The sequence below is a fragment of the Pongo pygmaeus genome, chromosome 6 (genome assembly GCF_028885625.2).
Source record: "Pongo pygmaeus isolate AG05252 chromosome 6, NHGRI_mPonPyg2-v2.0_pri, whole genome shotgun sequence".
In the NCBI taxonomy this organism is placed as follows: domain Eukaryota; kingdom Metazoa; phylum Chordata; class Mammalia; order Primates; family Hominidae; genus Pongo; species Pongo pygmaeus.
Genome location: NC_072379.2, coordinates 83920522 through 83992610, shown reverse-complemented (window position 1 = coordinate 83992610; position 72089 = coordinate 83920522). Strand labels below are relative to the sequence as shown.

The 72089-nt window shown below is 34.8% G+C and overlaps 1 protein-coding gene, 1 long non-coding RNA gene and 1 pseudogene across 2 annotated transcripts; 2 read left to right on the top strand and 1 right to left on the bottom strand.

Annotated features, from left to right (window-relative positions):
• The first annotated feature begins 24459 nt into the window (after positions 1-24459).
• LOC134739936 (uncharacterized) lies at positions 24460-57711 on the top strand. The gene is made up of 3 exons (XR_010127108.1): positions 24460-25747; positions 51531-51662; positions 56611-57711. It is a non-coding gene; the product is annotated as an uncharacterized LOC134739936 (long non-coding RNA).
• Positions 39140-39216, top strand: LOC129041891 (U2 spliceosomal RNA; annotated as a pseudogene).
• Positions 57712-57814: 103 nt separating the features above from the next.
• On the bottom strand, positions 57815-69264 carry BET1 (Bet1 golgi vesicular membrane trafficking protein). Its single transcript, XM_054496760.2, has 4 exons — positions 68776-69264; positions 63742-63866; positions 60834-60890; positions 57815-58963 (listed from the first exon to the last, which is right to left on the bottom strand). Exons 1-4 carry the CDS (start codon positions 68792-68794, stop codon positions 58808-58810), a joined length of 357 nt encoding a protein of 118 aa, XP_054352735.1. The 5' UTR covers positions 68795-69264; the 3' UTR covers positions 57815-58807.
• Positions 69265-72089: the final 2825 nt, after the last annotated feature.

The window sequence follows — 72089 nt, the reverse complement described above, 5'->3', positions numbered from 1 at the left end:
AAATGGTAGTTCTGTTTAAGTTCTTTGACCAATCTCCAAGCTATTTTCCACAGTGGCTGAACTAATTTACATTCCCTCCAACAGTGTATAAGCTTTCCTTTTTCTCCACAGCCTGCTCAGCATCTGTTTTTTTTTTTTTTTTTTTTGACTTTTTAGCAACGCCATTATGACTGATGTGAGATGGTGTTAATATCTCATTGTGGTTTTGACTTGCATTTCTCTGGTAATTAGTAATGTTAAACATATTTTTGTATGTTTTTTGACCACTAGTATGTCTTCTTTTGAGAAGTGACTGTTTATGTCTTTTGCTCACATTTTAATGGTCACCCCAAATATTTACAAGCTGAAAATTGGACCAGCTGAGCTATCAAATACCAGGAGGGTAGAGAAATAGAACACCTGATCAGTTTACATTTTCTGTTGCTTCTGAACAGTCCAAAGTTTCTTCATTTTTCAGTAATGTGCTTGTTGAACTGAATCCCATTTATTTCAAGCTTAGGCCCAAATTTGATGGCTCCCTTGTTTGAGTCACACATATGTTCACTAAATATTTACCAAAGCACAAGCCTGAGATAACTGCTGTGCCAGCCACCCAGCAATGGAGCACAAGTTGCCAGCACATAATGGGTTCTCCAGCACATAATGGATTCTGCCCTATGAGTGCATTTCTCTTTGAGACCTTTGGCATCTTTTCTTGCCTGCCAACTTTGTGTTACATTGGTCCAGTCCAACAGATATTTTAGCATCAAATCTTGGGGAGCAGGAGTTCATTCCCTCCCATAAGGCTCTGAACCTCTTATGCAAATTGGTTTACTTCCTCCTCTATGATCAGCTTTGGGCGGCAATATGTGATGTGAGCAGACTCCCTTAGGTCACATCAGTGGATCCTATTGGCACTCTAAAAGAGAGTGCAGGAGTGAGTCTTTCCGGACTAAAGTAGGCCTATAGGTAATTTACTTTTGTTTACTCAGGAAGAAAAGAGGTGGCCACTTCAAGTACAAGTCACTCAGTTACATATAAGATAGTGTGGTAAGAAAGTTATAACGATTGACATAAAATTCCATAGCCTCTTGCCAAGAAGGTGACCATCCTTGTCTTATCATGGCGTTGAATTTCATCCGCACTTGAGGTGTTGGTTTGATGTGAAGAAAACCTGACTAAACTTTGCTGCACACTGGGGTTCTTTTATTTCTCACTTGAATTCTTTACTGTATCATTTACAAACCTTCTCTCTTTTCTTCAAGAGTCCAGCATTATTTCAGCCTGCCATCTTGCTGGCAAATGTCCTACACTTCTACTCAGTGGAAAAGTTTGAAAACATCAGAGGTACATTCCCCTAATTTTTCTCCTGCCTACATGAGAATGTGTTAATTGTTCATCTTTCTTTCCTGGTCCCTCTCTTTTTCGATGGAGAAACAAGTGTCTTTTTTTTTTTTTTTTTTCTTTTACTAAGCCTGTGGTTTTGAACTCTGGTGTCTGTGGATCTCCTGGGACCTAAGTTATACCTTCTTGTCTTAGATTTTCTATGTCTTGCCCTCAGTTGGTTATATTTCTTTTTTTCTGCCTAAAAACATGATTTGTACAATCTACCTAAATCAATAATAACACCAATTGTAATAACAAAGCAAAAGAAGAAATTTTTCTTTGTTCCTGCTTCCTGTGAGAGCAATACTCTCTATGGTTTTATTCAATTTCAGATTTTTTTTATCATCAGGTATTTCATTGATTATATAATTTGCCTGCCTCCATTCCTTACTAATTAATCATATTTAACAATAATATTATTCTTAAATACATGCATTTTTCTTTCTCATCTTTTAAACGAGTCTCCATTTTTTCAGAAGAGAAAAATTAAATTCTATTTCTTTTGAAATATTACAATCTTATTCTCACTAGCAACTTTCTCTCTATGACTTTCCAACTGCCAAGTCCAATGTGTTGATAGTCTCATTCATTTGTGGCCTTCTGTATAACTGGAATCTGGTTTCTACTCAAAGCTTTTTCCTCCTTTGACATCAAAACCTCGCCTACCATGCTCCTCTGCTTGCCTCTGCCATTTGGAGCTTTTCCAACTTATTTGACAGCAACACTTTTCAGGCTCTTATACACAGGCACACCATGATCCCTGTCTTATACACTTCTTTCTTTATCCTTCTGCATGCAGAAACTCACCACCAATCCAAAATACATTTCCCCTTACAGAAACCCTCAATTGCCTTATTTTGCCTTCTAATTTAAGTACAAACTATTTGGCTTCATGGTTCCACAACACACATTTTAAATCTCCTATGCCAGTATTTTCTCCTTTTGTTCATCTGTATATACCTATCCAGAAACAGATGGTTGATAGCTAGGTTCCACAACACACATTTTGAATCTCCTATGCCAGTATTTTCTCCTTTTGTTCATCTGTATATACCTATCCAGAAACAGATGGTTGATAGCTAAGTAAATCTTAAGCTTCTCTGTCTCGTAGTCATTGTGATACTATTTATTCTGTCTGAAAGTCTACTTGTCTCTCCCCTTCTCACCACCTGTCAAGGTGACCCTGAGGCTAGAACGCAGACTATTCAAGGGCATGACAATGACTTGTGGGTTATTTAAATAGAAACTTGCTTAGCGACTAGCCTTTCTTGATATAGTATTCTTAAACAAGTTTGTTTTGTTTTTTTTTCTCATCTTTCAAACAAGTCTCCATTTTTAAGGGAAAAACTGTAAGTTCTATTCCATTTAAGGAAATGTCCCATGATATTAGAAAGCAAGTTTATTCCTTTGTTGATTAAGAAATTTAAAATGGTTAATGTATATTTTATTTTTCAGTGAGAAAGTTAAAACTGCACTAGAATGATGTTCCTCACTTATTTCTTTTGTTTTCTATTTAAATTGTACATTTTGCTGTGTGCTAAAGCACTGGACTCTGTATTATAGAGAGGCTGTGGGTGGTATGCATTTTATGACCGTGTTAGTTAAAGCATGATCATACTGTTGACTGGTTTGGCTTAGACAGTAGGAAACATCTGGCAGTTTCCTGATATTTATCAAGACAGAACTGTGCTTCCTTTAAAAACAGTTTCACATGAACAATGCACTACATAATAGCAGAGGAATTTTTTAACAACAAGTATAAAAACAAGAATGTGACTATTAAATATAGACATTAATTTTGATAATGTTAATCAAAAAGTTAATTATACTCTAGAAATATATCAATGTTTATATTATAAATCCAGAACAGTGTTTGTTCTTGCTGAAAAGAATATCAGAAAATTGATCTGGGATAGTAGAGCAAACTTTGATTTATAATTCTTTGACTATAATGTTCAAATATATTTACCTAGCCTGGCATGGTGGCATGTGTGCTTGCAGTCCCAGCTACTTGGGAGGCTGAAGGAGGTGGATCACTTTGAGCCCAGGAGTTTGAAGCTGCAGTGAGCTATGATCACACACTGCACTCCAGCCTGGGCAACAGAGCAATACCTTGACTCTAAAGCCAGTCCCAAATGAACTTGGAAGGAAAAGAATAGATCAGATAAGTGAGTGGGGTCTGATTTTTTTCTTTTTGAACCCTGTAGCTTTCAAATCCCAAGTTCCAAGGTCCATATCTTTCAGCTAAGGAACCTTAAAGTAGGGTGGCTTTTTATGACTTTTCCACTTTCATATAAATCTGTGATGGATACCTAAATGTGGCCTTGCTTCTGATTGTATGTCAGAAAATTGGGCTAAATAACTTACAGTTATGGTTCCAGAGTTAGCAAATATATCAACCATTTATGCTTGGCTCAAAGTAATATTGCTAATCAGTCACTGAGTGCTCTCTTACTGAGCTAGAACAGCCCTCATAATCCTTTCCAATAGCACTGCAGGTTTACTAATCAATGAAGTTGACAGGACATATTAAACCTGTTTGCTTTCCCAGGTTTAGACTTTCCAAAATATAACAAATACAATCATTTCGGCAAAACTTATCATTAATCGCTTTCCAAAAGAAATGCTGAAGAACTATTTTGGCAGCCCCTCCTCTCTGTCTAATACATGGCTATTTTAGGAGACAAATAACTGCATGTGATCTGATTCCTCCCTTATCTTTCTTTTCCAATAGTGTCTGCAAAGTTTATCTCATCCAGTTTGAATAGACTTCTGAGCACATCACTCTCAGGTCTTCACAACTAATCTATTTTCAACCATTATATAATTTCCTATTTCCAAGACAAGGTGTCCTTCCTTTTTTAAGTAACTTATCTTTCTCAGTTCCTTTAATTCCTTTAGTTTCTTCCGTTTTCCTAAATGTTCATCACTTAGTCACTTCTTTACCATATTATGTCTCTTCTCTCCAATAATTGCCCCTCCTCACTAAAAATATGCTGTCAGTTTTTCCTTGGCTTTAACCAAGCATGCAAAGCCACAGACTTTTCAACAATTCTACTCCCTACTTAAACTAGCACATTATAACATTTTTCCCCCTTTAACCACAATGTCTGTTAAAACACCAAGCTGTTTCATCAATCTCTTCTTAATTCCTCGCAAGGATTTTTAAACTCTTGGAATTTGCCAAATGCTTTGTTTTCCTTTTAGCCTCTCAGTAGCATTCTTGACCTGCTCCGTTTCTCTGGCTTATCTAGCTCTGCACAAAATGAATTTCTTCTTTGCTTGTTCTTTTTGTGTTTGCTTTGTTAACATTTTATATAATTCCTAAGGCCTTATTCTTGACTTTCTTCTTTTCCTCTTCTCTACGTCCTTCTCTTTGGAAAACTCAACTTTGAAATTTTCAGCTATCATCTCTTTACAGCTTTCAAATTAATGTGAGTACTCTAGGCTTCACTCTTAGAGGTGAGTTTCACATTTTCTACTCCCCTTCTGAACGTAAATAGTGACTTTCTTTTTCCAATTACTTTTAAACTTAAAGAGAATTTTTAACCTGTGTTTTCATCTGTTGCATATCAGACATGCCAAATTTAGTTGCTGTCCTTCAGTATGTTTTCTGGGGCCCATTCTTCCTCCCAGTTCTCATTGTCTTCTCGATTACAGCTTTTATCACCTCAAAACAGAAAGCTTAAAATAGTTATATTGCAGCTTCATATTCCTGTCTCTATAGTCTTTTTTCTGAAAGCCACCTTGCAAAAGATCTTTAGGTTTGCCATCTTAAACCACTGTTTTAAAACCATATGTCTCTTGTTGAAAACCATCATGGGATTGCTATTATCTACTGAATGAGAACTGGGCTCCTTATTCTGACAGCCAAATTCTCCATAAGCCAGGCTTAACCTACCTTTAAAGCTTGTGCTCATGTCAAGCACACTGCTTGCTGATTCCAAAATTTGCCTTGATCTTTTTTTTTTTTTTTATGAGTTTGCACCTTTGTTTTGCCACTTTCAATTTCTGGAATTAATTCTTCTACTTCTATATTCCATCTTTTAAAATTCTACTCAATCTTTAACAGCCAACTCAAACAACTTCAGCATTAGCCTTGAGGTAGAGGTGTGACTAGGTCCATCCAGGTGGGGCACAGACCAAGAAAGAAAAAGAAGGAGGCAGTCGAGGGACATCTCTGAAGGGGCATAAGATTTATGTCCAACAAAGACATGGATGCTAGCTAATACCATGGGATTGCTTAAGGAGAGTTGTAAAAATGAGCAGAAGAGAGCCTTGACATGGCCTGAAGGCAGGCTAATAGTTATCTTGGGAGTAGGAAGAAGAAACATGCAAAAGACACCAGCAAGTTGTGGTCAAATATAGGAGAAAAGCCAGGAGAATGTGATATGATACAAGACAAAAGAAGAAAGTTTTTCAAGAGGAATGTAGTATTTGATATTTTCCAATGTTCCTAAGAAATCAAATGAGATGAAAATCAAAAACAAAAACAAGTGGGTGGGGGGGAATAGAATTTAGTGACATGGGCCACTGGGGACATTGGTGAGAGCTCTTTTGGTGGAGTGGTAAAGGGTCAAGCCAGATTAGTGTTGGCAGTGATCAAGAGACGAAGAAGGGGAGACAGCAAAAATGTATAATATTTCTGGAGAGCTTGTTGTGGCTGAAAGAGAATGAGGAATGAATCCTCTTTCTTGGGAGTGGCTGGAGGTAGCTTAAAAGCCATTAAAAATATTCAGGTTTAATGGGAAAGTTAGAAAATAATGCAAAGAGAAAAAACATTTGAGTAAAGTTACTAAGAAAGGGGGAGAGGATAAGCTCAGAAGTCAGGAGATTTAGTGTGAGCAAGGAGCAGGCCACCTCCTGTCTTGGAAAAGACAAAGAGTAGACATGGTTGAGGAGAAAAGACATGTGTTTGGTGGCTTAGAGCACGTGATTTAGAGATTGAAGAAATGTCCAATTGATGGCATCTATTTTCTCTTTGAGATAGTAAGTGACATCAACCTCTGACACCAAGGAAGAAGTGGGAAGTAGCAGGGATGGGAGTTTCAGGCGAATGTAAACGGTTTGAAACAGTCATTGCAGAGTAATGTCATTGCAAAGTAATTTGAAAAAAAAATTATTGGAATGCCAGAAAAGAATGTAAATGAAGAAAGACTCAATATGTGGGTTTATTCAGGACTGGTTTGTTAAGACCAGTGTGATCAAAATATGGGACATAAATACATTTAGAATGTGGCCAAGAATGTTTTTGGGGGATTTTTTGTTTTTGTTTTTGTTTCTGTTTGGGGATAGAGTCTTACTCTGTTGCTCAGGTTGGAGTACAGTGACAAGATCATGGCACACTGCAGCACTGACCTACCAAACTCAAGCAATCCTTCTGCCTCAGCTTCTCAAACATCTGGGACTACAGGTGTCCACCACCATGCCCAGCTAATTTTTTTTATTTTTTGTAAAGATAGGGGTCTCACTGTGTTGCCTAGGCTGATCTTGAATTCCTGGGCTCAAGCAGTCCTCTTGCCTCCAGAAGTTCCGGGATTACAAGCATGAGCCACAACGCCTGTCCTCAAGATTGTTATTGGAATAGTGGAATATATATTATGAAGAAGAAAATGAAGGAAAAAAAGGCTAGTAGGTTTAACAAAAGAAGAAGGAAGAAAGAGAAAAAAAAAAAGAAGGAAGGAAGGAAGGGAGGGAGGGAGGGAAAAAGGGAGAGAGGGAGAAAGGGAGGGGTGTAATTGGATTGGCAGTCCTGATGAGATTCAAGAAGGGTCTCAGATGCTTTACCTGATTACTCCCATCTGGAAGCTGTTTTTTATCTAGCTTCCCCAATCACGGTTGTTTGAACTGCTTATTATTGAGATGTTATCCACCATATACTGCCCTATTTCAATATGGTATGCTAGCTCACTTATGTGGGCTGGCTGTGCAGTACAAGTATCTAAACACTTAGCCTTGCTCATGATAGGTAATCAATAAATATTTGTTGAATGAATGAATAAGAGAAGGGAAGAAGAGCAGAAGGGATGAAAGTAAGAACAATATACTTTAGTTTGGTCTTTTGTTTACAGATTGTTGTCAACACATATCTTACTGATTCTATTTCCTTTTCTTGCAACTTTTAAGAATGAGTATATGGTATTTGAGTCATTTAGTGATCAAAAGATTGATCAAAAGATTAGATCAGGTTACTCAAACCAACAAAACAAATGTTTTATTTGACCATTAAACATAAATTTGTGCTCTCTTTTTATTCACAACATGAGGCAGAAAATTGTGAAAGTTTCTAGTAATTACAATTCAATCCAGAGAGCCAGTCTGGGAGTGAGTCACCCCCTTGTCTGGACAGTAAGTGTCCATTATTTACGTCAATATGCTCTGTGGCTGTGCCTGCAGCTAACCCTGAGTGATAGCAAATGTCTGCTTTTCCAATTCTTTTTCGATTTCCTTCTTTAAGAAGAAAACAATTGAATGTAACAGGATAGAACTACACTGAACATTACTATTAAGATAATGGCTTACTGAGTTTGTTGTTCATGACATGAATGCTGTCCCTGTTACACTAATAATTAGCCATCTGCTAAAATGTGAATTTTTCCATTTTGAGCTATGAATCTGTAAAGAATATGAGCACATTGATTTACTTCCTTTGAATTTTTTTATTACAATTGTATTGATATCTTTCAGTCCAGTTTTCCTTCCTTAACTTAAATGTATCCCTTTCCTCTTTAAGGATATTTCATGCAGCATCAAGATACATACAAAGAAAAAGCTTAAAATTTTTTTAAAAAACTGTCCATTAGATTGTGAAGTGTTATTTTACTGACAATACTAAATCAATATTTGTTGTGTTATGGCTGAATTGAGTGAATTTTTCACTTGCCCAGTTAATTTTCTGTACATGAAAAGAGTAGATCTCTTTTACTGAATACATCAAAGTTTACGTGCATGATGCCTAATGGCCTAATTGAGGTAAGCAACATTACGTTCCATGAGTAGAACTTCAGTCTCTTTTGTTTCTGGTACTAAGACTAATTCTTTATTTTAGGAATTATTATTATTATTATTTCCATCATTATCATCATCATCATCATCATCATCATACAATAGTCATTATCATATCAGGGACCTCAAGGCCCTTGCCATCACCAGGAGGTGACGCTGAGTATCTCTTTTTATAAAGTAATCTTAAAGGCCTCATGATAGATGTGATTTAATATACATCCTTCAAGGGGACAAATCCTGCCCTACTGCATTCCTCTTGTTTATCCATTTTTTGAAGATTTTCAGATTTCTAGAGTATAGTTATTGTGGTGTAGTATGAAAGAGAATGAGGAAAAGATTTGAATTCAGAGTGGTCCAGGTTCAAATTTTGTGTATACTAGTTGTTTGATTCCGACTAGATTATTTTGGCTTTGTAAATATCAGTTTCCTCATCTGTAGATTAGGGATAATGGCTACCTGATATGATTCATTTATTCAACATCTGTTTCTTGGAAATCTATGTACTAAGTAGGTCCTGTGAACAAGGTAAATGGTTGATGACTTTGTGAAACCTACAACTTATGGAAGATATCAAGCAAATGATTTTAATTTGAGTGGCAATATATCCAATGTTTAAGAACTGAAAGTCTGGGCCCAGTCTACCTGGGTTCAAATCTCAGCTCTGGCACTTACTGGCTGCAGCAGTTTAAATTGCCTAATCTTATTTTGACTCAGTCTCCTCCTCCTTTTATGGAAAAAAGTGGGTTTTCCTTTTTCTTCTGATGAAAGGACTCAAGTTCAGAAAGCTTGAAATAAAGTTAGGGGCAGCTCATAACTCAAGATGGCATTTTAAGGAAAAAATACCTTCATCCCTCAGAAACCTGAACAGAAGTGGAAAAATAACTGCGGTTCTTTAAATAAGCTTTTGAATTTGAAGGTCTGTATTGGAAACATGACTGTGACACTAAGGTCCAGTTGGAACCATTGTATCACCACCTAAATGTATGTGTTTTACTGACCTCTGATGCTGCATGGAAAGAGTAGGCTTCATTTAGACATACACATGAAGTAGGACAAGATAAAAAGGAATCCTGATGTGAATAACAGATCAGATACATGCAAACACATGATCACACAGTTGGGAACGTGTATTGCTGCTGCAAACATTTTCAGTCTATGAAAATAGAAAAACATTATCCATTCTTTAGAGAGAAGGAAAATAATGAAAATGTTTAAGACTTTTTATGATTCAAAATCTCTCTTTTCCTGTCAAAGTATTCAGAATGCCATTAAATTAAGAAAAATATTTATTGAATATTTAATTTTGCCAGGATAAAATTTAATTACTTTATATCATGTCATAAAGTTTTACAGCATGTAGTTACTTGTAGCATTTATGACAAGATGAATGAAAAATTTGAGTAATTACTTTTTTTGCAATCTTTTTCATAGTACTTGTTTTGTGCCAGGAACTGTTCTAAGAGTTCTAAGTATAACATTCCACAATTACGTAGGAAGTTAATTGTTGTGTTTTTTATAGATTTCTTTGATCAGATTTAGAATTTTCTCTTCCACTCCTACTTTGATGGGAGATTTTCAACATTAACAGGTATTGAATTTTGGCAAATGCCTTGTCTGCACCTATTAAACGGATCATATAATGTTTCCATTTATTTCATTAACACTACGAATTGCAGGGTTGATTGATTTTGTGTTGTCAATCTAACTTGGCATTTCTGGAATAAACTTCACTTGGTCATGATGTATTATCTTTTTCTCTGTTGTTAGATTAAATTATCTAGTATTTTGTTTAAAATTTTCATATATAATTTTATGCAGAATATTGGTCTATGGCTTCCTTTCCTTACAATATTTTTATCAGGTTAGTAGTAGGGTTATGCAGGCCTCCTGAAATTAGTTCAAAACCATTTCCCTTTCCTTAATTTTTGCAAAATGTTTTTGTATCATTTCTATTATTTCATTCTGCAAAGTTAATAATATTCATGAGGGGAGGTGTTTGGGCCTAGTGTTATCTTTGTTTATGATGATGAATTCAGTTTATTTAATATAGTGCTTTTAGTGGTTAAGTTTTAGTATGCATCACCACCATTGGGAGGGTTGTCAAAACACAAATTGTTGAGCCTTCCTCAAAGCTTCTGTAGGTCTAGAGCGGGGCCAAAAAATTTGCATTTCAAATAAGTTCCCAAAAGATGCTGTTGCTGTTGGTCTTCCAACCATGCTTTGAGAACCACTGCTTGCATAGACAGAGGACCATTGAGGTGATGATGCTCTTGGTAAATAATAACAATAAATAATTATTATTTTTAATTTTAATATGTGTTCCATGCTGATATGATTTCTGTCTCCATCCAAATCTCATCTTGTAGCTCCCATAATTGCCATGTGTTGTGGGAGGGACCCAGTGGGAGATAATTGAATCATGGGGCCAGGTCTTTCCCATGCTGTTCTCTTGATAGCGAATGAGCCTTGTGAGATCTGATAGTTTTAAAAAGATGAGTTTCCTTGCACAAACTCTCTCCTCTCTTGCCACCACCAAGTAAGAAGTGTTTTTCACCTTTCGCCATGATTGTGAGGCCTACCCAGCCACGTCGAACCATGAGTCCAATAACCTATTTCTTCTGTAAATTGCCCAGTCTCTGTTGAGTATGTCTTTATCAGCAGTGTGAAAATGGACTAATACACATACCTAATTTTCTTTTCATTGTTTTTTCTTAATGGTATATTTTCTTACTTTTTCATGTGTTTTGTATTTTTTTATTGACAGCTTGTCATTGTGTAAGAAAGATACACTTAGTGTAAGGTCTGGAGTGCTACAGAAATTTTGTCAGTCCTCTCCCTCTACCGTCAGACTTCAACAGGCCTTATTTTCCTGACCCTTACATTGAGTCCTTTTAACAATTACATCTTTCCCTCTAGGGTAGAGAGATCATCACTGCCTTGTACTTGGTGCAAGGTCCATATTTCAAGAAGTTCTTCTCAATTCTGCTTTTTCCTCAGTCTTAGGCAAACCTTCCTGCATCCCAGTAAAATTCATCTCAATATGACTGACTGCTTGACACCTTATAATTTCCTCGAGACTTATATTTTTGGTTCTTAATTCAAATGAGTTTCGCCACTGCTCTCTGCTTATTGATAAGATAATTATGTATTCTGCATCTTTGTGTGCTCTCTGGTGATAGATTATAATATAATTGTCCCTGCCAGAGCTGCTTTAGTTAAGTGCCTGGTAGCACAAGTCATTTTCCTCCCCAAGGGTTTGTAAATTTACTCTTCTAAAATCTCTTTTTGTTATCCAGTTACTAATAGAATATGCATTTTGGAGAAGGGCAAAAACAGATATACCTAATATTTAGACCTAGTCTCAATGGAGTTCGTCTTTTATGAGAACTTTATAAAGAAATGGAAGAAATCACCCTCCCCTTGTTAAATTTAAAACAATGAAGGTTTAGTGGGCCATACCTGCTGTTAGTTTGAAAAACACGGTAAAGAGCAGAATTGACTCTATGCCTGAAAGTTCTCTCCCTTTTACACACATACAAATGTACACACACATTTTACATACGTACAAATGTATAACCAGGAACCTGTTATTGGTTATTTTCACACTAATTCAACAGAGTTACATCAAAGATTAAGAGAACTGGAAAGATGTCAAAGGATGGGCTATGCAATGTCTAGTGTCCAGTCTAGCTTTTTATTTTAAGTAAAAGAGTTGAGAGACTTGAAAAGCAATTGTGCCAAATGAATTTTTAGAAATGTTATTGATGTTTTGCCCACATGTAATTCAATAGCAGTGTATAAACAATTCATCATTACAAAGTTATTTATAAATTTATTCAACATTGTTTTTATGAAACAACAATACCCTTTCTTTAACCCTCATCAAAATAAATGATGTTAGGGACTGTCAGCTTTGCACAGTGAGTGCATGACACAACTTCTTCTGAAAACGAAACTGAGTGCACTCAATGGAACACAGAGGAGTAGATGAGGTTCCTGGCATGATGTAAGATAACAATGAAAAATGACATATGTATTTTTAAGAGTTTCTACTTATTTTATGTAACACATTGTAGCAAGAAGTGTTACAGGTGTTTACAGAAACGCATGCTCTTTTCTGAAAGTTTCCCTATAACAGTTGATATTGTTGTTGTTGTTACCTTGCAAGAATTCTCCAGCAAACATGCAATATTTTCAATAGGTGCTTCATGCTCCTAGTACTTGCTATCCTTGAGCTTAATGGCCTAAGAGACAGAACCAAATATTTAAAAATTCTAGCTTCCATTGGATGAAATAGAAAACTTCAAATTTCACAGGCAGAGCCACAAGGTGAAGATTCTTGGGGATGGGGTGGTGGTAGGGACACTAGAGTGAATCCCTGAGGAATGCAGCTCCTGCTAGATTGATTTAATTTCATGATGCAGTGCCCTGCTTTGTATATAAGATACATATAATGAATGTTGTAATCTATCAACATGGTATCAAATATTTCAAAGCATTTGATTTTATCCATTATATGAGTTTTATCTAAATAGGAAGTTGGAATCTCTTCTTTTGTCTGTTTCTCAAATACTGGTTTGCAGACTTTTATCCTTGACCTTTTCTTACTTTGAATGCTTTAAATAGAGAAATTGACTTGCATGGCCCCAACTACAACAAAAACTTATGTCTTCGTCACTCTTACGAGTGCATGCCTATGGTACACAGCTATATCTCATACAGCATGCCATAAAATGTAATTATTTTTATTGCTTGCTCCCCTAACATGCTTCTTGTCAAAGGTCATCTGTTCAAGCTGGACACCTAGGAACCACCATTGACCCCTACTCCTTCCTTACTCTTCACATCCAAATGCTTCTCCCAGACCTCTTGACTTTATGGCATTTTTTTCCCCAAAGTTTTGTTACCAAACGAGATGTAAGTGTTTCTAAGGCAATATTTAGAATACCTAAAATGATTAATTATAAAGGGAGGGATTACTGTTAATATGAGTATAGGTTAATTCTAAAATACAAGAGTTTCATGCATAAGAAGTCTGAAATGAGATTTGAAATATGAGTGAACTTTGGGAGACTGGTACAGAGAGGCAGAGGGAACATTTTCACCCAAGATGAGAGAGCTAGGACACAGTATCAGGAGGACGAGAAGGGCGGCACTGTCAAATAGTGCAGAAAGAATGGTGTGAACCAGGACTGGAATGAGTCACAGCATCTGAACCCTGGGGAGTCACCAGTGGTCTTGAGTGAACAGTGTCACTGCAGTTGGACATGAAGTCTCAAATGAAACATGAATTATGAAAACAATATTTGAGAATATAGGAAGAAGAAATTTAGTGGTCAAGATAAAGAAGAAACAGAACTGATACCTACAGAGGAAGTAAAGAGAAGTTTTCCTTAATGAAAAGCAGTTTTTCAGCCAAGGATGGGAGAAGATAAAATGAGAAAGAATAGTAATAATATAGCAAGTTTGCAGATGGAGGCATGGGTCGTGGAATCAGGAGTAGACGTAGAGGTACCGTCTTCCAAAGAAGATGGGACAGTTTTCCTCCAAGATCACAGAGAAAAAAAGGTGACAACACCTAAAGAAATTTGAGGCAAAATAAATGTAATATTAAGAGAACTTTTACTATATGGTTCTGATCACTGAAAGCAGGAAGTGTGTTGAAACTTAGCTGGGTAGCTTTTAAAAATATTAATGCTGGGTCATACTCCTAAAGATTTTGATATAAGTGGTCTTATGGGGAGCCCAGATGTCATATTTTTCAGTATTTCTCAGGAGACTCTAATATTCAGTCAGGGTTGAGGACCATGGGCTAGAGAGAGGGGCTGGGGTGACCATATTTAGGAAAGGTAAAGAAGGTGTAAACACCTACAGAGATAAAAGGGTGAGTAAGGAACAACATCTTTTCACCGAAATATTGGAGAAAAAGGGAAGCTGGAAGAGGAAGGTGTAATGAAAATTCAGTTTAATATCTTTCAAGTACATAGGGTTTTTTGCATATTCTTTCATCTTATTTACTTTATTCACTTTTCTTATCAACTTCCTCCTATTTTCCTTCTTTATTTCTAACCCCACCCTTTCTGGTTGCTTTGGCATTCCTTCCCTTTTTATCATTTACTTTTCTTACATCTTCCATTCTCCACACTTTCTAACTTTTCCTAATTTTTCTGCCCATCGGTTTCTTTCTCCCTTCCTCTAGGCAAAGTAGCAAAAATAACTTCAGCTAGGCAAGGACAGAAAGCAAGACAGTTTTAATAAATGAACCAAGCCTGAGCCAACTGCAGAATATGGTAGGCCTAGGGGATCCTGGACTGGCACAGCAACTACTAAGAAAGTTAAATCAGAAGAAGGCAAAAGGCAGAGTCCCGCGTTATGTCCATTTCCCCCCAGAGGTATGATCTCAGGCACTCTGGGGAAACTACAGTTATACCAGTGTTAGGGTATGAAAAAAATACTGGCAATCGGTCCACGCTTTCTTGTGCCAGTGGGTATGACTTGGAGATTATGCTAGTTAGGACTGTTTCAGTAACAACTGAGAGAAAGCAACTTGAAATAGCTTAAGCTAAGCAGAAAATTACTAAAACAGATATGCCATAGGATACCAAAGGCAGGTAAAGATGAAAACCAGGAACTAAAATGCTCTCCAGGCTGTCTCTTTCACATTTTAGTCCTATCTTCTGCTGATTTTCTCCTCTCCACTTGCATGCTAGTGTCCTTTACTGCTGTGGTGGAAATTGTTGCAGGGATAACAGTTTTAGACAAACAAAATGTGAAAGAGAGAGAGGAAGAGAAAGCTAGGCTGTCCTAATTTTAGCACATAGAAGAAATCATCCACTGGGTTGAATTGGAATCACCTGTTGACTTTAGCCCTGGACAGTCAGTTTTCAGCTCTTCAATAGCAACATGGCTGCCACATTTGCACCCCTCTTTTGCCACCAAAAGATCATTGCTTCAGAGACTGTTTCTGAATCTTGTTTGGTAACTTGTGTTAATTCTCCCAACGTTTTTCAAAGATAAATAATTAAGAATAAATGATATGGTTTGGCTATATCTCCACCCAAATCTCATATTAAATTTTACCCCCCCATAATTCCCACATGTCGTGGAAGGGACCCAGTGGGAAGTAATTGAATCATGGGGGCAGTTTCCCCCATACTGTTCTCGTGGTAGTTAATTAGTCTCAGGATATCTGATGGTTTTATAAGTGGCAGTTCCCCTGTACAAGCTCTCTCTTGCCTGCTGCCATGTAAGCCATGCCTTTGTTTCTCCTTTGCCTTCTGCCATGATTTTGAGGCCTCCCCAGCTATGTGGAACTGTGATTCAATTAAACCTCTTTCCTTTGTAAATTAACTAGTCTTTGGTATGTCTTTATTAGCAGCGTGAGAACAGACTAATACAATAAATATATCTTAACATCCCTTTGGTAGTTCAATACGTAAAATTTCTCTGTTTTGAAACAAAAGGAATAATGTATTTCATAAATCAAGTCAAGATTCACCCTAGAAGAATGCAGTAAGTGTACTTAAATGTAAACGAAACTCTGAAGAATTACAAATGTGATAAATTTAGACAGATGCCTAATTTCATTTATGTTCTGAATGTGAAACAGAAGATGGGGCAGGGCCTCCATAAGTGTGCTGCACCCTTCGCCTCACACAAAAGTGAAAGGGAGATCTATTGAGCAGACAATCCTGTGCTTGAAGACAGGAGTGAGCATTAGGAAAGGGAGATCTATTGAGCAGACAATCATGTGCTTGAAGACAGGAGTGAGCATTTACTCTCAACCCTATTTCTTTCCATTGCATCTACTGTTAACTATAAACCATGTGGCTTCACTGGCATTTGAAACATATGTGCATAAGTATTAGTAATGGTAATAATAGCAGTAGTGACAGCAAGAGCAGATTTTCCTGTTGGCGTGTTTCAAAATTTGTTTTTTGTGTCACTGGTTGAAAAGTCTGAGAATCATAGCTTGCAAGCATTTCATTTACTATTTCATTTATATTTTAGCCTAGTACTAATATAACTGATGGTAAGTACTTATTGGCAATGAGAAAACAATTTGCATACAATAACAGCTGGAGTTGATGGAAAATTCCAGGAATCATTGTTTTAAGTATATGACAGTGGTAATATGAGATGCCGATTGGAGTGTGATGCAGATCAGACACCTAAGCCAAATTATCTTACTCATTTCCCCTTTGACTACAATTCTGATTTTACAGATTCTATGCTGGTCTAGACGACTGTTGTCTACCACCTGTACCACTGCAGCATCTTCCTAATTGGTTTAGCCAGGGTTACTGGGCTCCCTTTCATTTACTCTCCACAGGGTTGCCAGAGCAGTCATCTCATAATGCAGGTCTGAACCTCCAGGATGAATATGACTATTTACGTCAGTATTTTTCGCTCTCTTCCTGGAATCATCCAAAAGCAACAAGGAGAGATTAAAAACTGAACAAAAAAATAATTAAACTTCATTTTCAGTGAATCTAAAAAACAGGTATGATCCCTCAATGCCAAAATATGCGTAAAGGAAAATATGCATAAGCTATAGCCCTGTTTGCAGCAGAGAGTATAGGAATGGAGTTATAGCTGGAGGGACTGGTTTGACTCAGAGAAATGAAGGAAGGGAAGCTGCACAAAGATTGACATGTGCAAGCAGCAATTTCCTTCTGGTAGCAGCAACTGGAGGGGCCATTATATTTATAAAGTAAATAGTATATTTTCTATAGTAAAGTAATTTTTATATTATATATTATATATAAAGTATATTTATATATTATAAATATTATATTCTTATATTTATATATTATAAATATTATATTCTTATATTTATATATTATAAATATTATATTCTTATATTTATATATTATAAATATTATATTCTTATATTTATATATTATAAATATTATATTCTTATATTTATATATTATAAATATTATATTCTTATATTTATATATTATAAATGTTATATTCTTATATTTATATATTATAAATGTTATATTATTATCATTATATATTATAAATATTATATTATTATCATTATATATTATAAATATTATATTATTATCATTATATATTATAAATATTATATTATTATATTTATATATTATAAATATTATATTATTATATTTATATTATATATTTATATATTATATTAATATATTATAGAAATATATTAATAGAATATATATTATAGAAATATATTTCTATAAAATATATTCTATTAATATATTAACGTAATATATATTATAGAAATATATTTATACATTATTTTATATGTATTATATTATATATTATTATATATTATATATTATATATTTATTTATATGTTAAAGTATATTATATATACTTTATATATTATACATATTTTGTATGTAATATATAATATATAATATATTTTATATATTATATAATATATTTTATATTATATAATATATAATATATTATATTATATAATATTATATAATATATTTTATATATAATATATATTATATATAATGTAATATATTTTATATATTATATAACATATTTTATATATAATATATATTATATATAATGTAATATATTTTATATATAATATATATTATATATAATGTAATATATTTTATACATTATATAATATATTTTATATATAATATAATATTTTTTATATATAATATATAATATATTTTATATATATTATATAATATATTTTATATATTATATAATATATTTTATATATTATATATTTTATACATTATATAATATATTTTATATATTATATATTTTATACATTATATAATATATTTTATATATTATATATTTTATACATTATATAATATATTTTATATATTATATATTTTATATATTTTATACAATATATAATATATTTTATATATTATATATTTAATATTTTATATTTTTATATATTATATAATATATTTTATATATTATATTATATATTTTATATATTATATAACATTTTATATACATTATATATTTTGTATATTATATATTTTATATATTATATAATATATTATATATTATATATTATATATTTTATATATTATATAATATATTTTATATATGATATAATATATTTTATATGTAACATAGATTATATGTTATATATTATATATTTTTTATATAATATATAATATATAATATATAATAATATATATTATATGTTATTTATATGTTTACATACATATTTATTTATATTTATTTTTATATTATATATTTATATATTTATATATTTTATATATTATATGTATTATATATATTATATCTATTATATATGATATATTTTATCTATTATATATGATATATTATATCTATTATATATGATATATTATATCTATTATATATGATATATTTTATCTATAATATATCATATATTTATCTATAATATATCATATATCTATATTAGATGTAATATATCATATATTATAGATATAATATATAATATATCATATAATATTTTATATATAATATATGATATATTATTAATTATATATGATATAATATATAATATATTATGATATAATATATTCTATTTTATAGATGATATAATATATTCTATATTATAGATGATATAATATATTATATATTATAGATGATATAATATATTATATATTATATTTTATATATAATACATTATATATTTTACATATATTTCATATATAATGTATAATATATTATATTTATGCATTATATATTATATACAATAATTATATATCATATATATCTATTCTATAGAATAATATATAATATAATATATATTATAATACATATATAATTATATAATATATAATATATAGTATGTTATATAATATACTTTAACATATAAATAACATATATAATAATCTAATATATATAAATTTATAATTTTATATAAAATTTATATAATAATTTATATAAATTTATAAATTTATTATTAAGATAAAATATATATTATATGTATATATTATATATTTATATATGTTATTTATATGTTAACGTATATTATATATATATTTCATATTATATATTATATAAAGTATATATATAGTCAAGTATATTTTATAAAGTAAGACTGTAATATTATTATATAATAATATTACTATATACAATATATAAATATACTTTATATATAATATATAATATATAAATGTACTTTATATATAGTCAAGTATATTTTATGAAGTAAGACTGTAATATTTTTCAGCAAACTGCAATAATGAGTGATTGCATTTGTTTCCTATTGATGTGTAACAATCTTACGACAAACTTAGTGACTAAAAACAACACATGTTTACTATCTCACAGTTTCTATGGATGAGGAGTCCAGGCACAGCTTATCTGGGTCTTTTGCCACTGGGTCTCACAAAAACTCAATCAAGATGTTTCTGGGGTTGCAGGCTTGACTGGCAAACGATCTACTTCTAACCTCATGTGGTTGTTAGTAGAATTTACTTCCTTGTGCCAGTGAGATCGAGGGCCTGTTTCCAGCTGGCTGTCAATAGGAGGCTGCCCTCCGCTTAAGGCTACATGGCCCTCCCCATATGATGCCTCACATCATGTTTCTTCCAAGCCAGCAAAGGAGATGGGTTACAATCTTAAGAAAGGTTACAGTCTTATGAAACATAATCATGTAATCACATATACCCCAATATTTTTGCCAGAGTCTCTTGGTTAGAAACAAGTCAAGTTCCCACCTACACCCAAGGGAAGAAATCACATAAGAGCATGAATACCAGGAGGTCACACCACTGCACTCTAGCCTGGGTGGAAGAGCGAGACTCTATGTCAAAAAATAAGTAAATAAAAATAAAAATGAAAATAAATAATACAAAAATAAAAACAATTTCAACTTTTATTTTAGATTCAGGGGTTACATGTGTGGATTTGTTACATGGTTATATTGCATGATGCTGAGGTTTGGGATATGAATTTCTCACCCAAGTAGTGAGCATAGTACCCAATAGCTGGTTTTTCAACCCATACCTTCCTTCCTCCCTTCCCTCTTCTACAGTGCCTGTTGTTCTGATTTTTATGTCTATGTGCACTCAGTGTTTAGCTCCCACTTATAAGTAAGAACATGCAGTATTTGGTTTTCTGTTCCTGCATTAATTCGATTAGAAGTATGACCTCCAGCTGCATGCATGTTGCTGCAAAGGATATGATTTCATTCTTTTTTATGGCTATGTAATATTCCATGGCATATATGTACCACATTTTCTTTATCCAGTCCACTGTTGAAGGGCACCTCAGTTGATTCCATGTCCTTGTTATTGTGAATAGCACTGCGATGAACATATGAGTGCAGGTAACTTCCAGGATCTTTAAGGAACTTAAATCGATATGCAAAAAAACAAATAACCCAATTAAAAGGTGGGTAAAAGATGTGAACAGACACTTCTCCAAAGAAGCCATTCAAGCGGCCAAGAAACATATAAAAAAAATGCTCATAATCAGTAATTACTGGACAAATGCAAAGCAAAACCACAATGAGATACCATGAGATTGCACATCAGTCAAAATGGCTATTACTAAAAAGTCAAAAAATAACATATGCTGGCGAGGCTGCAGAGAAAAGAGAACACTTATACATAGTTGGTAGGAATGTAAATTAGTTCTGCCACTATGGAAGTCAGTTTGGAGATCTCTCAACTAATTTAAAACAGAACTACCACTCAGCCCAGCAATCCCATTACTGAGTATCTATCCAAAGGAAAACAAATCATTCTACCAAAGAGAATGAGGTTTTTAAAGAGTTTCTCATCTCTCAATCTAACTAGAAATCCTGTTAACATCCAGTGAATATAATAACACGTGCCCGGAGCTACACATGTTGGCTGGTTGACTGTGAATTATGGTCATTTTTGCACTGCCTCGTTCATTTCTGGCCTCCAGAAGCCTAAATGTTGATCCATGTACTTTGAGGAATTACAGACTTGAAGATGAAGATTCTGGAAACTTCTGTAGTGTGTGAAGCATAGAAAGAGTGTAATGCTAATAATTATACTGCTCATTCTAGACTAGTTTCTTGTAGCAAATCAGGATAAGAGTTAGTATTCACCATTTTGTGAATGCTAGTTCCCAAAAACAAAGATTCAAGTGACTTTAATTTAACAGTGGCAAAATTGGAAAAAAGCTCAAGTCCTATTTCTTCATTTTTATGATGATGTATAATATCATAGCTAATATATAATCTATACAATGTTAATTAATCTATTTCTTCATCCATAATAAGGACATGTTTGTATTTATAAGTATAATATCATTGACAGGAATATATAGGGCTAGAAGTGTTGGAAATACAATTTGTACCCAAAGCAAGCTTGAAAACTTCTGAACCATCGCAAACAGATACTTGAATAGAGTGTGTGTCCTGGTGTCTGTGGAGTCTGGAACTGGTTGTCCAACTGGGAGTTCTCTGCATTAATTTTTGTGTAAAATACAATATTTATAAAAGTATAAGTAATAAAAATATGCTAATTTGAAGCTTAAAATATATTATTGAAACTCAGCAGTAACCAAAGCAATTTAGAAATGAAATCAATAAAGAATTACTTCTAAGAGAAGTACTTTATTATCAACATTTAAAATATTTCTGGTGGATAGTGATAGGAAAACAAGATAGACCTTTACTTAGTTTTCTTATTGCTTTTAAATTTTTTACAAACCATGTGTTCTCTTAAGTCTGTACCTGGAGTAGACTGCTCCCACCACTCTGACTTCCTCAGCCATCACTGACTAAGTACTCATCTTATGATTAGCAAAAAGGAAACCATTTTTTAAAAGTGAACAGGGTCAAAATAGCCAACAGGGGAATATTAATGGTGGTCACTGAGCTTAAGAAGTCACTTAAGCTACCTGGAATCACTAAAATTACTGATATGATTCTGATATTTACAAAGAATCCACATCTCTCCTATGGAGAACTGATTGATTGGTCCCAAGTAAAAAAAGAAGACAGAATGGGATGCTTCTCAACTCTTCATATCATCCCTCTTCTCTTCCAAGTAGTGATTGCTTTGAGTTTTTATTTATATTTAACATTTAAAACAATGAAAGAATATAAACTGATAGATGCATGTTTTTGTTCTGAAAATGCAAATTTTAGTTCATGCATGAAATACTTTTAATGAATTTGAACAATATTTAAATGGAATTAAAACCTGGTATGTATATATTGCTTCTATCATAGAGCTCTCTTTACTTGCAGGGGGCAAATCTTGATTCTTTTAAGCAAATGAAGGTCATGCCATTTCCTTTTCTAGGGCTTGTTTTAGAAATAAGCACATAATGCAATTCTAGCCAATGTCACTTAAAAGTCTGACGGAGGTACCAGGAAAAATTCCTCTTTTTTTTTGGTGGGAGATAGGGGAATATATTATCTTCTAGTCCTTTAGTTCCTTTTAGGAATGTCACAATTAGTTTGTTCAGACTTCTTGAGGGTATATTTGTATGATAGAGTTATCTGGATATCAACCCAAAGGATTGGCAGTTTAGCAATATGGGGGAAAAAAAAAGAATTTTTGGTAGCATCCTTGGACCACTGAATCAACCTTCCCCGGGACTTTTCTACCTCTGGGCTTTGGGTTATATTTGGACCATCTGGAGTTGGTTCTTCTGTTTTAGTCTAAAGCATCCTAAATGAGATGTTTCTTATGCTTCTAAATATGCTCTTTTTAACCATGTTCCATTTTGTATGGACATTGTAAGGGTAATATATACAGACTTACAAAGAATATGCCTATGAATTAGGAAGCTTTAAGCAATGGAAACTATTTTTCATTCACTGCCATTCCACTATGGTAGCAATTCCTCCTATGGTAATTCTGTTTGTTACTTCTTAGTAATAGGAAGAATGGTTCATACAATTGTGTAAGATACTTTTAATGAATACATATCTATATTCTCAAACAATATGCCAACTTCTGGAATGCTTTAGATTTCCATCCCGTCTTCATAATCTCTTAAAGAGTCTCCTGCTCCTTACTCACTCAACATTACATTAGGTATTCACAGTCTGGTAACACTTTTCTTCTAATTGATCCGATGTGGTTTGGTGGTCACAGTTATTTATAATAGTGGTAATCCTCATACTACAAGAATATACCATATTGTATTTAACTACCTCACTATTGAGAAACCCTTAATATAGAGCCATCACTTTAGTTGTGAAATTCCTGCATCATGTGATATTACTGGGATCAATTCTCATAGGAAGAGATCTAAGAATTAATAAGACTCAAAGGAAACATTTAGAATATGTAAATGACAGGTTTTTTGTCTTTATAATTGTTAACAAACTAAAACTAGATTTTATATCTATTTTGAAAGGCTGAAATGAGTTTTATATTATGAAGTCTATTAAGAATTCAAAGTGTCTATTTTGAAATCTTTAACAATTTCTTAAAATTTTGTACTAGAGGATAAAAATGGCTCCGTTATTCATATATGATTAAGTACTGCATTTCTCACTTCAGTAAATGTAATTCCATATAATTTATTATATAAACCATCAGAATAATAGAATCCAGTTCTATTTGTGACATCTCTGCAGTTATCACATGTATTTTGAAAACCCAAAGTAACAATGGGCATTTCCACTGAGTGTGTTTCTTTGCCCATAAAGGAAACAACCAAATTTACTTCTGGCAGAAACTCATTTGACACATTCTAACCATAATATATTAAATCAATTGTTTGTTTCATGTGGGATGTTAAAATGACATCCCATTTTATCCTTCCACTTTCTTAACATAATAATGAGCACATTCATTTCATAAACATTTCAACTTGGTCATGAGCTCACTTCCTCCATGCTACTCCTACCACCTCCACTTCAAATTTAGCGTAATCACTCTCTTGATGATTTATGCAATTTCTAAACATTAGCAAACATAACTAACCAAATATAATTTATTAATAAGTCTTCAATTATTTTTAGAAAGAATTGCAAAAGCGTTGGCATTGTCTTAGAGAAATACACCTGATTTTAAAAGTAGATTTTTTCTAATTTACCAGACAAGAATATCCAAACACCAAACTGTATAAATATTTCAAAACCATACATACAAAAGTATTGTCTAATTTGTAGTGACTTATCAAGGCAGGGAAGTAGGAACTTAATATTCATTAAGTCATTTGACATTCTTAACAATGTGCAGAAGATCATGATTTGTGCAGAGTTCAAAATAGATAACAAATGCCTTCTTCTGTGGGAAAAACATGAACATCAATGTGTCTAAAGGGCTATTCAATACATGTTTTGTGTGCATCATTATTTGTATGCTTTATAATAATCCTCAGAGTTAGGCCCATTTTATAGATGAAAAGACAGAGCCTCAAATGTAACTTAGCCGAGGACTTACATACCTGGTAAGTTGCAGAACTGGTATGTGCACCCAATTATCTCAGGATCTAAAGCCCACATGCTTTTGTCACACTACACTGTCTTTCTTTTGAGATTTATAATCTATTATCAAGGAGGGAGAACTTATATAAAGTTCAGAGAAGGTATATACACTTATACACACACACACATATATATAAATTTCAAAGAAGGTGGAGATGAGTACAACATAGACAAATGCAATTGAAGAAGTTTTTGATTCTTATGAGTATTATACATATTTTAGGGGATCTGTGTTCTTTTCAATGTCTATGAATTTGACCATCTTTTCTTCTCACATTCTTCCCCATCCATTCACCAGTGACTTCGCTCTTCTGTGAAGGGTGAGATAGAAACAGCTACTTTTCTCTAACAGCATGATTTACCTAATTGGTTATCTAATTTATCTAATTGGTGTGATAGCAAAAGAACGAAAACTATTGGCTTGCAATAGGCAGATTAAGATGTGAAATGCTTGTGTCACTGGTTGCCCAATGACTTTGCCCTTCAGTGGGTGAAAAGTGAGGAGTGAGAGGAGGAAGAATGAGAGGCACATTTTTATTCTTGGGTCAAAGGAAATGCTCTAATCCAGTTTTAATGAAATTTCTGTTTTATCACTCTCTGACTTTTGAGTTCATTTATCAATTTGTTAATAACACAGACAGAAGAAATATGTGATTCTTTTGTAACAGGGTAGTCCAACAATGAACAGCTTTGGGAAGGATCTGGCTTCCCTGGGGAAAGTGTTGCTTCCTTAAAGAATGCTCCCTGTCTAGTAAACAATTGTAACTTGGTAGTCACTCTCAAACTATCAATCTAACAAGTAAACTCATATTTTTCTACTGTATGCTGGTGGATATGAATAATCAAGAAGGAGACATAGATGCTGGACTTTGCCCCTAGGAGAGAAAGATTCATTTATGACCTGCTTTTTTTTTTTTTTGGAAAAGCAGAAGAAACCCAAATTATAATCCATAAGGTATTCACCTGAGCACATGCTGGCTTCATGTAAGTATTTTTGTACTTATTTCAGTTTACAACAGTCAATGCAATCTCACACAGCATATATTTCTATATTCTTTATTTGTGGCTATTTGAATTATTCATATGTTTAATTTTTAGTCTCTTTATACTTGATTCTTCAAGATTCTGGAAATGACAATTTGTTCTTTTCTCACCTGGTTTATGATGATTTCAAATGCCCTACTTGGTCTCATTGAATTTAGCTATAAATTTCAAAATTGAATTGCAGAAAACAATGTATACTATTTGAAATCAATCTTGGATAAGTCATAATTACCCAAATATTTGTTAATTTGATGAATTTCTATATGCCTTTTTTGGTCTTCACAGAGAGAGTATCAATTGCTAAGTGTTTTTTGTCAGTGGCTCTTTGTAAATGAAATACCTAAATTCACAATACTTCATACAAAATGTGTTACATTAGAGTATTTGCATTAAAGATATTTTACTCTGCAGTAAAATTTTGTACAATCTAACATTCATGAAAGAGAGAAATAAGTGGATTTTGCAAAGAATATTCACCAAGACCTTTGTTTAATAGAGGGGAGAAAAAGAAATAATTAAATACTAGCAGAAAACAGGGTTGCCTCTTTGGGAAATGTACTCATTCAGGTAGCCCCTGGAACATTGGGTAAGTATCTCCTCTTGTCTGGGTAGGTGACAGTGTGTGGAGAAGCTAATGAATGCAGGGCCAAATTGCACCTCTTTGTTTGGTGGATTTTTCTCCATCTCCGTTAGCTCTCGAGAAGAAAACACTTATTTGACCTTTTAAGTAGCTAGACTTCAAAATAATTTTAGAATTTGCATATTTTACACATTTTTTTCTGAACCCTGAGCACATATAATGCAAATATATAGTGATAATTCTTACTCTGTTGCCTTGTTCTAAATAATGAAAGTATTAGAGTCAACTCTTTGAGACGAGGCACATCTTACATTGACATCCCAAAAATGGGAATAGTGCTCCATAGTAAATAGTTTAAAAATATTATTTGGATTATAAAATGAATTAATTATATAAAGAGAAAATGTGTTTACAAATGTAATTGGGAATAAATGTGTTAAATATTACATAGAATCTGGTTTTAATCCAAAAACAACTCAAACTTACTAATTAGATTTGTATTTTAATTCAACCATTTAGTTTTTTCTTTAAATATTTCAGAGTGTTAGTAATGTACTAGCTGGAAGAAGCTAGATGGTGAATTGTCAGAATGAACATAGAAATCTTGGAAAAGACAGACACAGATGAAATAAATATATCTTGCCTGGTCCCTGAATAGGGGGACATGCTATTATCAAAAGTTTTAAGTAGCTGTGAATTACTTATAATAGCAAGTACTGAAGATTGTAATTTATGTTATTATGTTATTAAGCAAATTGCCTGACAGAAAATATTGCAGTGTATTAAAACAACTTCTACTGCACCTAACATAAATTCAATAGATTAAAATATATACTGTATATACCATAAATAATACTTAAGCAGAAATACCTACAGAATATAATATATAAATAGGCACCTTTGTTTCCCTTCACACTTCATTTAAAAGCCCAGACATCCCTTTTAGCTACATATCTTGCTAAAAGCAATGTGCCCTTTTTGGTGAAACAGGTACCATACAATGAAGCTCAAATCTAACAGTCATAAATTGACTTACTGTTGTTAATGCATTAGCAAGTAATAAATCCAAGTCCATGCCATCAATGCAGGAATTCTGTTCCTGCCTTAAAATTTGAGGACAATTTAAGTCCACAGAGTTTTTCTTGGAATAACAGTTAATGCTGAAATGAAAGTGGCATGCAAATCTCTCAATTCAGGAAGAAAAATAATCACAATATGCTTCTGCTGAATCTAAACAGCCCTACTTCCTTTCACAGTACCTTGTGAGCAGTCCTCTTAGGTGTCAGTAGTAGGCCTAGTAAACATTTTTTGTCCAAGACTGTCCCTATGTGGCCCCACTTATGCTCACATTATGACCTCAGGATAATAATTAATAAAGCCCACTTTCACTCTCCAAAGTGTCTCAGTCTACATAATAAATTACATAGTTATTATATTACAGTTTAAGGTAATACACATGAAATTGTATTAATGATATGGATTCATTACTAATGAGATTTAACTAAGAAAGTTTAAATCATATGGTAAGTTTCCATGAAGTAATCTGACTTTTAAAGGTGCAGATAAATGCCTTATTAAATGAAATGCTTTTTGATATTGTACAGCTTTTTCCAGAAACTGCAAGCTTTAAAAAAAAAGAAAGCCACTGGATATGAAAAAAGCAGCATTCTTGAGAAAATTCCCTAAGGAGAATTTGTTTTTTCTTAAAAAGGGGCTTTATTTGAGGTGTCAAGCTAAGATTGTGCTCCTTCCCACCTGGAGAATAACATTCGACATCAAATATTTGGCCAGAATTTTGCTATAGACATTAGCAAGTCATTCCTTTCATCTGTGAGTGTATATGAAATGTTAGCTCCAGAGTGTGAGCTGCCATCCATCAGAGACAACGTTTGCTTCTCCTGTGTAACAATGTCACAACACTATAAGTTCAATAACATTGCCTAAGTAGTCAGGCAATGAAACCAATATGCACGAAATGCTATCATTGTCGTTGGCTTAAAGGCAAAATATGTTGAACCAAGGCTATTTTCTGATTCAATTAACATTTATAGAAAACCTATTATGTGCCACCCATCTTAACACAAATTTTTTATTTGTTCCTAATAACAACCTGTGAGGTATGTGTTACTTTCCAGATGGGGAAATAGAAAGCCAGAGAGATTAAGTGACTTTTTTAAAGTCACTTAGTTGGTAATTGATGGAAGGTTGATTCAAATCAAGGCTGATTGATTCAACATGTGAGCTCTTTCTGCCCCATTTCTGCTTACATCTCTGGCTCCAGACTTTGATGTTTGGCCAAGAAGAGACTTTTCAGAGTGGTAGAAAGCCATTTCCTACTAATATAAAATAAGAATCCCTGCATGGAGATAAAATCGAATATTATTTTTTCCTATTATTTTTGATAGAAAGCCATTTCCTACTCATCTAAAATAAGAATCCCTGCATGGAGATAAAATTGAATATTTGTTTCCTATTATTTTTGAAACATCTTCAACACTTTCCTTAGGGAAAAAAAGTGGGTAGACAGCATCACTCTTATCTTTTTTTTTTCTTCTACCATCTGCCCTTCACAATTCAATGGAGGAAACTGTACATTTCAGTGGGAAGATTCTATTATTCTACTACCGCAAGACAGCCTTATGTTCCGCATATCATTTATTTTTGAAGCTGTAAACTGGCTGAATTATTTAGTCTTTTCAACTGTAAAACTAGAAATTTTGCTCCAAAATTAAAGAGTATCAGGAATACAAAGGAGAACAGGAAAATCTGAGACTCTTTTCTTTTAAGATCAATGAATTATTTGGTTATACAGATATTTGAAGTATAGTTAACAGATATCAAAAAGAAGTCCTGGGTTACATTCAGTCATGGCTGCCACAGATGTCAAAACTTCACATGTGGGATGAAAGATTGTCCACAGTATGGAACAAGAGAGTTTGGAGTTCTTTAAGGATTCTGCAGTCTTACTACTAAGCAAAAGCCTGGCATTTTAGATCTCCTATAGCTGTTGAGCAGAATTGAACAGTCATTCTTGAATCATATTTACTACATTGCTACCTGATGACTAAAGTAAAGGCTCAAAACTTCAGCTGTATCTAGGAAGGTTTTGGGATCCTCAGTTCCCTGAACATTTTGAACTACAAAGTGTATATTATTCCCATCCACCAGAATTTAGCTCTGGGGAAACAAACTCTGGAGAAGTTTTCATGAAATAGATTTTCCATGTTAATTACTTGAACTATTGTATAAAGAACTCAGAAAAAAAAATGTGTATGCATACCAACCATACATTTTAAAAACCTGGTGACTACTGATCATGGGGCAAGAACACAGAAAGAGAGATAAGACAGGTCTATAGGCTTCCCACGTATACCTCAACACCCGGCCTCTGGGCCCTGTGATTAGAAGGCTGAAACACAAAGGAATCTGAACACGGACACTACATACAAATACTGAATTATATGCTACATAAAGGTTTTAAAATGCGCCAGGCCTGGGAAGAACCCCAAATAGAATAGAAACTGTAGCAAATGTATCTAACTGTATTAAAAATGAGTAACAGAACACTACAGGAGGTGTAAAAGAAGAACTAACCTAAGTTATTTTGGAAAGCAATATTTTGATTGAATAGCATGAGGCTAAAGACAAAAAGAATTGCACACAAATAATATACTTTCCTTAGTAAATTTGTTCCCAAATGGATACAGATTCATATTTCAGAAGCTATTTTCTTTGTATGCTAGGGTTGAAAAAAATACATGTATATATTGAAGACAATGAGAGTCAGTTTTCTCTTTGTCTATAATAGAAAGAAGTTATATATAAGAAAAGGGATAGCTAGAATAAACCCTGTAGTATTGGATTGGAATTGTAGATATCAATATGAATTCATCATTTTTAAAGATAAATACAGACATAAACTTAGACATATGTGTATACAATAACCACTATAATATACGTATTCTGAAACCATGTTCACTGACAGGTACTAAAAGTAGTGACATTCTGTTAGTAGTAAGCACACCTCTCACCCAGATTTTTGTTTCTAATACCATTATCTAATAAAAGGAACCAGAACTCCTTGGAGCTATAGTTGATTCCAGGGCTGGCACAGAAAATATACAAGATAAGACTTTAGCCCCATGCAGCAGCAGGAAGTACGACAGTGCTCAGAAAAGAACAGGGCATGTTGAAAGGGCACAGGAGCCAAATGGAAAAGATCCCAATGCCCAAAGCTAGAAAAATTTACAAATGGAAAAAATATAATTGGATTATAATCCATAGAATAAAATAAATATCTGTGGTGCCATAGTGATAAAGATAAGTATTTGAGTAGATACATAAATGTAGGAGAAGAGGCAGCTCTTCTTTAGAAAAAGATTCCAATTAATGAGTAAAGAAGGAATGAGGGAAATAGAAAATCACCATTAGAACACCATTAATGAATACTGAAATTGTTGGGTAAAAGTTTGAGGAGAAATAATATTTGCATTTGAAAGTAACTCTTACAAAATATTTATTAATTAAAAAAGAAATACAGTAACTTTAGAGTAGAGAAAACTGGGAGATACCACTTTTAGAAAGTGATCCAGGTCAACATAACCAATAGTTAGATATATTGACATCATACATGATATACATATATTGACATGATACACTGAGAGGGGCACATCACTTCTGTAGTATTCTTGCCAAAAATGCATAATCTCGATCTAATCATGAGAAACATCAAACAGAACCAAATTGATGGAAATTCTACAAAATAGCTGACCAGGACTCTTCAGAAGTGTCTGTTGTATCTGATGTAACAGATCAGAGGAAACCATAAAGACATCACAACTAAATGAGATGTGAGATCCTGACTAGGACTCTGGAACATAAACATAACATTAAAAGAAAAATTGGTGAAATTTGAATAATGTCTGTAATTTAATTAATAGTATTGTACCAATGTTAACTTCTTGGTTTTGACCATTAAAGCAACTGTATTTTTCTATTTTATAACTTTTCTGTAAGTAATGTTCTTACAAAACAAAAAGTTTTTAAAAATTGAAATAAAATGTACTAGAATATTGAGAATAGCTATCTTTGGAAAGTGAAAGTGCAGATAATTTTTATTTTTTCCTTAATTTTGTTTTCCAAAATCTCTACAATGAGCATGTGATGTTTAGAAAATGCACTACTATTTTTATTTTTGGCCAGGAAATCCCTTATGTATGGCTTTAGTTGTAAAACATTAACAAATCGTGTTTTAATTTTAAAAAATAATGCAAAAATGTTTATACGACGTATTAGAAAGTGTCTGTAAGCTTTAATAGCAAAGAAGATTCCACGCCAGTTAATGCTGTTTTTTGCATAGATACTTAAAATTGTCATTAAGTCATCCTTTATGTTTTAATTACAAGGATACTGCTCACCATTTTTGAAAGCCAAGATGATCCCAGATATAATGGGTATAGGTGGAAAATGCTACTTTCTCTTGAGTAATTGAAAAATGTCATGATGTTCTCTTTTAATATCATGCTCAATCACACCTGCCAGATATGATTTTTAATTTTCAAAATATTATGAGACTATCAAATGTACTTGTTAAAAACTTACTTCTTTCTTGGAAGATTTGGAAGGCTTCAGAGTCGTTATTTTGACATGTCATGATATAATTCTGCAGCTGTGATAGATGGCACTGAAAGTAAGCCTGCTTCTTTTTAAGCTTCTGGACAAATGCTGAGGAACAGTCAAAATTAGCAGAAGTAGGCTTTCACTGCTATTGGTGAAATCCCCGGAACCTGAAGGATCCACTGTAAAAACAGTTGGAGATCTTAGTTTCTAAATAATTTGAAAAAAAAAAACCATTTAAAGTAGAAGTAAATGTACTCTCAGAAGAGTTACAGAAAAACTGAGCAGGTATTCAGAGAATTAATGGAAGGTTTATGTGATTGATAGAAAACTTTCTAAGTCATTACTTTATCCTGCTTCCCTCCAACCCCTTCACACCCAGAACTACTTTTCACAGGACACATTTTAAATATATCTACTTATAGTGTGTGTGGGTGTGTAAACATACATTCAGCATCTGCTAAGCACAATAAAGCAAAACACAATAAAATGAAGTATACATGTACTCACTTAAAATGGCACAATGACCTTTTAACATAAGAATGTTTGATATTGTTATTTTTATTTAAACTAGTCAAGCTTGAACGCCGGCAGGTTCTCTGAACAATAGTTTTCAGGTAAATAAAAAATGTAATTTTATTGTTCTTTAAAAATAACAATGAACATAGCATTACAGTGCTGCTTTTTTGCCTCATATTTCATCTCACCTTGACCACATGTGGTTAATAAAAGAGTACTTATTATTATTTTTTAAAGTTTATTTCAATCGTTTTCGGAGAACAGATGGTGTTTGGATATATGCATAAGTCCTTTAGTGGTGATTTCTGAGATTTTGGTGCACCCATTACCTGAGAAGTATACACTGTACCCTATGTGTAGTCTTTTATCCCTCACTACCCTCCCACATTTCCCTATGAATCTCCAAAGTCCATTATATTATTCTTATACCTTTGTGACCTTCTGGCTTAGTTCTCACTTACAAGTGAGAAGAGAAGATATTTGGTTTAACATTTGTGACTTACTTCACTTACAATAATGGTCTCCGACTCCATCCAGGTTACTGCAAATGCCATTATTTGGTTCCCTTTTATGGCTGAGATGCATCTATATCTATATCTATCTATATCTATATCTATATCTCAATCACATTTTCTTTGGATACTCCAACCTGAGCTCTTGTATCTTCCTTGTTAGTCAATCATAATCTGGATGAAGTTTCATCTACTGTGCACAGATCTTTCAGCATCAAAGGTGTTGGAGGGGCTGGGTACGGTGGCTCATGCTTGTAATCTCAGCACTTTGGGAGGTCGAGGCAGGCAGATTACTTGAGGCCAGGAGTTCGAGATCAGCCTGGCCGTCGTGTTGAAACTCTGTCTCTACTATACATATGCAAAATTAGCAGGGCATGGTGGCAGGCACCTCTAGTCCCAGCTACTTGGGAGTCTCCTGAGGCAGGAGAACTGCTTGAGCCAGGGAGGCGGAGGTAGCAGTGAGCTGAGATCATGCCACTGCACCCCAGCTTCGGTGACAGAGTGAGACTGTAAAAAGAAAAAAAAAAAAAAAAAAAACAAGGGAAAAACCACTGGAGCAGTTTTCTTCATCAGTGACTTAGAATCTGCTTTAACCTGAAAAAATAGACTAGTATTGGGGATATTTCTTGTCTTTAAGATTTTTTGTCTTCATAAGTTTGAATTTTATTTACAGGCATACCTCATTTTATTGCACTTTGCAGATTTTTCTTTTTCTTTTTTTTTTTTTATTCTTTGAGACAGAGTCTCACTCTGTTTCCAAGGCTGAAGTGCATGATCTCGGCTCACTGCAACCTCTGTCTCCCGGGTTCAAGCGATTCTCCTGCCTCAGCCTCTCGAGTAGCTGGGACTAAAATTGCCCGCTACCATGCCCAGCTAATTTTTTTTTTTTTTGTATGTTTAGTAGATGCAGGGTTTTGCCACGTTGGCCAGGCTGGTCTCAAACTCCTGGCCTCAAATTATCCACCCACTTCAACCTCCCAAAGTGCTGGGATTACGGGCGTGAGCCACCGCACCCCACCGATGTTATTTTTTTAAAAAACGAAGCCTTGTGTGTGAACCCTACATTAAGCAAATCTATCAGTGCCATTTTTTCCAATAGCACATGCTCACTTTGTCTGTGTCACATTTTGGTAATTCTGACAATATTTCCAACTTTTTCATTTTTATTATATGATCATGGTGACTTATAATAGCGATCTTTGATATTACTATTGTAATTATTTTGGGGCACCACAAAACACACCAATATGAGATGGTAAATTTAATCAATATCTGTTGTATGTGTTCTGGCTGATCCACTGAGTAACCACTCCTCTACCTCTATCCCTTCCTAGGGTTTTCCTATTCACTGAGATACAACAATATTAAAACTATGCCAATTAATAACCCTACAATTGTCTCTAAGTGTTCAAGTGAAAGGAAGAGTTACACATTTCTTGCTTTAAGTCAAAAGCTGAAAATGATTAAGCTTAGTAAGGAAGACATGTCAAAAGTTGAGATAGGATGAAAGCTAGGCCTCTTGTGCCAATTAGCCAAGTTGTGAATGCAAAGGATAATATCTTGAAGGAAATTATAAGTGCTACTCCAGTGGATACAAGAATGATAAGAATGTGAAACTGGCTTATTGACCATATGGAGAAAATTTGAGTGGTCTGGATAGATTAAACTAACCACAACATTGCTTTAAACCAAAGCCTAATCCAGAGCTAGGTCACAACTTTCTTGAAGTCTGTGAAGGCTGAGAAAAGTGAGGAAGCTGCAGAAGCAAAGTTCGAAGCTAGCAGAGATTGATCTGTGAGGTTTGAGGATAGAAGGCTTCTCCATATCGTAAAAGTGCAAGGTGAAGCGGCAAGTGCTAACATTGAAGATGCAACAAGTTATTCAGAAGATCTGGCTAAGATCATTGATGAAAGTGCCACACTAAACAACAGGTTTTCAGTGTACATGAAACAATATTCTATTGGAAGGAGATTCTATCTAGGAATTTCACAGCTAGAAAGTCAATGCCTGTTTTCAAAGCATTCAATGACAGACTGACTCTCCTGTTAGGAGCGAATGCAGCTGGTGACTTTAAGTTGAAGCCATTGCTCATTTCCCATTGTGAAAATCCTAAGGACCTTCAGAATTATTCTACATATTCTCTGCCTGTGCTCTATAAATGGAATAACAAACCCTGGACAACAACCTGTCTCTTTACAGCATGGTTAACTGAATATTTTAAGCCCAATGTTGATAACTAATGCCTAGGAAAAAAAAAAAATTCTTTTAAAATATTACTGCTCATTGACAATGCATCGAGTCACCCAAGAGCTCGATGGAAATGTGCAAGAAGATTAATGTTTTCATGCCCACTAACACAACATCCATTCTGCTTCCAAGGATCAAGGAGTAACTTTTATTTTCAAATCCTATTATTTAAGAAAGGCATTCCATAAGGCGATAGCTGCCTTAGATAGTGATTCCTCTAATGTTTATGAGGTCATTTAACATCTATGGATGACTTGAGGGGCTCAAGACATAGTGGGGGAAGTAGCTGCAGATGTATCAGAAGTAGCAGAAGAACTAGACTGGAAGTAGAACCTGAAGATATGACTGAAATGCTGCAATCTCACGATCAAACTTTTATGGAAGAGGAGTTGCTTCTTACGAATGAGCAGAGAAAGTGGTTTCTTGAGATGAACTCTACTCCTAGTGAAGATGCTGTGACAATTGTTGAAATGACAACAAAGGATTTAGAATACTGTATAAACCTAGTTAATAAGACAGCAACAGGGTTTGAGAGGATTGACTTCAATTTAGAAAGAAGTGCTACTGTGAGTAAAATACTATCAAACAGTATAGCAAGCTACAGAGAAATCTTTCATGAAAGGAAGAGTCAATTGATATGGCAAACTTCACTGATGTCTTATTTTACGAAATTGCCACAACCACCTCATCTTCAGCAACCACCACCCTGATTCATCAACAGCAATCAACATCGAGGCAAGACTCTCCATTAGCAGAAAAATTATGACTTACTAACGTCTCATGTAATTATTAGCGTTTTATCAATAAAGTATTTTTAAATTAAGGTATGTACTTTTTTATACATAATGCTATTGCACACTTAATAGATTACAGTAGGTTGTAAATATAACTTTTATATGCACTGTGAATCCTAAGAATTTGTGTGAGATGTTTTATTGTGAGAGTCACGTTATTGCAGCTGTCTAAAACCAACCCTGCAATATCTCTGAGGTATACCTGTGTGTTGAGTCAGGAGACTGGTACTTAATAGAGGAACTTTATCAAAGTTTTACATGGAGCTTACTGGTAGAAATTTGCTATTGCATTTTTTAGAGATGGTTTTGTAATGAGGCATGTAAAATATACAACACCTCAAGGGGCATCAAGCTGAAAACTTTTGTAAGCAAGATACTTGTTCAGCTCGACTTGGATAATTTAGCCACTTTGGCAAATACTCTCCAAGATTAAGTAACTGAATTTGTATATTATTTGAACTAAAAGAAATATATTGTTAAATTATTTATTTAGGTAAAAATTATTACAGATATTTAAACTATTAATTACATTGTAGTAATGCAAATATCAGACTCATTTTTTGTTTTTATCAGACTCATATCTTAATGTTTGAGAATTGATGACATATCTCAAGGGCACACATTCCAAGGTAATTGTAGTCAAGATTTTTTTTCTCCTCCTTTAAAACGTCTCAGACAATTGAGCTAAAATGCCTATATTAACACTAATAATAAAATTCCCCAAAGGTTCTTATTGGTTGTTATTTTACTCATCAGATTTTATGCCAATGAAACTCACTACAATTGTTAGCACATGACCAGGGAAGTGTTTGTCTGCAGAGGCTCTGCTGAGCACAAGAATGTGAGTAGGTGAGAGTGAGTCAGTGAATGTGCTGGATGTCCTGCAGGTGCTGTTGATGTGCCATCTCATCAGGTTGGCCTCCACACCATCACATTTCCTATTTCCTCCGCCCAGCTCAATTGACCTCAAGCTTTTTGCTTGGCTGGCTCATCTCCATCCTCCCAGCCTCAGCCCCTCAGAGAGGCCTTTTCTGACCGCCCTGTCTAAAAGGGCCTCCCCAGTAACTCTCACTCTTATTGCCCTGCTTATTTGTGTCTTTATCCAAATATGGTTATTTTTTAATCTATGAATTTAGCTTCTTTCTTGCCTGTTGTGCACTTCATTGTAGCACTAATGCCCAGCAATGTGCATGGCGCATAGAGTGGCTTATTAAATATTTTGCTTCGTGGGTGAATAAAAGTTGTGTGATATAGATAAAACCGTCCTCAGTTCAGAAGAAAGGAAGCAGGGCCAGAGAGGTTAATGACTTGCCAAACAGTCAAAAGTGGAAAAGCTAAAATTCACACCTAAGTGTTTCTAACTCAAACTTTCTCCCGCCCCAACAAAGCTTGCGCTGATTGGCTTTTTAAGAAATTTGGGTAAATTTCATTCTTAAATTGTCACAATATCATCAGGTTTAGTGCAGGCAATTGTTCTCATACGCTAACCTTGTATAGGCTGTGTAGCACCTGGAAAAAAACTTAAACGTAAAAAAAAAAAAAAAAACCTTAAAACTATTGTTTAAGTGAGTTAATATTGCACTTACTTCACTTGTGTGAAGGTGCAGTTTCTTTGGCTTCTAGCCTTCTTTCTCCTAAAAACTTATAGTGTTGTTAGTGATAGTCTTGATATTCCCACTCAGATGTTTAGACGTTCCATACACCTAGAGTAGTTAATTCTTTCTCAAGTTACTTTCTCAAGTTACATGGTGGTTTTGCAATAAAACAGAAAAAATACCCATGGTACCATTCTCTGCACTGACTTCATTAATAAATTGGGCAAAACTAAATTGAGAGGAGAAGTAGCATTAGCCAACAACTTAACCAGTGTGTCTTTGAAGAAACTGAATCTTAAAATCATAATAGATTTTTAAAATATGGATTTAAGATCTGGTTTTTTGCTTTATATGTTCTCCACTAATAAAACTGTTTATAATATATTTCATGAAGCAGATAGGTACAATCAGATATCAAATTTCATTAGCCTTCTGTTTCTGGTAGCATTTTCACAGATAAGTGAATGTTCATTATTCAATGAATATATAATGAAGTGAATATTTTTCCAGCAAATCTCAAAGGAATAGCTGATATATATATATATATATATATATATATATATATAATGCCGCCCACCAAATATTCAAATATTTCTCTTTCCTTCTAGTCATATGGTAAGATTTTCCTTCCCTCCCCTCTTGAAGTTTGGGTGGTCATGAGATGGACTTAACAGTGAAATGTGAACAGAATGTCATGGATCACTTCTGAACAAAAGTAGAAAGCACTATTTGTGGCATTCTGTTTTTCCTTCCTTAGTGATTATGAAGCTCAGAGATAGGACCTCCCTCAACATGGATATTCAGGATAACATGGATCAGAGTTCCCCAGCCAACATATGATGGGCATGTAGCCTGAGCAAGAAAGAGACGTTGGCATTTTAAGCCACTGAGAATTTTGTGTGCTTTGTTACAGTTGCATAACCAAGCATTTCTTGCTGGATTAAAAAAAAAAATCTTGTTGTTAATTGTATTTCCTTCAAGTAACATTTATGTGTTTGAGAAGCTAAAGTGATTGAGAAGCAATCACAGTTGAGATGGAATCCAGGTAATGATGCGGATAACAGCACTGGACTATAAGGCAACCAGTCGTAGTTTCAGCTTTGCCATCACCCACTTGTGTGATTGGTCAATTCAATTTATATAACCTTTTTGATTTTATCGTTTTCAAAAATAATAGTGTGGATTACATTGCTCCTAAAATACCTTCCACAAGTATTAACATTTGTTACAATTATTATTATTGCTATTATTGTTTCACTGCTTCTTGTACTATTTAAAGCAGGTAGATGTCAAAAATATATAATTTAAAGTTAACCATTTGATTTAATTCTTATAGAATAAAAATTTATTGTAAATTTCACTTATTCATAACAAATATTTTATGAAGTTTATGCAGTTGCAAATTTAAGAATTTTTAAATGTTGATAGTCTATTAAACATCTTCCTATGAGTTAAGAAGTTAATCTTACATCGCTTCTCGGCCTTTTGGCTAAGATCAAGTGAAGAAGTTAATTTTACATATATTTTACATATATATTCAATCTCACATATATTTTATAGTTCTCTACTTTTAAGAAGCAACTTATACAGATAAGGAACTGCACTGTATATTATTGAGCTTGAAAACATTCATCTGGCCATTTAAAACTTTTTGATAAAGGCTATATTTCTTCTCTCTCCAAAACAGATCTTTAGTGGTTATTTTTGTGTGTCAATTCTTATTTATTTAAATAGCAATTTTAAAATAGTTACATGTAAGTGGGCATAAAATCATTTCAAATAAATAGACAAGGACAGTTGCATGAATAGAAACTGTGAGGATATTCAATACCTGCTGAATGACAATTAAGGGTAAGTCAAAGGAGGGAGCCCATTTGTTCTTTGGATAGAGGTTTGGCACCAATTAATAATTAATTCTTCCTTAATTAAGGGAATAACATATTCCCTTATCTTTTAAAACCTGTAATCACAAATTAATAGGGATAACTTGAGAATCCACCAATAATAAGGCTTTCTTTAAAAAAATATATATAGCAGAAGTAAAAGACATTATGTTTTATTATCCAGACTTATGAAAAAGACTGTTGAGGGATAGCACCATGTCCTATTCCCACCCCTCAAAAATAAACTTAATGGTTTGTGGATTGACAGGCTTTTACAGGCCAAAAATTGCATTGTGTTGCCAATATGAATAATGATCAATATTTTTACACTGAGGCTCTTTGGAAAATAAACATTTGTTTTATATTTAATCTTCCTCCCACTTAAGTTTGGGGATTTTTTTATTGTTTTCATTATTAAAGTTTAAATTTCTTTTGATATGAATGTTTTCCTGAATTAATGAGTGAAAGAAAATTTAAGTGCGGTTGTAGGTATTGTAGAATCAGATTTTATTTGGTAGTATATAAATTTACTACTATATAACGGGTATATATATATCCATTTGGAATAGCATCCAGTTTTCTTCCTCTAGAACTTGAAACCTTTTAAATTAGTTTATTCAAATTAATCTGTTTTATGTGTAGGTAGGATGCAGAAAGATGTTGAAATGATGAATTAGCATCAGCATGTCCCTAATCAGCTGCTACTTATGACTCACAAAGGAAGAAGCATCAGTGGATGGACCAACAACATCATCAATATCATACTCCCAAGAGGTGAGTTATCTAGTTAAAAAGTGAAACACACCTCTCTGTAATAAGGACACGTTGTCTGAAAAACAAAGTGTATAATGCAGTGTAGTCGGATTTTGAACAGAATATAGTCATCTGCAACTGTTACGATCGGTAGTCCTGTCTGCACAGATAATCATTTATGTAGCATCAAGACAAATTAGAAATACTCATTCTTAAAAAAATAATTAACTCCATCCACAATTCATGGGACTTTTTCTTCTCCAAGTTAAAGTGGCAAATATGTATAAGTAATATATATGTACTTATCATTTAATTTATTTACTGTAAGCATGAGCAACATTGCCACATCAAAACCATATTTTTATTATTTTTAATGAGGACAGCTAAACAAAAAGCCCATTTCTCAGGAAGTGTGTTTATTACTATTTAAGATGATCTAATGGGGCTCCGTTAAGTGGAATATTTATAAGATGAATTTGGAAAAATGACTAAAATATTAAGTGTGATCCTGACTCTTGCTGTGATATTTTTGGTTGTTGCTTTGTTTGTTTTTTGGGTTTCATCACATTAGGAGTTCAATATTATAGTTAAATGAATTATATCTTCTGTAGTAATGAGTAGATAATATTTCATTATTGTATATTGACACAAATTTACTCAATCAACTTATTGAATATTTAATTTTTTCGTGTCATAGGACTATATATTTCTCCTGCATTTTACAGTGGTTAGAAAAATCTGACTTTAACAATTATTCACATAAATAAATTTTCTAAGGAACTGTGGTATTTTCTATTTGTTTTTAAATTTTTAGGTGAAAGAAGTGATAAGATTTTACTATTTGTGTCCAATAATGGCTCCAGAAATTTCTGTATGGAAGGATCTAAGGGGAAACCATCTGACTGGAAAGAAGGATTGAGTGAGAACCTGAAGCTACGTTTGCATAGCACTTTAAATAAAACCGAAGAAATACCAAGTGCCAAATTTAAAAATTGGCTTCTGACATTTGGAAAGCTTCCATAATTTGTATAAGGCTAAATTCCTACCTGGGTCCTATCCTTATAACTGTAAAACCTATGAGCTTAGGTTCCTAGTAGGATGTTAAGGGAATGTTGGAAACCTCCTATTATTGCTGGAGGAACCCCTTTCCCACCCTATGACCACAGGAGGGCTCAAAGGAGAGCTTCTTGGAGTCTTTTTAGAGCTGCAGTCCCTAAGGAAAGGCCCCATGCCTTGAACAAGGATAGAATCTCTCTTCACAAAGCCCACAATGGTGGTGGTGCCTACTAGAGTTGTGCTGTGCAACTGTGCTGCCTACATTTTGCCTAAATGGTAAACTCTAGGATACATGCTTCTTCTCTCTCTTCTCTCTCACCTCTTTCTTTTCATATTGAATTTGAAAGCATATATTTGCTGAGTTTTTTGCCTGCCAGTCTAAGTCATTATTTAGCCTTCATTGGCTTTGTTACAGAATGCATTCTAATTAGATAAACCCCAAACAGATGTTACAGATTATGGGTAATAGCTCTGTATAAGTGAAACTAATTTGAGAAAAAATAAAAAATTGGTTTATAAATGAATCCTCATATTTTAAATTATTTACTTAATAGGATTTAAGGATTAGAATAAAAACCCTATACTTTGGTCATTTACTCACTTCTGTCTGGCACAAGATTCAGACCTCAGCTCTCTGTTCCTCTCTCTCTAGCTTTTATTCTTGACCACGGGAGCAACCCTCACAGGGGCACTCTATGCAGAAGCTTCCTTCCTAAATTGGAACTCCCACTTTGACCACTCTCCTTTGTAAACAGAAATAAAACTGAATTCTGCATGTTGTCCCAGAGGCCAGATGCTTGTGTCAGTCTTCCATTCTTCCAGCTTGAAAACATATCTGACACTTTCTTTAATGACCACCCCATCATATTTATTGACCGGTACCTGTGGAGTCTTTCTTTGTGAAGGTTTCATTGACTCCTTTACCTGATCATATGCCACTTGCCCACTTAGGAACCTTCAATTCCTCCATGTGTACAGGCCCAAATTCAAGTTCCTTACTAGCATCTGAGGCCATAATCGAATGTTTCTTTTACTTAAACTCTCTGTCCTAAACTGGTTGTTATTGTCTCAAAATGTGGCATCTGCAACTTTTTTTTTTTTTTTTTTTTCCAGACAGGGTGTCACTCTGTTGCCCAGGTTGGAGTGCAGTGGCATGATTGGCTTACTGCAGCCTCGACCTCTGAGGCTAAATGATCCTCCCATCTCTCAGCCTCCCCATAGCTGGGGCTAAAGGCATGTACCATGATGCCCGGTTAATTTTGTATTTTTTTATTGAGAGAGGTTTTGCTATGTTGCCCAGGCTGGTCTGGAGCTCCTGGGCTCAAGGATTCTGCCCACCTTGGCCTCCGAAAGTGCTGGCATTACAGGAGTGAGCCACTGTGCCTGGCCTGCAGTCTCATTTTTAAGTCTTTGCTCAGACCAGCACTTCCACTTGGAAAGATCTCGCTGGTTCTCTTCATCTGTCTCCTTCCTGCATTTCCTATACAATATTGCCCACGTTTCATTTCCCCCTTGATGTATTTCTCATTACATTATCATACATTGTTAGAGTTTCTGAACTCTCTAAGAATTTGCCTTTACTAGTCTGTTGGCTTGTTTGCCTATTTTCATATGCTTCCTTTTCCTATTTAATATCTTGTTTAAATTTTCAGTTTATAGATTACTTACAGTAAAAAACCATGCGCCCATTTCCCGAGTTTTAGTCACATCATGAAAATTAAGGGATATCAGTCAGAGTTTGATGTTAGAAAAAATGGCTTTGACAAACTTTTACAGAAAATGAATCTGTTTGAAGGGAGTCCACATATTCATTCTGGAAGTTTGGAGATCAAGAATAAAAAATGGATAAGGACAAATGAAGGTTGGCCAGAGAATAAGAAGTATAGCTGGTCATGGTTCAAGAGCACCCAATCACTGGAGCTGCCACTAGTGGACACTTAGGCTACTGTCTTCTTGTGTCTGCCAGACTATTCAGCACTAAATGCTCAAGGCCTCTGCCACTGGATGCCACACATGTCCCTGCAAAATAATTGATGCTGCTGCTTCTGCCATTGATAGTTTTTCAGATTCCTGAATCTTTGGAAGTCCAGTTGGTGGTATCCAACTGGTCAAGTCTGCATTCTGAGCCTACATCTGGCTTTCAGGAAGACAGGAAGGGAGTATCTTCAATCCCTTTGGCTTCTGGAGTGGGAAGGGATACACACACAACTAGGGAATGTCTCATAATAGGAAAGATTGTCTGGATGCTGGGTACATAAAAATAACCAATGTCTAACACACAGGCCTAGCTGTGCCACTGTTCAGTGCAATGGCAGGGATTTACCACCAACTTAAAATGTTTTATACATACTTTTGTATAAAAGTATATTTTTATTTCTGAAAGCAGTGACATTTTCCCATAAGTGTCATATCATAAATTAGTGAACTTTAACATTCTATCCGAATTTTCATAACCTTGTCTGCCTTTAAACATGACTGCAAGATGGGAATGGTAATGTCAGCAAGAACTTTCCTTCTCCCCATGACACATCAGCAACCATATATGAACCAATTCTTTTTGTGAGAACTTCAGAAACTAATTGAGGGGCTCTTGCACTCCAGGCAAGCGTGAGACCGGCACATTGAAGCCAGTAAGAAAATTCGACTCTCCTTCTCACCATAATCCCTACCCCCAGCATACTGCCATATGATTGGGAGGAAGTTTCCATCTCCCAGCTTCTCCCGGGGAAGTTAAGGAAAGGATTGGATCATATATCCAATGTTCTAATTCTTCTGAGGGTTGCTCAAGGAACTGGCTTCTGTCTCACTGGCCTTAGGTTCTGACCAGACCCAATGTACACTAGATGCTGGGAGCCACTGAGAAAGAACAAAGGCTGTGATTTAGTGCAGTCCACATGCACTTGCCATAGCCCCTCCACCTGGCTCGGTGCAGAGCAAGTGGTCAAAAAAACCCGGATTCCAGCTTCTCCCTGGGGAGGGAGAGTTGGACCATGTGAGCAACATTCCAAATTTTCCTACCTACAAGAAATAGATAAATTCCTAGAAACCTACAATCTACCAATACTGAATCATGAAGAAATGGAAGACCTGAACAGATCTATAACTTGTAAGGAGATGAATCAAGAATCAGAAATCTCCCAACAAAGTAAAGCCCAGGACCAGATGGCTTCACTGATGAACTCTATCAACATTTAAAGAATTAAAGTTAATCCTTCTCAAACTCCCTCAGAAAATTGAACAGGAGGAAGGCTTCCAAATCCATTTTGCAGGACCAGCATTATCCTGACACCAAAGCCAAAGACACTATTTTTTAACAACAACAACAAACAACTATAGGCCAATAATCCTGATGATCATAGATGCAAAATTTCTCACCAAAAAACTAGCAAATTAAATTCAACAGCGTATTAAAAGAATCATACACCAGGATCAAGTGAAATTTATCCATGGGATTCAAGGATGGTTCAATATACAAAAATCAATTAACTTGATACGATATTACCAAGATGAAGGATAAAAATCATATGAGAAAAGCATTTGATAAAATTTAACACACTTCCATCATTACTCTCAAAGAACTAGCAGTAGAAATAAATTACTTCAACATAATAAAGGCCATACATGGAAAGCCCACAGCCAGCATTATATTCAATGGGAAAAGTTGAAATATTTTCCTTTAGGACCCAGAACAAGGCCAGGATACCCACCATCGCCACTTCTTTTAAACATAGTACTGGAAGTCCTAGCGAGAGCAATCAGGCAAGGAAAAATTTCTAAACGCATCCATATCAGAAAGGAAGAAGTAAAACTGTCTGTGTTTGCTGATGATGTGATCTTATATATGTTGGAGTTCTCGTTTTACCATTTTTTTTCTTTGAAGTGAAAGGCAAAGAAGTTTTTATTGCAAAGCGAAAGGACACAAGAGTTCAAGTGTAATTGGGAAAGTCGCCATTTACGTATCTTAGTATCACTTTTAGTTTTCTGTTTTTTGTCTCTGGGCTTCATTTTAGATAGTTTCTTCAATTCTGCCACCTGGAGATTTCCCCTTGTTTCATTTATTCCTATATGAATTTTTTGTTAATATTTGTAGTATTTTATCTGTCATTTCTATGTGTTTGCTGTTAGGGGTGTTTCTACACAAATTCAGCCTACCTTTGTAAATTTCTCCTAACTGCTTTTCATAGTAACCAACTCTTCCTGGTCTGCCCAGGATTTTCCCAGTTTCAGCACTGGAAGTCTCATGCCCTGGGAAATCCCTCAGTCCTCTACAGACTGGGATGATTTGTCATTGAATTGCTTTTTATCATTCCACATTGTGAGAGAAGCAAAAGGTCATTAATTGCTTGCATTACTTCAGTAGTGGGTTGTCTATGAATTCTTATAAATAGCAAAAAGCTGTCATGTTCTCCCAAGTAAAATCTTTTCCAAGTACTGTTTTGGCCCACACTTCCTGAAAAACAAAGCCTGATTCAAAAGCTTATTGGGAAGTAAATTTGGGGAAAACAGCAGCAAGGCAGAGAAGAAAGGGGACCAAAATGCAAAGAGAGCATACTACTTAAGCTGTCTACAGCCTCAAAGGAAAAACAGTAGGTTGCTGATTCTCATATAAATTCTCCAGAAGGGCAATTCCTGGAATTCAAGTAATGTATCAGCTGGCTGCTGCTGTCTCTTTGTCTTTCATTGGTTGAAGTCCTCCTAGGAGTCATTAAATCCATTGTACTTCCAGGTAGCATTCCCAGGCAGCCACTGGAGAAGTAACACCTTCTCTTGGCCCAATCTGGTGACGAAGCAGGCATTGCAGTCAGTAGTGCCAATGGGAACTGGTCCAAGGGTGTGCAAGGCAGTGGCAGAAGTCACGGCATTAAACTATAAGACCAGTGTGCAGTGCCAGGGTCCTTCCAGCTGGGAAGCAAAGAAAGTGGGGGATTGTGGGGAGAGTGGATAGGCGAAGCTGAGTGGGTCTGGTGTGACACAGAGTCTGGATCTGATACAGATATTAAATAAAAACTACTTCCTCTTTATCCCACCACACACCTATTTGCACCTGCTTTATTGCTTAATTGTAGTGATGAATGTAAACATCTTTAGCTATGTCATAGCCTGCTAAAGGCAGGATTTTATATGTATTTTTCTATGACATCTAGTAGACCATTGGCAGAAGCTTAATAAATATTTTATGAAATCATGGCACACTGCTTGAAATATAGATATATAGATCAGTCCATAATTATGAAGCTCATTGTACTATGTGTCTTTCTAGCAAATGGAAACATAGTATAAGATGATAGTTCCAGTGGTCTTGGAAGCCAGGAATTCTCTCTCACTCTGGCATCCCATTATAATTGACAACTCTCAGTCATAAACAAATTTACCTATCTGGGTGTCTAGAACTCTGTAATTTGGTGATTCTGGTTCAGCTGCCCCTTACTTTATGAATTTATTTGTTCAGTCAGTCCATTGAGTTTCTACTATGTGCCAGATACTACGTTGGGCTTGGATAATAAAGATTAAATGTGTATACATCGTGTCATTGCCCTCAAGAGACTGAAAGTATGGTTGGGAATTTATCCTCCACATGGAATTCTCCGTGTCTTTGTGCCCATCAAATGTCCTTCTTCTTGTAAGGACATTAGTCGTTGGATTAGGGCTCACCCTAATCCAGTGTGGCTTCATCTTAACTAGATTATATCTGCAAAGACACTATTTCCAAATAAGGTCACATTTTGAGGTTCTGGGTACGCAAGAAATAATAATAATTCTGAATAAATAATACAGAATTTTGTCCCTTATCTCCAAGAGAGGGGATAGTTTTGCTTGTTTGTTCAAATTGTGATTAATACTATCAACACCTCTACATCTTTCAGTAAGAATAGTTATTTTTATTCTGCTTGAGAAAAGAGTATGTACATTTCTCATAATACGAAGGTTCTGATGTTCTTTAGCACTGACGTAATTGAGCCTACACTAGGGAAAGAACAGGGCAGATAAGGCATTCTTCAGACAATTCCCTCTTCCAGATCCAAAGTTGATCCTGATGCCAAAAAATCAGCACCAGAAGACCAGAGATGGCTCAGGCCAGGAAATAAGAGAGTCATGGGAGATTCCCCTTTTAGCATTCACTCAATGATTAAGGCATGACCCATGGCTTGTTGATTATTTTTGAGCTGTCATTGTCTATTTTCCTATCACTGACAGAAAAAGGTATTTGGTGTCACATTATTCTTCCCATTTCTAGTTGGAACACAACCTCCCTTTCACTTCTTCATGGAGTACGTCTCTATTAATTATTTCTTCATGCCATGACAAGATCAACTCTTGTCTTTAAAACATTATTGCATTGGTGGTTCACCTCAATATATTGAATTCCCTAAAAAGACATGAACTGGTCTCTGATTCATGGGAACAATCTCCAAAACTTGCAATATTTTAGGGGACTAAAATTTATAATAGTTCCTCTATGTTTAAGGATACATAACATGTTTTCTGCATCAATGGTTAAGTTCGATATACATTCATGGACCTAAAAATATTTTAAGACCAAATTAAGACAAGCCATGACTGTGTACAAAATTGTAGTGGGAAAAAAATGCTTACAGAATTACACTATATCAATTGGAAAGGGTTAGTGTCTTCTTATTAGTGGCTCCTCATTTCAGAATATTTTCCTTGATTTCAGCCTCATTTCAGGTTCTTGCTTCTACTAATCTGGGTGTATTATTTACCCAATTCAATTCTTCAGTCATGCATTGCAAAAAAGAATAAAAAGGAAAAGAAATAAAGTCTTTTGAGCAAATATTCCCTAGAATATCCACAGAGCTTGACTGCATTGGCAATAGCTGGCACTTAGGAGAATGTGGTAGCCAGAGCCCTGTATTTTGCTGTCCAGAATCTCACTCTTGTGCATCTGGATTTTCATCCCAGGCACTCCTAGCCAACCCATGATGCTGCAATGACTGATGTCTTAGTTTCCTAGGGACTCTAACAAATTGGTAGCTGAAAACAACAGAAATTGATTATCCCACAATTCAGGAGGCTAGAACTTCAAAATCAAGATGTTGGCAAGGCCACGCTCTTTCTGAGAGCTCATGGGTAGGATCCTTTCTTGCCTTCTCCTAGCTTCAGGTGGTTGCTGGCAATCCTTGGTGTTGCTTTGCTTGTAGGCATATTGCTCAATCTCTGCCTCTGTCTCCACATGGCATTTTCTGTGTCTCTGTGCCCATCAAATGTCCTTCTTCTTATAAGGACATTAGTCATTGTATTAGGGCTCACCCTAACCCAGTGTGGCTTGATCTTACCTAGATTATATCTGCAATGATGGTATTTCCAAATAAGGTCATATTTTGAGGTTCTGGGTGCACATGAATCTTTAGGAACCATTATTCAACTCAGTACATCTGAGAAGAGTTGGTGGACAACTATGTCAAACCTTTTAGTACTGTTAAAATGTCATTCTGCCGAATAGGTGAACATCAATTGTAAGTTATTTGAGATGAAATTCCTTCTACTGAAGAAGGCCACTTTCTTTCCTGGAAATTGGATGAATCAGAAACAAAGATAAATGTCGTGGGTTAAAAAAAAAAATGTTGTAATTAGGTGGCAAAACATAGCACTGATTAGCTTGTCATTCTTTCCTTTTGTGCTTGAGTATGCCTACTTGTATAATGAACTACAGAATAGCCTCCAGATTGTGTTTGCAAATGCTTGATGGAAATTTAAATCAGAGCACTATAAAGCATTGCGTGATTTAAAAAAAAAAAAAAGTCTTCAAAGAAAATTCAGATATAAATATGGCTAAATGAATAAATATTTCTCCCTAGAAAACTTAGTCATGTATTAGTACTATAATCCTCACAGGACAAAAGAAAATGTCAGATATCATGGAGTTACACAGATTTCTTTATGTCTAGTACAGTCTCTAGTCAAATTCAACTGCTGATTTACACATCAAATTCAGAAGCTAGGAGATTAAAATAGTTTGCTTTTTCAGAAGCTATAAAGAATATATATTCTCACTCTATATTTTGAAAATTCAGAATTTTTAATCAGGCTCAATTCCCAGCAAAATAGTCTTACCATCCCATTCTCTCACCTCCGTATCTCTGCCCTCCCCCACACTGTCTCTGCCACCTTCCCTAACCATGCTCCCAACTCCAGAAAGTTAGAAATATGGCTACTGTTGCTGGTCCTCTTTCAACTTTATAATCTACCTTGAGTCTGGGAAGACTTTCTATAAAGTTTCATGCTAAGCTACAAAAACAATGCTGTGTGTGATTAAGAATGCAGGCTTTGGAGACAGACTGCCTGAATTCCAAACTTTATGTGACTTTGGGTTGTTTAATGGCTCTGGGTCAGAATTTTATGTGTAACATAAGGCTATTACTAATACTCACCTTAAGGATATTATGCATGTTAAATGAGCTAGGTTACATAAAGTGTGCAGAACTGTCTCTCACCCAATAAATGGTTATTATTATTAACCTGGGTGATGCTGGTATATAACAGAATAATTCAAACTAAATAATGTATTCAAACTAAACTGTATTCAAACTAAATAGTGGAGAGTTTATATTCAAACTAAACTGTATTGTAATGTATTCAAAATATATTGTAATGTATTCAAACTGCATTGTAATGTATTCAAACTAAACTGTGTTCAAACCAAATAATGGAGAGTTTTAAGTACAAAACATCACCTCATATACTTAATATAAATGTGCTTTTAACAGAGCAATGATCCAGCTCTTGTGAATGGTAGGTTGAGCTCAGTGGAATAGGACCCAATGAATGTGGACACTCCAACTAAATTTCAAGTTCAGATTGTCCCACAACAAGACACAGTCATTCAAACAACAGCCTCCAAGCTGATAAGCAATTAAGGGATCAAGGCAGAAACACACAGCCAAGGACCTAGAGCATCTTAGAGTTGGTGGCTGTAAAGTTAGCAATGGACCACAGTGGTCCTCCTGTGATACTGAGATTCAAATGTTTTTATCTTTTTTCCTGCTCCCCTCACCCCATTCTTCTTCCTTTACCATTTCTGTTGTTATCTTCTCAGCTAAAGTTAATGGCTAGAAATAATGAGAGTTGATGGTAGCCAGACCAGAAAAACAAATCAGTTCGATTTTTGTGTTATTCTACCTATGTGCATCCTCTTGATTGAATTAGTCCTCAAGTATCTCTCAATTATACCTGTGAACATGTGCAGGACAAAAACTTGAATTTATAAAATAATGTTTGAATTAAATAGTGTCTCATTTGCAATTCAAAATTCTATAATCCAGGGAATAGACTGGAAAGTTTTAGCTCTGAGAATCCATGGTAGACCTAAAGAGCTGAGTTTCTAAGTTGCTCATATTTATCACTTGCCTTTCACAAATGAGAATGGATTGCCTGTTCTGAAAGTTGGAAACGAAAACTCTTTTCTCTGATTCCCTTATATCAGCATAACAAACATGAAGAAAGGTAATGACTGCATCATCAATGGCAGTAAAATGTGAACTACCCACGGATGCTAAGCTAACTAGGTGTGCCTAATTGCCAACACTAGGGATATGCCCCGCCTGTCACTTGAATACATTCTTAATTTATGTGCCGCTGAAATTCCCTGGTAAGATGCCACCACTTACATTGTGGGCTAAGTGGATTACACATCTTGCTGTAGGGCTTTGAGTGAAATGCAGACTTCTTGGCTAAGGTCAACAATGGACAACATATATAATGGTGGTCCCATAAGATTAATTGGAGCTGAAAAATTCCTATCCCCTAGTGATGTTGTAGCCATTGTAACATTGCAAAAATTCCTATAATCTAGTGATGTAGCTATTGTAACATCATAGTGCAATGCATTACCTTTTCTATGATTAGATGTGTTCAGATACACAAATACTTCCCACTGTGTTACAATTGCCTACACTATTCCATATAGTACATGCTGTACAGGTTTGTAGCCTGGAAGCAATGGGGTACACCTCATAGCCTGAGTGTTCAGTAGAACACACCATGTAGGTTTGTGTATGCACACTCTAGGATGTTCTCACAAGGACAAAATCAATCACCTAACAATGCATTTCTCAGAATGTGTTTCTGAAACAGAAATAGAAAAAAAAAAAAAAAAAAAAAGTTTTTTTCTTGTTTGGTTTTTTTTTTTTTTTTTTTTTTTTAAATCTAGGCTTTCAGGAATGAAATGCCCAACTCACCGGATCAACTTGGGTCAGAGATACTGATAAACCTCTCATGCCTTGAAATTGTAATGGAATGCAAGTTCAGCCACTTGCTGCTTGAGAAGCCGAATACACAAGAGGTGAGGTATAGCGGAAGGAAAGCAGCTTTATTAATCAAATGCTGGCAGTTGAGGAAATGGCTGGGTTTATGCCTCTACAAAACCATTTCAAATTTTTTTGGCTGACTGTGGGGGTTTAAAAAGAGAAACTTGCAGTTGTGCAAGGTGCAGGTCTGCATGTCTTGTTCCAATGGCTATCTTGAATTATTGTCTACCTGGACAGAATCCAAGCTGGCATCATCTTCACTGTGGCTGGGTCATAGATTATCCCCTCTGAGGTAATTTCTAGGTGGCGGAGAGTTCTACAACTGGGTTTCCATATCTGGTTTGCTTCTAGAGTAGCCCCAGGAGCTTCTAAACAAGCATATCATTAAATAAGTGTGCATGATGCTAGGGAGTGTCTGGTGGGAAAGGGAGAGAAACAGAGTTTTAAAGTGCATGTCAAGGCTATATTCTGAGTGTAGAGAAAAAAAGTTTTTAAGTGCATTTTAAAGCTAAGATACTTGATTACAAAATGTGAATTTTGATGGAAGAGGAAGAATATTAAACAGCTTTCCTCAATTGTTCTTCCACTTGTGCCTAAATGGCATCCATACTTGACCCTGTAGACATGGCATTCAATTTTAACTCATCTTCCCTCAGCTTTATAGTAGCGAAAATCATAAGAAGAATTTTAATTTAGCAATAATTCTTGGCCCCCAATTAATCTAATGGCTAAAATATTGTACCTCTAATACTCAAAGAAGCTCAGCTAGTAAGTAAACTTGGTATGTTATTAATCAAGCCATATATTTTTATTAAGGGTCTTTTATGGTCTCAGCACTGGAATTTTAGTGAGAGGTGATTAAAAAGATATGTTCTCTAGCAGAAAAGATGAAAACTAAAGCATCAATTTATTCAGCAAACACTTGTTGGGATCTACTACTGTGCCAAGTGCTTAATGGAAAACACGGGTGTTTAACATAAGGTCCCGTATGTTGATACACACCAAATATGTCTTTCCTAAATGAATTAAACACAAATATTTTATTTTTTATACTAAAAATGTCCTTTTCTACATATAATTTTTATGTTCTTTATTATTAGGAATTCATATCTCTAAAAGAATTGAAAAACTGTTTATGTGCATAGGCCATCAAACACCACAGAGATATCTTTTGAAGATGTTAACAGTTTAAAATTCCTCACTGGTGAAGAAAAACATGAGTTTTACATAGCAGATGCTACAGTTTAAGATGGATGTATGTGTATAACCGCTCTAGGGAAGTACTAGAACAAAAATTTAACAGTCATGAGTAAATATGCATGCTTATATTAAAAAAACCCCATCTTGAGTTTACCTGGCATGGATTAGTACCAGTAGGAATTGTTTAATTAGTAATTAATTAAATTTTCTGAAAACATACATCATTTCATTACTAGAAACAAGAGCAAAACTGCATGTTGAATAAAGCAACACTCGTACACTTAATTAAAAAGCAAATAAGTTAACATATAATATTTTCATACTGCCCATCTGCCCTTAGAAGGTCTACATCCTCTGGAAAAAGCTGAATATAATTTAGGTAAAAGACTGTATTAATACAAAAAGGACTGAAGTTTAACTTTCTCCTGTCTCTCTTTCCTTCCTTTTCATTTTTGGCCACACATATTTTACTTATATTAAAACTTATTCCATCACAACTTCCTTGTGATTAATTCTAAGACACACAGTGGTAGAAAAAAGTTAAGCAAATATATATATATAAATATATAAATATGTATTATATATATAATATATAAATATATGTAATATATAATATATAAATATAAAATATATAAATATATAATATATAAATATAAAATATATAAATATATATAATATATAAATATATAATATATAAATATATATAATATATAAAATATATATATAAATATATATCATATATAAATATATATATATACTGTTGTTGTTGTTATTGTTGTTTGTTTTTTTGAGACAGAGTCACTCTGTCACCCAAGCTGGAGTGCAGTGGTGCGATCTCGGCTCACTGCAACCTCCGCCTCCTGGATTCAAGCAATTCTCCTGTCTCAGCCTCCCGAGTAGCTGGGATTACAGGTGCCCGCCACCACACCCAGCTAATTTTTGTATTTTTAGTAGAGACAGGGTTTCATCATGTTGGCTAGGCTGGTCTTGAACTACTGACCTCAAGTGATCCATCTACCTCGGCCTTCCAAAGTGTTGGGATTACAGGCGTGAGCCACTGCACCCGGCCGAAGCAAGTATATTAAAATCACTCTTAAATTCAAATATTAGAATGCTGTTGTTTTATGAAATAGATTTGTAGTTTCTTTTTTTAAAAAAAAATAAATTTAAGTTTTTTAAAGTTTAGAGAGAGGATTCTGTGAAACTGCCCTAGGGTGGTTTGCTAGCCAAGCCCAAAAGGTAGATTCAGATACACTGTGTAAGAGCAAGTGAACTAAACTTTGCAATTTGTCTTGTCCCATCTGTTACAAACTTCACAGTAGGGAGCCTGGCATTGTTAGTTGCCTTAAGTGACCGGTTGTGAATGCAAACAAAATTTGTGTGTACTCTTCTAGTTTTTTGCTGGAGTCAAAAATACATCATGCTCTTGGTGCTCAGTTTTCACTGAGCCTGTGGAAATGGGGTTTATGGTAATTTTGAAGACAAAAGAGTGTGTAAACAATAGAAATAATGTTTTCTATATCCCCATTGATCTGGTTTAAAATGCTCTCTGTGTGAATCTAAAACTATTTTAGAAATAGTTTAAAATTAAATTTAAATTATTTAGCCATGAGAAACAAATGCAGACAAAGAGTTTAAGGGAGCTGACTAGCACATACCATTCAGAAGTTTGTCTGTCTTTCAAGCAGTAACCTAGAAGATAATCCATTAATTATGAAAATAATTTTAATCATGTAGTATGGATATCTTTAATAGACATCATCATAACATATTTGGACTCCTTGAAATTGTTTTGTGTGTGAACAAAAAAACTCAACTTGCCTTTTACAGATTTTAAATAATTTTGAAATAAGTTAAAATATATATTAATGTAAAATTAACATATTAAAAGATCTTTGAAGAAACTAAGCATTAAATCTGTCTATAATCAGACTAAAGTATTTTATTCCAATAACTTTTCTGAAATACAAATTACCTCACATAAAACTCATGTTCTACTTTCCTTAAAAACAAGACAGTTCATCTTATGTGCTTTAAAGCAAATGGATTATTAAATAATGTAAAAGCTTAACAAATTACCAGCTGGTCAAACTATTTATTAATTAATGAGATAAACTTGAGGAGAAAGCAATAATTATAAATATTCTTTTAAAATGTAAATTGATGAACTGACAAGGTTTTTCATTATAAATATATTAATATCTGTTATATATAGACATTTTTAGGCTATGTGTTTCATTTTCTCCTGCTCATTTCTAAATTAATTACAAGCATTAGAGAAGCTATAAATACTAAAAGTCAGATTCAGCTGTCTGCTTTCAAGTGTATCACACCACAATCATCGATCTTTGAGAAAACATAGTAGGAACAATTCTTTACATAATTGTATAAATATAACCCATGTTGAAATTAGCAAAGTTAATCAAAAGAAAACATTAAACAGTTTTTCTTTTCTAAATGTCATAAAGACTTTGTAGAATACTTATAGTTATAATGGATAATGTGGTTACATTTTGCATCATACTTCAGCTACTAAAGTTATAAATGATTAAGCTTGAATGAATTTTGGAGTCTCACATCTAGTATATGTTTGTTTTTTTTTGGTCAGAAACATTTTATGTTTATTTCTTTCTCTTCATTTTGAAGATTAAGGAAAGATTACTTTAAGACTTGAACTTGGCACTTTGCATATCTCTTTGGTTCATGCAATAGTCTTTCCAAGGCTTGTGAAGAATTCTTCTAAAAGGACAAGGTGAATCACTGGCTAAGATATAGATGCCAATATATATACAACGAGAACAAAGCTATATGAAATGTACAGAAGGATCCTGCTCTCCTGCTTGAACATTTAACTGAAAGGAAAAGAACGGACAAAGCCAGAGTAACAATAACCACGTGCCTTTTTCATATACGATTCTTGACAGGATTTCAAATACCAGAAGATGGAAGGTCAATAAATGTAGGAAGATTTTATCCATACAAGTTGAGAAAGCTAAAATATGCAAAATATGTAAATGATCTTCTAAGTGTCTATTGCCTTTGAAAGGTATCATTCTCAAGTTAATTCACCAGTTAATTTCATGTCATCTGAAGTTTCTCTATTAAAATTTAAGTGAGAGATTCTCATTTGGGAAACAAATAACTTCTAAATATTTCAGAAGAACACTTACCAACATAACCACAGTGTACTGAATTTAGCTTGTACCAACTCAAGAGAACTAATTGTGCATGTATATTCACAACTCTTGTGTTTCAGTGCTGTCACAATAGTGCTTGGAATCGAGTGTGGTGGGAGATTTTACACCACAGAAATAAAAAATTACTATTTTTTAATATTTTAATTATTCCTATCAGACTATGAGTGTATTTCTATATTTCTATGCACTTTTTATTCCTGTTTTACAAACAGAGAAACTGAGGTGGAGAGATCATCAGCCCAAAGTCATAGTGTGAATGGTGGAGCCAGGATTTCTGCTCAGGTAGTGTAACTTCATAGACTTTGGTCTTAGCCATGATGCTACTCTGCTTTCCAATAAATATTTAGTCAAAGTTTATTCATCAGTATAGAATGATGACATTATTTATTGACTGCATAAACCCAAATTATCAAGCACTTTTTCAACATTCTCTCAAAGAAGTAAATTCAATATATCTAACTTGAAATTTAGGAGCATTAAAAAATTAGGAAAACTATTTTATAGAACCAGACCTTTTCATGGGGACAGGTGCTAGGGTTCTCTGCTCCAGAATTCTGATGCTTAAAATGTTGCATATTTGTTTTAGATGGAAAAAGAGGGTGCTGGCAGAAGGATCCCTGGTTGGGCAGGGACATGCCAGTATGTCCAGAGGAGTTCCCTGCCTGCCAGGAATCTCAGCAGACACAGTGATGTGAAAGAGCAAGACAAAATGCCAGATAGAGACCTACTTTAAACAGTACTTAGAAATAAAAATCATAAGAAATGTTGAACCATGCAGTGATGAGAATCACTTTTATACCACCCAAAATTCCTTTTCCTGAAATCTCTATCTGCTTGATGATACTGTCCACATTTAAAATTTTTAAATATTTTACAAAGTACTTTCATAAAATAGCCAAACGATCCTGAAATCTATCCTTCTCTTACCATCATTGGTTTTCCTAAGGCTTTGCTATCCTCTACTTCCATTCTTGATTCTCCTGTTTTCATTTTTAAGTCATTTTCTTTGGCCTTCTGCTCTTCCTGTTTTTCACAACTTTAATTATTGACAATGATTTCTGAGTCTCCCCTGAGCTCTGGTGTCACATACTTGACAAAAAGTACAGTTAAAAACTTCTTGAATGAATGAGTCACTCTCCAATTGCCTGATGAAAATACCTACTTGGAGGTATTTCATCACCTCAAAACCTGAAAACAACCTATTGTCCTTAAAATAACTACCTTTTCTGAGAATTTCTGTTAATGATAGTGAGAACCAACATTTATTGAGTGATTATCACATGCCAGGCACTTCACAATATGTTATCTACTTCTCACAACTATCCTATGAAATAGATGGTATAATGAAGAAATCAAGGACAAAAGCAGTGAGCATGCTGAGGAATAGAGATATGAACCCAGGCCATCTAACTCAAACCAGTGCCTCTCCCATCACACGTCAGGCTTATCTGTTTAAGTCCCTTAACCACACTCAGTTCCAGTGGTTTTAACCTGTCAGGTAGAGGCCCAAATAATGACGAATGAAGCCAGAAAAAATAGGACCCAAACTGACAGGTTATTAGGGATGAACAAAAAGAATTGAAAACTCAGTAAAATCCAAGAAAATACATTCATAACCAAAAATATAAAGAATTAAAGAGATTTTTGAAATAGAGTCAAGATTTGCTTATTTGTTTGAAGCAAGTTCCAACAATATAAATATTAACTTTGCTTGATTTGGGTTGGAATCTGAGTTGTCAGGACCATTTCTCAGATTCCATTAAGAATGTAAAAGAGACTTAAAGAAGTAACACAGTTCACTAATATATTTTATTTAAAAATTTACTTTTGAAGCCTATAAATGGATAAATTCCAAAATACAGAATATTTAACAATATTTAATATTTTTTACTCAACAGTCTGCCTTTGTGTTTTTCTTTCCATAAACAAACACACTGGATTAAAGCAACAATACTCTTACCTTCAAGTTCAATGCCTAAGTTTCTTGCGTACTATTTCCATTTAGAGTTCAGTAATTACTTAACTTCACATTATTCTGTCACAAATGATAATCAAATGTGCTACCTATGTAGTAAAAATCATAAAACTACTATAAGCCAAGTCAAGAGAATTTATAAAGTTAATATGAAATAATAACTATACTGATACACATGTGCAATGGGCCCTACCAGAAATATGCCAAAATAATAAGCTTTATTTAAAGAATGAGATCTTTGGGCAGAAAGAAATGAGGGGTCATTATCATCAAAAATTATTAGGAAGATTGTAGGTTAAAAAGAAATCAGCCTACGATTTTAACTAAATAAAGGAGGAGAAGGGAGTATATCATTACAGTTGATGCAGTTAGGAAAATTCAATGACCATTCTACCACAAACTGGCTGACTACTACTTCAAGAGCTCAGAGTCAGGCTCTCCAGGCATTCTGTTACTCTCCCACTAAGTTTCCTTAAATGGGACATAAACCTGTATATATGATTCCAACAAAATATTATAATGCTATTTAATCTGACAGTTGGCAAACAATAGAAAAACAAACTGGAAATTAGTGGAGCCACACCCTCTCACTACCCCTGAAAATAGGGGCTAAAATGAGTCATTAAGAAACAGTATTCAAAGACCACTGTATTAACTAATGTGATTTATAAAATAAGCGAAATTCAGCAATTTTCAATGGAAAATGCCACAGTATTTGAACACTAGGAATGTTTTGATGCTGATTTTTATCAAAGTGGTACTCCAAGTCATTAAGTTGGAACAAATTTCAAATTCACAATTACATGCATCACCTCAGTTTAATAATCCAATAAATGATAAAAAAGACAAATAAAGAAAACAGCATCATATAGCACAGCAGCTTTGTTTGGCTCCCTCTGGATAAAATCTTCAGTTTGCCCATAGTTTTACCTAGAAATCCAGTTGTGGAATCAAATTGTGAATCCTATCAGAGATAAAGGCAAATAAAATATAACAGTTAGATTCTAATAGTCTACATATGCATATCCAAGTAATTGAATAACTGTTACCATAGTACATTTGTAATGACAGTTTTGTGTTTAATCAATTCAGGAGCCTGTTGATAACCTTGGATAATCAGCCTGATTTCTCCATGCAAAATACAGTAATACTCTCAGTGAATAAAAAGCTCTTTCATTGTCCAATAAACACTTCTTTCAGCTCCACAGAGTAATTCAACAACTCAAAACTATTTAGGTGTTATTCCAATTATGTGGATAAAAAAACATTAACAATAAATGTAAGTACTTTGTGCATTATCACACAGATTTTTTTCCCACTTTTTGTTGTGCCATTGCTCTCCAAGGTCAAATGGTTGACTGCTACCCAAGTAGAGGAATTCATCCAAAATGTAATATGGTTAGCAGTTAAATGTAATATGGTTAGCAGTTAAATGCACCTTTATTTACTTATGTATTTATTTAGAGATGGAGTTTCACTCTGTTGCCCAGGCTGGAGTGCAGTGGTGCAATCTCAGCTCACTGCAACCTCTGCCTCCCAGGTTCAAGTGATTCTCCTGCCTCAGCCTCCCAAGTAGCTGGGACTACAGGCACACGCCACCAGGCCCAGCTAATTTTTTTGTATTTTTAGTAGAGATGGTTTCACCATGTTGGCCAGGCTGGTCTTGAACTACTGACCTCAGGTAATCCGCCCACTTCATCCTCCCAAAATGTTGGGAGCATAGGTATGAGCTACCGCGCCCAGCCTTGGACCTTTACTTTTAAATATCCTTTTGTTGAGACAGCTGACTTTGAAGTAGAGTCTACTAAGTTAAGAGAATATGATATAGAGGTAGTAAAATGTGATAAGGACTATAAATATGGATGGGGAAAAACTACCACATTAAAACATAGCTGGAAAATCCAGAAGATAAGAGAGGCTTAGGTATGGACTAGAAATATTACACATACTGTCACAGAAATTTTAATATCCTGAGATGTAAAGGCCCTGGCATAAATAATATCCTTTGTATAGCTCAGTGTCTATGTGGCTCACACACTTTAGATCTATGGTTCTTCACCATGGTTATGCATCAGAATCACCGGAGATGCTTTTTTCAAAATATTTACATCTAGATCCCTCCTCACAAAATTCTAAATCAGTATATTTAAAGACAGAATCAGGCATATACATTTTTAAAGAGGTCCCTAGCTGATTATAGTGCACAAGCTTAGCAAGAACATTGTTTCTGATGCCAAATTCATTTTTGAATAGCACAATTTTAAAAGCACATGGAACCAGAGAAGGTTCAGAGAAGCCTGACATTCAAGATAAACGTTAACAAATGGAAGGGGACTCTAACAACAAAAGGTATATGTTGTTAGAGAGAAAAGGCTCCGGGCTGTTCAAATCTATGAGCACTTTTTTCAGAAGTGATCCTTAGGAAATCAAGCAAAAGAGTAAGTATCCATTAAGTGAACGACATTTGGTTGGTTGGATTATCAAGTGCCTTTTGATTGCTTGGTTAATAAATTAGTAGTAGTCTCTAGTATTGAGATTTCTAAGACTACTCAAAATAGTCATTTGTCTTGAGTTTTTAACAATCTTTCTAAAAGCAGGATTAAAGATATATTGGCTTCCACTTGTTCCTCCCACTTAAATGTGTGAGACGAGATGAAAAATGCAAAAGCATGGCAAAAATAAACCTTACAGTTATTCCAAACACATTAGACACAAATGGATGGGAATCAAGGACTTAGGATCTCTGTATCTATTTCAAAATGAATAAAAGTTGAAATTCAATTATTTGCGAATATTAGATCAAATTTCTTAAAGTTAAAATCATAACCACTTACCATTTCAGCTAATAATTTATTCTGGGTTTTAACTTCATGGCCTATTTCAATGGAAAGCTATAGAGAAGAAGGTATACACAGGATTACTCACATAAAAGTATTCAAGTGTTATAAAGTAAAAATAATGTCATTCTAAGCATACAAATTTTCTGAAATGAAACGGTCTTCTGGACACATAAGCTCTCTTCTTCTGATACTTTTTCCACCAAGATCAATAAAAAATAAATTTGGAATTTCTACTCCTCCCAATTATGGACATTTCCTCTTTCCTCTTTATTTTAATTTCATCTTAATATTCAATTCCATCTTTTAATTTGGTATGTACTACTTCTCTCTGATTCTCTTAACCTTGCATGCTTTTATATCTTTATTATATTCCTACAAAAGCTACAAATTCCTACAAATATCTGTATATTTCCTTCTTACATTTTATTTATTTATTATATTTTATAAATTACATATATTTTTATTTTTTTAACTTATTTTAGGTTTGGGGGTAGAGGTGAAGGTTTGTTATACAGGTAAACTCATGTCACATGGATTTGTCGTACAGATTATTTCATCAACTAAGAATTAAGCCTAGTACCCAACCTTATTACATTTTGAAAGATCTACAAGTACCCATACAACCAATTCAAATCTAGACAAAAGTATTTAATATTTTCCTAATGAAATGTTACATTACTTTAAATATGTCTAAATTGATTATTTCCTTAGATTTTAAAGGTTTTTGCTTTAAAATATGATAATAAATTGAAAAAAATATATATTAATGTTACTTCCTGAAGCTCTGAAGAAAAGAACCATAGCTTACAAAACACAATACTATAGGTAATTATGACAATTATTCAAACCAAAATCTATCTAATACTTTATAGGACAGATTCATCAAAGGCTTCACTTCCAAGATATTTAAATAAATAGAATCATCTACTGAAAATCTTGGTAAACTACTGCAAATATTGTGCTTCATCTGTGTGAAAGCACATGGGATAATACTGATACAAAACCATACTAGAATTCTATAGATCAGAACATGAGCTTTCCTCCCAGATTTAACAACTCAGAGATAATAAAGTAACTATAAAGCTAGACTGCCCACATTACTTAACTTCTTTCTATCACTGTCATTCATGCCAAGGAAAAATATTTCCAGGACATCACAACTGTCTTCTAACAAGTAATTTAAATTATCTACATTGGGGGGGTTTTTAAAGGCATTTAATTCTTAAGTCCTTCCAAGTGTTGTATTTTTAAAATTAACATTATACAATATTACTTAGTTCATAAATCAACTTGAGTTTAATATGACTTTGAAAACAATCCTGTTTCAAAATCTAGAGGTCTCCAGACTGAATGTAATTTGATTTTCCAAAGACTATAATGAAATACCAATTAAGTTTTATCAACATGGGCTTCTTCTGAATGCTTTATAAGTGAACGTCATGTTCATTATAATGCAGTATCAATCACATATATTATTAAAATCATCTTCATGTACTTCCTTTGTTCAATACAAACTTACTCAACACCACTGATAAGGAATTATGCTAAGTGCTATATAGAATATAAAGTAAGTACAATAGAAAACCTGCATTCTGGTAAATTCCTTTTACATACAAATAATGCCAATGCAAATCACTATGAATAAGTGCTACAGAAATGGCACAAATGGGCTTATGTTCATAAGAAGAAAAGTTACTTTTGGATGTGGTAATCAGGTAAAAGTTTGGAGGGAGGGGGTGCAATGAAGTGGGGCCGATGTGGATAAGCAGCACTTCAGTTGATCTAAGAAGGAAGTGGAGGCCTAAGGCAAAGGGATAGTGTGATACGGGGGTGGGAAAGTGACAGCATACACAGGACACAAAGTGTAATTTGTCTAGCAGGAAGCACATACAGATTCTGGAAGTGTGAGAGATAAGATCTCAAAAGCTAAGGCCAATTTTTGAAAGATCTATCTGATTTAATCAAGCTATGAAGCATGAACTTTACTAAATCATGGAAGGACACTGAAGACTTCTGGGAGTGCAGGATGCAAGTTTTAAAATATTCTAAAAGAGGACTGTGGCAATGATTATATAGCTCAGATCATAATGTGCAAAAAAACAGGAACAGATAGGTTAAGAGGTTCTTCCAACAGTTCAACTAAGAAAACCAGGGGATAGGCCAGGTGCAGTGGCTCACACCTATAATCCCAGCACTTTGGGAGGCCAAGGCAGGCAGATCACCTGAGATAAGGAGTTCAAGTCCAGTCTTGCCAACATGGTAAAACCCTGTCTCTACTAAAAATACAAAAATTAGCCGGGTGTGGTGGCGGGCGCCTGTAATCGCAGCTACTTGGGAGGCTGAGACAGGAGGATTGCTTTAACCCAGGAGGCAGAGGTTGCAGTGAGCCAAAACTGCACCATTGCACTCCAGCCTGGGCAATAAGAGCAAAACTCCATCTCAAAAAGAAAAGAAAACCAGGGGATAGTATGAGAAATAGAAAGGCAAAGATAGAAACATCAGAAAGACAATGTAAGACTCAGTGACTGAAATGAAGTACAAAGGTAGAAATAAGAAAGACCAAGATTTATAGCTTAGAAGACTGGATTAAAAAAAGCAGAAGAGCTACTTGGGGGTGGAAGATGGACAGCTCTGTTTGAGACATTACAGCAGACAGCATACAGTATACAAAAAACAGCTGGAGATTTTTCTTAAGTATTAAGAAAAACCTATCTTTTGATATGCCACATTTTTTAACTTATTCAAAGCCCAGTCTAAATTTTGAGTGTACTTCGACCTCACAAAACCACAGTATCTGAGTAAATGAATTCCTTGGGATGACGTCAATAAGAATATATAGTTTATAACTATATGTATAGAAATATATGAATTAAAACACATATAATATTTGTTATATACTTACAGATTTTATAGCAGTTACTTTGCTTCTCAGACTTTCAGTGAGCCTCTCATTTTCTTCTTCACAGGCACTATACCCACTGTTAGCATAGCCATAGTTCCCATAGTTGCCAGGAGGTACTCCTTCACCTGCAAGGATCAGAGTCACAAAGGTGGTTCTAGAGAAGCCACTTTTGAAACACTGATAGTTAGGAAAGAACTGAAAAAGACCCCTGGAGGGCCTTGCAAACCACATATGTCTCTAATATTCATACTCCAAATGAATTTAAAAAATAAACAACCAAACAGAGATCAGAGCAATTCTTTCCATTACCCTCTGTTAACCAAAGAATATTCAGTTCAGTTCATTTTGATACACATTTCTGGATTGCTTATTGATTGTCCAGAAGATACAAAAATAGGTACTAATACACAAGAATATTCAGGATACATTCCCTGCTCAAAAGAAACATATATTTTAATGCAAGTTCTAAAAGGAGTAACATCATCTACCCATTGAAGAAGCGTGGCTGTGAAGAGGAAGAGAAAAGTGGTTAATACAGAAGGATGGGAGCTCATAGAAGCGAGGGTCCTTTACTGACATCTCTTTCTCTTAAATAGGCAGTTGGACAGGAAAGAGCCAAAGCAGGGAGGGGGCAAACTGAAGCTCTAGGGAAGAGATGCAATAACTTATGCAGAATGTTAGCTGAGAGTCAAAAGGGAGATTCATTTATTCTTCAACATGTATTTGAAGAATTACCATGTATCAGATCCATTGTTCTTTCTAGGTGCTACTTTTATAGAACTCTAAGGGATAAGAATGTACACCTCCCTGCCTAATATAGCACTTCACAGTCATCAGGCTATCAAACAGATGGAGTGGGCCTTAGACAGTGAATACATATATAAATATGTTGGGTGATTAAGAGGAAACGGCATAGTTCAGGGTGTTAGTTAACTACACTTTTTTTTTTTTTTGAGATGGAGTCTTGCTCTGTCGCCCAGGCTGGAGTGCAGTGGCGCGATCTCAGCTCACTGCAAGCTCCGCCTCCCAGGTTCACGCCATTCTCCTGCCTCAGCCTACCGAGTAGCTGGGACTACAGGTGCCCGCCATCACACCCGGCTAATTTTTTTTTTTTCTTTTTGTATTTTTTAGCAGAGACAGTGTTTCACCATGTTAGCCAGGATGGTCCCGATCTCCTGACCTCATGGTCCACCCGCCTCGGCCCCCCAAAGTGCTGGGATTACAGGCGTGAACTTTTTTTTAACATAATTGTTGCCAAAAATTTTCTCAGTAAAGGGAGAAAACGGGCTAACTGCTGAAGAATGGGTGATCATTCAGAATATACTGTAAGGAGAATGATGGAGGAAAGGGACCGGGACTGCACAGGATTACTAAAGATAAAACAAACTTGTTTGAGGCAATATACTACGGTGGCTTCAATTGTCCCAGGTTTGTGGTTTTTTTCTACAGAAGAGTTCATCGGCCTGAGTTAGTCCAGGAGAAGCTGGATGGTTGGACTAATCTATAGTTGGAAGTTTATAATATTGGGGTTGCAGAAAAACAGAGCCCCAGGAGGTTGAGACTGCTTGCCAAAAGAGTGGTTGAAGATCTGGATTATGGGGATTAGATTGGACAGATATTAAAGTAGATTCAACAGTGGCTTGAGAATGTGGGGAAAGGAATGATATCAAAACTAGAAGTCTCAGAGCCTGCTGGGCACAGTAGCTCGCACCTATAATCCCAGCTACTTGGGAAGCTGAGGGAGGCAGGATCACTTGACGCCAGGAATTTGAGACCAGCCTGGGCAACACAGCAAGACCTCATCTATTAAAAACAAACAAAACTAGAGGTCTCCATATGCTCAATGAGCAGATGCAGCAGCAGTGACAGGAGGTAACAGCACTGATCACTCAAGGACAGTCAAGGGGTGAATAGGAAGTTCTTTGAAGGCACAACACAAATTTCATTTTCCCTATGAAGCAAAACTCTCACTGATTTCTTATAGCTCTGATTGTATGTAACATTAATATTGCACTCTGTACAGTACTATAAGGGAAGAGACTAAGTTTGTTTGACTCAACACTGTATGTCCTCCCATAAATCTACAAACACATACACACTGTAAGGCACACTCAATGAATACATGATGTGAACTAATTAATGAAAAGAATCTGAGTTCACTGTTATTGAACTTTGAATGTGCATACCTTTGTCCAGAATGGAATCATATGCTTCTCTGAAGGCAAAGACAGTATCTCATGCTTTCATATCCTCCCTGTACCTAATGAGTACTTTATATGCAGCAGATACCTATGCAATCTCCACCACCACAGAAACCACAACAAAATATTGAAGAAGTATTTTCCAAACAGAAGAGAGTTGTACTATCTGAATTTTCCTGCTGACACACTATCCATGAAGCTCTGCACATGTTTTATTATAAAAGAACTCAAGGAGTGGGCATATTTTTCCGCTCCATCAAATATTAAAATCACCATTTAAAAATGCATTCTTACTCTATTAATCAATGATACTCTGTGCAAACTGTAGTTTAATAAGGGCCAAGATATTTAAAGAAAGAATAATGTCTTCTTATTTTGTGTGTCTGAGGTTCTGAGTATATAACATTTACCCAATAAGTAATTACTGACTGGTTGAATTCAAACATTTGACAACTTCACCAAGGAATTCGTTATAAAGTAATTGCTATTTTTTCTTTCCTTTGTTTAGTTGCTTTTGCCTACCTTAATTTTAATTTTAGAGTTCTTCCATGCTGTTCCAGTTATTCAAAGTGAAATTCTTGTTGTATTTATTGTCCAGAAATGTACTTTCCAGAAATCAATGCACATTCCTATTAAAGAGTTGATCTTCCCTCAAACTATGACCCATCCCAAATACAATGAAAAAAGTAAAAACCAAATAAAATACTAGAATTGCTATTCCAAACAGAGCCACTTTTCTTCTCGTGGTGTACTGCTATGAAAAGTTGTAAAAAAGCTAGTGAGTACTGAAGATCATCCTCAGCCTTTGTTTATTTAGATAAACGCTACTTTTTTTGTATAGGTTCTATCAGTAAGCTAACAAAACCGTTTAGAGATTCATGTGAAGTGTGACAGCTTCTGCCTATGGATATGTATCAGATCCACTATGATCCCAAATTTAAAATTTCAGGTCAATATGCATTCATACTTTAAAAAAAAAGAAAAGAAAAAATGTGTAACAAAAGCCCTTGTCACTTCACACCAATGTAAATTACAGCAATAGTAGTTACCTAAGTAATCACCTCTCCTCTCAATCACAGAAGAGCTTTTTTTTTAAAAAAAAAAAAAAAAAAGAAAAAGAAAAAGAAAAAAAGGAGAAGGTAGTGGGCTCTAAATTGGTGAGATTCTAATTTAACGGGCTGAGCTGAGGTCCAGGTAACAATACTTTAAAAACTTCCCAAGGGATTCTAATGTACAGTCAGGGCTGAGAACCATTACTCAAGTCACTTTCCTGCAATTTAACATGGCACATTGCAGCAGGAAAATACTCAAAAGGGCCTAGAGGCCTACTGATGAAATCCAAACTCTTTAGCCTCGCATGCAAAGATCTCCACAGTGTGATCCCACATCCCCTACTTCACCCAAACTGGCTTAATCATAATCCCTTACTTCTTTTGAGTTCCTCCTGTCTGGAACTCACTTCCCCCACTCTCCATTATTCAAGGTCTACTTCAAATTCCTATGTCTCCACAAAATACACAAGGATCTTCCCCACAAAGTACACAGTGATCTATCTCTGAGACCATCCCTTACATGTAGAACTTATCTGGTATTTGGATGTATAGCGACACTTTGTACTACAATTTATCTTTGCACATATTCCTACTCCCCACCTAGACTGGAAGCTTTGGGGATCACAAACAGGGCAACAAACAACTGTATACCCAGAGCTTACTCAAGCACACAATAAATCTTTTTTTTTGTTGTTATTAATGATGATGAACAAGAAAAACATTTAGACATATAAAACTAAACTTGCTCAAAATTATGTCTTTTTTTCTCTTCAATTTACCTGGCCCCATTTTCTATGATCCAAGTATTCATAAAAACTTCATTAAAAAAACAAAAAACTTTCTCATACTACAATTTATTGATCAATAAACAAGTCTATGGTTATGGGCAACTTTCACTGACTTTAAATATCTGACACTTTGGGGATTTTTTTTTCTTTTTTCAATCTTATAATGACTGAGAAAGGTAACATCTTTTTTCAAATGTTTCATTTATTTTCTGAAGTATACTGCATTCTAATTTAGCGGGGTCTTCTTTTAAAAAAAAAAAATCGTGTCCTAAGAGAAAGTTTCAGAACCAGAATATGCCGTTCTAGTAGCTGTGCGTTACTATAAGGGCCCATTAAAATTCCTTGTGTCTAACTTACTCTTGCTGATGAGCCAGTTTCCTAACCCCAAAGGTAAAGATCAAATGTTAAGTCGCCAAACCTTACCATGTTCTACTGCCTTAACCGTGGCACAAGGTTCAGATTAAGAAATCGCCTTTGACCCAGAAGTTACAGTTCCAGGACCTTTAACAATAATGACACATACATTTACCTTTGTAACTCACTGTTACCAGATTAACGACCATTACTAGCGTGCTTTGCGTGCAACCACCCACTCTTCAAATTCCGCTTCTGAAGAAACTAAGATCCAGGGCCAGCAGAGAAACAGAAACCGGAGTCGGGCTTTGGAAAACATAGCAGTGTCCATAACTACGCTCAGTCAATAACACTAAAACACTCGACCACTGAGATGCCTGCCACCTGTACACACCCACCCCTAGTCCACTACTTTCTCTAGCCTACCATCCAAACTTGAATCTGACTCAAACTTAAGGAAATTCCAAAGACCTGGGACAAATGGTGTGTTTCCACTCGACATGGACCCTAAAGATCCCCTCTAGACATCCTGCTTTTTTGGACCAAATGCCAGGAACAGAAGACAGGTTCGATTTCCTCCCGCGCCCCAGCGCTCCCGGTTCTAGGGCCCCGAACTTCGAACCTCAGCCCTCTTCTTACCCAGGCCTGCACGCCTCATCCTTCCAGAGGAGAGAGAGAAAAGGCGGGCGCGGGGGGTTGGGTGTGTAGGAAACAGCTAGGGGTGACCCGGACCGCGTCTTCAGTACCAGGACCCCGCGAAACACCAACTTCTTCCCCTAAAGCGCCACGACATCAGTGGAGTCTAAACACCGCGCCGGCTGATGGCGTAACCACGGCGCTCATTGGAGCCCTGGGAAGAAGGTTGAATCGCATTCTGGGAAATGTAGTTCACCGACGCATAACGTGTTGCTGAGGGCGTGATGTGAACCCGGTTCCAGGAGCGGGCAGGGCGTCCGGAAAAGGGGGCGGCTTCGACTGCGGCTCTGATTCTAGGTTTCTGATCCAACGTTCCCGCTGTTCCGCTCGCGGCCCGTGGGTCGCTGCTTTCAGTTTGTTGACCACCAAGTTTAACCCAGCAGATCTGCTCCTCACCACCCACAAGAGGATGGTTGGGGTACCTTTCCTGATTCAGCCTCGAACTCCCTCTCACCTCCAGAGGCGATTCAGGGAAAGTTAGAGAAAACTTTATCCAGGTTTCTCAGTTTATAAACAAGGAATCCGACACCCACAGAAGTAACCGACTTGTGCCTCGTAGTATCCAGTAAAGGAGAGAAAACCAGGTTCCTTTGAGTAGGACTCCTGCTCAGATGAGAGCAGACTAGGAAAGGCCGCGGGGTCTCGTCGGAGGCACTGAATAGTTAGTTCCATGTTACTGCATCTGTTGCACTTCTAGAAGGAACCAAGACTTTTAGTTGTTATGGGGACCAAAGGACCCCTAAACTCCCTCCCACTTTTTTTTTTTTAACTTACACAAAGGTTATTGAAATACTGCTTACACAAAGCAGTGTGCCAATTAGGGGTTTAAAACTTGTTGGAGAGTTGGAGGTGTTACTGGTATCGAGGTTAATCCTAGAATTTCATTTTATCTCACAGGATTTATCGTGAGAATACGATGAAATCGTGGTTTTTGAAGGGAAAACAAAAAAACCTGATACACAGGAGGTGATCAAAATTCACTGGGTGTCTGCGGTTTTGTTGCTGCTGCTGTATGTATGGCAGTGTAATCGTCTCCACAATAGAGATTTCTGAATATGTGATCTCTGATCATTTAGCGTTTCCTCATATTTTCCCAGGACATTATTAACATTGACTATAATACTGGCATAAGTCTCTGCGTGAAGTTACTTTTGTAAAAAACACATGAAAATAATTTTTAATAAGAGTTATTAAGCTGGGAAGGAAGCTTTATCCAATAGTGTTTTGATAGAAAAAAAATCATTAAAATAAAACTGCCATTTTCTAAAAGCAATGAAATTAAATCAGCATAATATCAGGGACAATTATTACAAATAAAAGATGGAGATTCAATAAAAGAAATGATAGCTAGGTATCCCTTTATAACTTAAAATCTGTGACAGTCCTTCGGTGAAAAAAATGCATGTTCTATATTTAAAACATGTTTAAAAATTGTCTTACAGAAGGCTTGCTGATAGAAATGTAGAAATCGTTATTTTTGAAAATATGGTAATATTTACCAGAACTAATCATTTAGATTACATAAAATATACTGCTTCCTTTACATGGTAGGAAGACATAAGAATGAAATGTAATTAAAAGGAAAACATATATAATGTACTAAGAACATAACTGAAGTAAGGCAAAGCCAGTTCATATTGAAGTTGTTACCTAAAAAATCCAATTATTGTTTTTAGCTAACATTGCTAGTATCAAATTAGGATAATGTCATCTGAAAAAAATTTGCACTCAAAAGATGAGGCAGGAAAATGAACTTAATGTGCAGAACAAGAATTATTAAATGTGACCATAGTTGACATTAGCGATCAGAGGGAATCATTTTCACTTTTCTCGTTGTGCTTTTTCCTTTTTAAATTAAAATCTTTAACTTTTCTTACTGATTGAAAGCAAATAAACTTCGCAGAGATGAATAGCATTTAGAACCTCTTCTCTATTCTCATAGGATAGTCTCACAGAAAACATCTAATGTTTGTAGTTCTCTAGGAGATAAAGAACTAAAAATTACTTAAAATAATATTAAGTATTCCTTCCAGTAATTACAAAAGCAAGAATATAAGCAGGAAATGTCTGAATCGAGGTGCAAAATTGGAACTTTTCTTTCTCCTATCTGTCTGCTTCCTGCCTGCCCATTTGTCCTACCTCTTCCTGATCAAATTTCAAGTCCAATCCAAGGGAAAAGAGCATACCAAGCTCTCAAAACTGGTTCAATAAACATTAACACATTTTTCAATCATGAAGCAAATTCAGTATCTCGGGTATCATACTGAACTGTCACAAAATGTAAACTAGAAACAAAAAACTATCGATTTACAAACAAGCTATGGGACAAAGTTTGTTTCTAAGTTTCTTGTTTGGTATTTAAAGCACATTTTCCCTGAAGACTGAAATGATGGTCAGGTTCCCAACTCAGCCCAGAAAACACATGGCTGTTAGCGTTACTATGCTGGCCAATCAAAGTCTGTGTAACCCATAGGACAGCAGAAATACCGTGTATTTTCAAGACCAATAGAAGAAAAATAATGTTGTAATACTTGTGATAAAATAAAGCAATGCCATTAAAGAAGAAATAGAGTGCTTAAAAATTATTTTGGTTATTCATGTTTGAGAAAGAATGAGTTTTACTTGAAAGTTTTAAGAATGTGAAGAATATTTTCAAGGAGTTTGCAAAAAGTCACCAATTTGATCTTTCTTTTCTGTAATTTGGGAATATTACTAGCACTGATGGCAAGCTTCTCAGCCATAGTTGGTAAAAACTGGCACACAATTCCAACCTTAAAGTCCTCAGCAGAGCCAGACACGTAATTTGTGGGGCTCAGGGCAAAATGAAAATGTTGTGCCTCTAGTTCAGAAAACAGGGGAAAAGTTCAGTTAAAGGTATTAAGATATAAAACTTCTCTTTCTTCAGTTTTCTTCTGTAATCTCCCTACCATCCTTCCTCCCCTTCCTACACCAACTTGCCATGGTATTTTTATTTGCTATTTAATATTCTTCTGAGTAAAGAAAAAAGTAAATTATTAGCATTAATTTTACCCTTGATCTTTATATTGTGCAATTGACAGTTTTAAATGCAAAGATAAGAGCACTCTACTCGTGAAATCACTAAAATTACACATTTTGTATTTTGTACTTTGATATGGTTTGGATATTTGTCCCAACTAAACATCATGTTGAAATGTAATCCCCAGTGTTGGAAGTAAGTCCTGGTGGGAAATGTTTGGATCATGGAGGCAGATCCCACATGAATAACTTAGCACCAT

What these genes read in the sequence shown, in the direction of transcription:
- BET1 (XM_054496760.2), bottom strand. An exon ending in AAGTAACTGCTATAAAATCT is followed by an intron (nt 60,891 to 63,741) that starts GTAAGTATATAA and finishes TCTTCTCTATAG; the next exon opens with CTTTCCATTGAAATAGGCCA. An exon ending in ATAAATTATTAGCTGAAATG is followed by an intron (nt 58,964 to 60,833) that starts GTAAGTGGTTAT and finishes TATCTCTGATAG; the next exon opens with GATTCACAATTTGATTCCAC.